This window comes from Nelumbo lutea, chromosome 3, assembly GCF_056320005.1.
Source record: "Nelumbo lutea isolate HS-2025 chromosome 3, American lotus-T2T, whole genome shotgun sequence".
Lineage (NCBI taxonomy): Eukaryota > Viridiplantae > Streptophyta > Magnoliopsida > Proteales > Nelumbonaceae > Nelumbo > Nelumbo lutea.
Window position 1 is genome coordinate 41,826,378 of NC_142686.1, and position 58,239 is coordinate 41,884,616.

General features: G+C 35.4%; 1 protein-coding gene, 1 long non-coding RNA gene, 2 other non-coding genes and 1 pseudogene across 5 annotated transcripts in view; 1 reads left to right on the forward strand and 4 right to left on the reverse strand.

Moving 5' to 3' along the window:
• LOC148864489 (putative polygalacturonase) overlaps nt 1–11,103 on the forward strand; it is an 11,584-nt gene extending 481 nt beyond the window's left edge. For both annotated transcript variants that reach the window (XM_088979501.1, XM_088979500.1), the window contains exons 2-7: nt 1–235; nt 658–1,050; nt 7,198–7,318; nt 8,854–9,028; nt 9,913–9,983; nt 10,305–11,103. The exon at nt 1–235 is cut by the window's left edge and continues 14 nt beyond it. In XM_088979501.1, the coding sequence (XP_088835627.1) occupies nt 712–1,050; nt 7,198–7,318; nt 8,854–9,028; nt 9,913–9,983; nt 10,305–10,945 (1,347 nt within the window). In that variant the 5' untranslated portion in view covers nt 1–235; nt 658–711 and the 3' untranslated portion in view covers nt 10,946–11,103. The remainder of the gene's footprint in view (nt 236–657; nt 1,051–7,197; nt 7,319–8,853; nt 9,029–9,912; nt 9,984–10,304) is intronic.
• A 14,730-nt stretch (nt 11,104–25,833) lies between these two features.
• LOC148864490 (U6 spliceosomal RNA) lies at nt 25,834–25,921 on the reverse strand (annotated as a pseudogene).
• Nucleotides 25,922–32,776: 6,855 nt separating this feature from the next.
• LOC148864491 (U6 spliceosomal RNA) lies at nt 32,777–32,879 on the reverse strand. The gene has a single exon (XR_016112038.1). It is a non-coding gene; the product is annotated as a U6 spliceosomal RNA (small nuclear RNA).
• An 11,847-nt stretch (nt 32,880–44,726) lies between these two features.
• Nucleotides 44,727–50,386, reverse strand: LOC148864492 (uncharacterized). Its single transcript, XR_016109111.1, has 3 exons — nt 50,161–50,386; nt 49,114–49,177; nt 44,727–45,215 (listed from the first exon to the last, which is right to left on the reverse strand). It is a non-coding gene; the product is annotated as an uncharacterized LOC148864492 (long non-coding RNA).
• Nucleotides 50,292–50,394, reverse strand: LOC148864493 (U6 spliceosomal RNA). The gene has a single exon (XR_016112036.1). It is a non-coding gene; the product is annotated as a U6 spliceosomal RNA (small nuclear RNA).
• Between the last annotated feature and the right edge of the window lie 7,845 nt (nt 50,395–58,239).

The following is a 58,239-nucleotide window of genomic DNA, read 5'->3' on the forward strand; positions in this document are numbered from 1 at the left end:
ACTACTTTTCTTTTGTCTGGCGCCTTCTCCTCGGAGTATTCCGTCTCCAGTTTTAGGGCTTTTTAAGCAAATCTTAATCTCCTCTGGATTTGCTCCCTGTCACTGCTTCCACATCACCGCACAAGAATCTGCTTTGGAGTTTCCTCGCAGTCCACGCAAATCTGCTTCATTTTGGAGCTTTCGCTTCACTGAACTAATCGACTACATTTTGGAGCTTTGTATTTGGAATTCTCCGGTAAGCAACAATTTCGATCTCATTTTCCAACTCTCGTCGCTTTCTGAACTTTTTTACATGAATAATCTTTACTCCCCCAAACCGCCTACTTTGATTTTGCAATTCTGATTTTTTTAAAAGCTGGGGTTTAGGTAAAAAACTCTAAGCTATTATCGTTTGTGAGTTGTGATTATTTTGCGTATGATTCTTTATTTGATAGAAAATAAAAGAGAAACAGAAAGTTGAGGGAGGGATCATTATAAATTTTGTGAAATTTTTAAGAAAATATTTCCTCAACTTTCTATTCTCTTCTTATTTTCTATCAGACCAAAAACAGCCTTAGTGATATCATTTTATATCAAATCCTTAGCTTAGCTTCCATCTATTTTCCATTCTTTCTCGCCATTAAAGCTTTTCTTCGTGGTTTCGGTCCCCATTTACAGAGGTTCTGGTCAACCCTTCCATTCGGGACTGGGGGACAAAAGAGGTGAAAAAAAATGCTTCGATCTGTTATCTCCTTGCTCCTCTGCTTCTCGGCCATGGCGCCGTTCCTGAAATATACGTCGGCTATCGGTGACGTGATAACATGCTCTGGGACTGTACCGATGAGATATCGGAGCGACAAAATCTCCATCACGGACTTCGGGGGTGTCGGAGATGGGCGTACATTGAACACGAAAGCGTTCAGGGCAGCGATATACCGGATTCAACATCTGAGGAGGAGAGGTGGTACGCTACTCTACATCCCTCCAGGCGTTTATCTTACCGAGAGCTTTAACCTTACCAGCCACATGACTCTCTACTTGGCCAAGGATGCCGTCATAAGAGCTACTCAGGTAAGTAAGCCGTAATCTGTTGTATGTAACTATGTATAAACATTGTACTTTCCACGGGAATTTGATCATTTTTGTCCAATGATTTGTATTCCTCTCACCCCTCTTTGCGATGATTGTGATGATGATGTTTATTCATGGCGAAACTAATGATAGAATTTTCTAGCCCCAAGACCGTGAAGTGATGCCAAATTCACGGACAGGATGTGGTTTATAGGGGTAGAGGACTAAGTAGTAGGGGGGGCTGGAATTCAGAATTCTGCATCGTGTGTTTTTGTATTTCTCCTTTTTTTTTTTTTTTAAGACAATGATTTGGACATCGTGGGGATATACTCTTCATGTGGGGTGTTATTATTAGTTAAACAGCACCTACCATCAAGCAGTTGCTGCTAATCCTAGCACAAGAAACACAGCATGTGCCCATACCATTCCCCTTCTTTTATTATTATTTCCTCCAATAACGGTACTATAGTGCTTCACTGCTTCCCTTCTCGTCATCCGTTACCCATGCTACCCAAAAATCTATAATATTGAAGAGTGCATAAATGCGTGCACTTGCTGCAAATAATATCCCTAATATTTATTTATTTAATGACCATATAAGGTGCCTAAATAATGGGCAGTTGCGTTATAACTCCTTTGGTATTGGCTGTCATGTCAAGTTGTATTGATAGCAAAGTTGGCCCCCCAAATGTCGGATACGACAGTTGTGGAGCAGGAGGAAGATTATAATGATTTCTATTTGTCTATTCATTTTATTTCATGCCTATTATTGTCATGGAAATTGGAAAGCCTCTTTACGTGAACGGGATCTGCTCCTCCTCAGATGCACATCCACCGTGCATTGGGAACATCTTCTATGAATAATAATTTATATAAGTACGGGAGATATTCCCAATGCATGGTACGATATGCGAGTGAGGCGCCCTGTGTGAGGAGTAGATCCGGTCTCCTCCCTCCCAACCCCTACCCTCTTCAAGACTCAGATTAGATTTTCAGAATCCAAAACCCTCCCCACACATGAAAATGCAAGACCCTCCTCAACCCTACCCCTCACATTTAGGGACGGGTTGGGTCTAGACCCCACATCTAAGTTCTTATTATTTTCTGTTATATATAAGTAATAAACAAGTAAAATAGCATGAACAAACATCAAAATGTCTAATAATTTGATTAAAACGTGTAAAAGCCACAAACTATCAATTATCCTTAAAATAAAATTCAAAATATTATTAAATTAGTATGCCTTCCAACAATATGAGGGTCATGTGTACCCTAATACTGTACCCTACCTGTACCCATACGGGATGTAAAATCCCAAAACCCGTCTTTGCCCCAAAATTCGTTTTTCAAGCAAAAAAAACCTGCCCCGTCAAGGTGGGTAAGGGCAGGTACCCACCAAGTAGGGTAGAAATTTCCATCCCTAGGTATTGATGCAGTGAACTCCAGTTCCTCTTTTTTTTTGGTACCAATTAATAAGAGGTTCCATCAAATCTGGGGTAGCAGGTTCAAATAATCTATAAGCAAGTATGATTAAGAGAATTCATAATGATAATAATATTATTATTAGAAAGATCATTTACACCATCCAGTTTCACAAACCAATCTGTGACTTGATCTACTTTCCTGTAGGCAATGTATTAGTTTTACAAAATGTATCCTATGGTATCCAAGGGCGCTGAGCTTTATTAAACTAGGCTTGTTTAGCCATATGAGCTCAAATTCAGGCCCATGCTTGGCTTATTTACAGTGGCATTTAAGATAAAATACTTTTGCAATTGCAAAAAAAAAAGGGCATAGTGATATAAAATATTGCCTTCAGGGGAATCCCCTCTACTTATTTTTTAAGAATGAATGTTATTCAAATATGTGCTTTAGGGTTGAAATAGGACAAGCCAAGAAAAACCATGATGTTAGTTTTAGAGATAGACAAATTTGTCCCAACTCCAATTATCCTTTCCAAACCTTATCTTATTAACTTCCTCTTAATCACTGAGCTACTTGATAGGTGTTGACCTTAACTTGGGTCGATTAAGGGATGGATAAATGAGCAAAATAAAAAAGCTATTGATCTTGAATTAATTACAGTACAGGGGATTAAATAAATCACTAATAAACAAATGAAATTTAATGAAGGATAAAATCACCTATTTTGAGAAATTAATGAGAGGTTCTTCTTGAGCCATCTTTACTAAATGCAAGTATTCAAACAAAATAACCCTTAAATAAATTTAAGTTCTATCCTTAAAAAACAATATTCTATATCATTGAGCCTTTTTTAGAATTTTTTAAAAAGATTTTAAGTGCAACAAATTTCATACATAGTCCTGCATTCCTAACCGGAGGTTTATGTATTACATCAAAATCAATTTGGCTGGTCTCCAAAGGACTCTGGCGCTGCTTATTAGGCCAATGAATTAGATGGGCAAGAGTCAACTGATCATATTTTTCTTCTAATTTTTACTTTTTGGTTGGTCTCTATCCATTGACCAGTATTTGCCATTAAAACATAACAAACTTGTGGCACAGTACTCCATTTCGAAGGTTGGGTCTGGGCCATTGGACCAGATTGGGATCTGGGACACCACAATTTGTGAACTGTCCAATATTTAGAAGCTTTGGAGCCACAATACACTTGATCCCATTTTCACCATGAAGCATGATACCAGTAATTTTTTTCTGCTTACATTTAGATAGTGGTATCTTCTTTTTTGATCTATCCAGTAGGATCCTGATCCTCTAAATATGGAAAACTGGTATCTGAGTGTCCCAGGATGCAAATGTAGGTCATGTAGCCCCAGACTAAAGATTGTCCCTTGGGAAGATAGAACTTGGGGTTCTAGTATTACTTTTAGAGTGGTTTGGCAGTTAAACCAGGGAACCCGTGATGCTTACAGCTTTCCAGTTCAATGTATGATCCCATTTCCACTTTCCAAAACATTGGCATGAAAATCATAAGCAGATGTACTGAAAATGTGATTAGATGAGTGCCTATGGTAAAGGATAAAGGTCATTTGTCATCTTTATCATTTTTTGTTTCAGAATCTGGACCAGATTGGTATTTTAACCCGAGATTTTTATAGATACTGCCAAGAGGTGTGGGAGAAAGATTGTAATGAGTTGGATGAGGATCAGCAGTCTATTTTGGCTGTAGGGGAAGAAGGTTCTAATAAGGAGGTTTGTTTGAGTGAGGTGATTACTGAGATGAAGGGAGTTGAAGTGGTTACTTGAGGAGAACGGTTTACGGATGAAAGGGTTAGCAACCAATCAAAGGTGGAGATTGATAGACAAATTAAAGAACAGGTTGCAGCTGATAGGTTAGTTGATGGAGGAAGTTTTGTTGAAATTGTGGCAGGGAAGCTAGAGAAAGATTTGGGGAGAAGGAAGATCAAAGCAGAGGAGAGTTTGGTAAAGGAGAATAGAGAGATATGATTCTCCTTGAACTAGCAAGGGGATCAAGCTCTTATCAGCTGGTCCATGTGACCAAAGTATTTTCCTGGCTGAAAGATGGGCTGTTTAGGGCTGGTCCTTGCTATCAATGTAAGGAAATGTACAAGAGGAAGAAGACATTAGTTAAAGCAAGACACAATAAGGAAAATTTGTACGGTTCACCACAAGTTGAAGATCAAGATCTTTTGCAGATAAAGGATGCTGATCACGTAAGTGTGCAATCAGAGTTTGTTGATTCAACTTCTGTTGGTGAAAGAACAGATTGGGATGGCAAAGATTCAGATGTAGTGGAGAGTGAGGATGAACATGTTTTAGATCAAACAAGACCACTTGAGAAAAAGTTGGATCTAAGATAAAATGGTTGAGGCAGCTCCTCTCAAAATAGCCTTTTTTACATGGGTAGCATCATTGGGAAATTTTGTTTAACATCTGAAAACCTGGTGAAGAGAGGAATGATGGTGGAGCCTAGCAAATATATAATGTGTGGTGAAAACTCGAGGACATGGAACATTTATTCATGCATTGCAAGTCCACAAGGGAGCTATGGCTGAAGGCTTTTGAGATGCTTTGGGGTGCATTTGCTTTCCAAAAGGTTAGCTGGAGTTACTATATGAAGCTGGAGTCTAGCTGGTCTATCAAAAAAAGGAAAAGTTATTTGGGAAGTAATTCCACCAGTTGCAACGTGGACAATATGGACAGAGTGGAACGGGAGATTTTTTGAAGACAAATACAATACAATAGGCACAATATTGAAAGGATTTTGGAGAAGAATATTCTCTTGGGCGGTAACACATAGGCTCTTCAAGAGTATTGCCATACAACTCTTTTTTTTATGGCAATAATCTTTTTGTATCTAGTTGATTAAAATGGAATTTTGGGATGCACAAAGAAATTTCTGATTCCTGCTCAGTGCCTTATTCTGCAGGACAATGTAATTATGCTTCTCCTTTGGTTTGAATCAGGGGAGACGGGGGTGTAGAGGCTTTCGTTGGTATCAGGTTCTGGAGGTTGGCATTGGGCGGTTTTGGGTTGGAAGGTTCTTGGATAGTTGGATGTGGTATTTAGCTCTTGATTTGATTGTTAAGGGTGCCCTTGTGAGAGTTGGTTGTTTGGTTTATGTTTGGGACTCAGGAGGCAGTTGGTTTTGTTGTTTTTTTTTTTTGGCTGTTTTTTGCGGTGATTGTTCATCACTTGTCTTTGTATACAGCCTATCTTATTCTTAGTGAATTTCTTTTTTATTTGTCTTCCAAAAAACTGCAGTTTTTTTCTTGGATAACATGTTCTACCATAAAAACAATTGAATTGACCAACAAAATCAATACACATACTAGAAATTTAAATTTTATAGCAAAATGGAAGCTGTCTGACTTGAATTCGAACTTGCGTGAAGGAGCTTTGCTTTACCACCAACCACGAAATCTTGTTTTCATTAATTTATAGATAAATTCTTGTAACCAAATTTACTATTTGTTATTGATTTTAATCTTCAATACTTCAGGTTTAAATATTTCCCTTGCATGTCAGTTCCCTATTTCTTTTTCTTTTTTTTTTTCGTTTTAGTTATTGAATTATCCTTTTCTTTTTAGTTGCATCTTTTAATATAATACTTTACTAAAGTTATTATTTATTTATATTTTATAATTATAAGTAACGAAATCGGATTTGGCCCTCACAAAATTGTGCTCACACCATTCTCAGTCTTTTTCGTCGTGTATTGAAAATATCTCCCATAAATAAAAAGATATAAGTATGGAAATATTCCAATGTACAGAAAGGACTGTAAGAACAGTTTGAACAAAATTTTGTGAATCCGCCCTCATAAGTAGTACAAATGGGTTTGACAGATTCAACCTTGATAAGACTTAGGTTTTGACCTATTTGCAATAGCAGTCCTATCACTCGTCCAGATTTCAGAATACTAATTCATTTATTTGATGCTCTTGAGGGCCACCAGACGGTAAAATCTGGTCCTAAATCCAGTCCTAAATGTAATTGAATTCCTTAATTTAGAAAAAAAAAAGCAATCTGATATTGTCTACTTTCCAGAAACCAGAGGAACCAGACACATATCTACAATGTTATTCTCCTAGTCACATGTCAACAAATGCGTAACTCTGTTGGATGTAGTGCACTGCAACATAAAGTCATGCATTCTAGTTTAGTTTATCCACCACCAATATAAAATTATAAATATGATAGTTTTAAGAATTCCACCCACTGAACCTTAATTCTAGTTGAATGAAACCTTGTCTGAGACCCATTTTTGTACGGAAAATACTGCAGTGCAGCCACAAAAACCGGCTGTACTGTAAAGGCAAACCCAGCCAATCACACCCCGTGGTAAGTTACCTACTTGTGACCGGCAATAATAGGTCACAAGTCAGCTGTAATCCACAGTTATTAAAGATGATTGGCTCGATTTTGGCTTTATGGTGTAGCAATTTTTTTTGCCGTAGTATTGGTTGCCACTTCTACGATATTGTTTGATTGGTTATAAGTTTTTCCTGCCTTTCTAGTATCATAGTTGAACCCTTGAGCATATACTGCAATTTGATTTTAGATCTTTTTCAAGTCCTGATTGGGTTTATTGAGTGCCAAAAAATTACTTTGATTGTTTTGATAAATGGTAGAAAGTAGCACTGTTAGTTCTAATTAATGCTCTAGTCCTGTTGACTTTTCCTGCTTTACTTGATTGTACAGGATACATGGAACTGGCCTGTGATTGCTCCCTTGCCCTCATATGGGAGAGGGAGAGAACTACCTGGAGGGAGGTATATGAGTTTTATCCATGGGGATGGAGTTCATGATGTGATAATCACAGGTGGTTTCTGACTTCTACAACAGCTTTTTTCTGCTTGCTTTTACTACATGTGTCATTACCTGAAAAGTATTCTCTTGTGAACTACATATGAGTTTACTACATATTAGTCTGTCATATAGCAGAGCCTATTCCAAACTAGTGGTGTGAAAATAGGATTACATATTAGCATTGGATTGAAAATGATTGACCCCTGTCAGATTTCTCCAGATTCCGAAACCACATTATGTGGAAAACTGCCCAAAACTGTTGAGAAGGGCCAAACCAATAAGACCACATTAACCACCTGATTTGGTGATGATTCCATGTTCAAATGATTTTCCCTTTACTTTTACCTACTTTGGGCTATTTTATGAGTTTGAAGAATAGCCTGACCGTGAATTAACTAAAATGAAGCCAGCTTCACTTCCAATTTGCTGCCTTCTTCAGCTTTTAAACTATTTCTAAACCAGATAAGCACAAGTTCACAGGTGCATATTCATATGCATTTGTGTATGTATATAATTGTAATACCTGCAGCAATATATGTGAGGGAGAAAAAGGTGCCAGCATGACATAGAAGTATTAAGGCAATACCAGTGATTTAAAAGGTGCGCCTAAGCACACAGGCGAGGGGCATGGTACACGCCTGGTGCTCCTAGGTGCACCCCTAACATAGACTTGTTCGGGCTTGCCTCGAGGGGCATGGTACAAAGGTGACTCATAGAATCAAGAATGCAATATGTTTTACATCACATTAGCTACTTGAAGCAATGCAATTAAGGAGAAAAAGAGATTGTGGGCTTTACATGCTTGAAAATGCTTTATATGTTTGCTTTTATTTTTAAAATTTTTTTTGAATACGCTTTACATGTTATGTTTATGTATTTTAATTTTAGATAATAGGTTTTTTAAAACATTTGTTTTAAATTTTACGTTTACATTTTTTATTAACATTATTTTTAATTTTTTTTTGAATTTTCTTTTTTTTTTTTGTAATTTTGTGCCTTTCTTGAGAAGGCGTGTGCCTCGCCTTGTGCCTTGCGCTTTTAAAACACTGGGCAATACTTTTTATTGCATTCTATGCTGTATCTTTTTCCTTTTTCATTTTTTGACAAGTATTTACTTTTCCTTTATTTTTCATTTTTTCTGATTGATATTTTGTTGTATCTTTACCATGTTTTTGAAGAAAATATAATTTGAAGTGTGATGTGTTTTGTCAGAACCAGACCATTCACAGAGCTGCAAAGGGAGCTTGGATATCCTGAAAGCAAAAGCTCTGAGAACACAGAATCCAGCTGCACATCAAGAATATCTCATGTACATGTTTCTTAAATTCATGGAGAGATGTTCCTAATGCGTGGCTGGCTGCCCATGCTTGCAGAGTCTTTGCAGGGTTTTTCTTTCAGGATATACTTGGGCCAACTAGGCTTTAGAAAATTATGAATACTTGAATGTCGAGTCTGATATTGAGTATGATTTCAAAACAGAACTACATTTTCTTTTACAACATATATTGAGTGGAACATTTTATAGTTAAATAACTAGTGCTTTTGCAGGTGAAAACGGGACAATTGATGGCCAGGGAGATGTATGGTGGAACATGTGGAGGCAGAGATCCCTCCAGTACACAAGACCAAATCTTGTTGAATTTATGAATGCCAAAAACATCATAATTTCCAATGTGATCTTCCGCAACTCTCCCTTCTGGAATATTCACCCTGTTTATTGCAGGTAACAATAGATGAAAACATAAACGTGTACTTAAATCTTGTTCAGGAAGTTCAATGTGATTTTGGTTATTCTCTCTTATGATGCATGTTATTGAATGAGTGTGATTGATGTAATATTTTGTAAACATTGCTGGGGTCAGGGAAAAGTGGATACTGGATTGTCTTAAACAAAATATCTCCAGTTCATCTGCTGAAAATATATGGCTTGGGGGACCAGGAACACCACTTTTGTTGGGTTGGGGAGGGGGGAGGAAGATATATGTTCTATCAGGTTATGTTGAGAGTTGGTCCTTCTCTATATCCTCTCAAAGCCTTACTCTGTAGGATCCTGTTAAGTGCCAGTGGAGTATAGAAGCTATAAGGCTTAATATAGAATTGTTTCCTTCCAAACCAATATATGGTCATTCAAGGGACCTAGGACATGGAATCCAGATGACCAAGTAGGGAAGAACTTTATATTAATGCATACTTGAATTGTTCAGGAAATCAATATGATTTTGGTCATGCTCTGTGACGAAGCATGTTATTGAATCTGAGTGTGATTGATATGGGGTCGGCGAAGATGAGAAACTGGACTGGAAGAAGATAAATGGATTGGAGGACCACAGATTTCATGCTCCCAAAACGTTACTCTCTAGGGTCCTGCTAAGTTCCAGTGGTGTGTAGAAAGAAGTTACAAGGCTCAATATGGGAATGTTTCTGGTTCAAGGGACCTAGGACATGGCATCCACATGACCAAGTTGGGAAGAACTTTCTACAATTGTATATGCATATTTTTTTTTTTATGGGGCTAACTGGTATTCCTCTTCTTAAAGCAATATATATTAGGATATATGTAATTTATTTGATTAGTCTCAACTACTCATATGTCTTTGTTATTTGCAGTGGTGTTGTTATCCGATACGTTACCATTTTGGCTCCTTTTGACTCACCCAACACAGATGGAATTGATCCAGGTTACCTCTAATTTAACTCTAATGCGGTGGTAGTATTTGTAACATATAATTGTATAGTCTTCCTGTCCATATATGTAGGCTGTCTACCAGATTGGGGGCACAGCTTGATCTGATTGCCCTAATTTCTTCTTAATTATTTATAGTATTAACTCCCAAAGAAACTTCCTGCTTTTGGCAACAAGAGAATATCCATAATTGTCAGCAGGGACATCAAATGACTAGGATCATTGATTTAATGTCTTAGTGCAATATTAGGTAGAAATGTTTCTATAACCCAGACAGTCCCTTGAATTTTGTAGTTTTAACTATTTGTTGACGCAGATTCGAGCTCCAATGTTTGCATAGAGGATTCATACATTGCTACAGGAGATGATTTGGTGGCAGTGAAAAGTGGGTGGGACGAATATGGCATCTCCTATGGCCGTCCGAGCTCTGGCATCACCATTCGACGGGTTACAGGTTCATCCCCTTTTTCTGGAATTGCAATTGGAAGTGAAACCTCTGGCGGGGTGGAGAATGTCTTGGCAGAGAACATCAATCTGTATAACATGGGTATTGGTATCCATCTGAAGACAAATATTGGCAGGGGAGGGCTCATAAGAAATATTACAGTGTCAGATGTGTACATGGAGAATGCACAAAAGGGGATAAGGATAGCAGGGGATGTTGGAGACCACCCAGATGACAAATTCAATCCAAATGCTCTCCCTGTTGTCAATGGTGTCATGATCAAGAATGTGTGGGGTGTGAAGGTTCAGCAGTCCGGGTCAATACAGGGCCTGAAGAACTCACCGTTTACACAGATTTGTCTCTCCAACATCAACCTTCGTGGTGCAGTGGCGCCAGGAAGTACTCCATGGAAGTGCTCTGATGTTAGTGGGGCGGCTGTTCAGGTAAGCCCTTGGCCATGCTCAGAACTGATCAGCACCGGTAGGACTGCTTCCTGTTCAAGTTACTTTTGAGATGTTTATGATATTAATGTCAGCACGGGTATCAGTTTAAGACATTTATCCATTAAACTGCAAATGTATAATCCATCTAGTAATGATAGACGATTCTTTTTTTTTTTTTTTTCCATTGGACAAAAGCTCAATGAAATGAAAATAAACTGTTCCTGCAATCTCAAAAGGAAAAGTAATTTATTCTTAGCTTACGGTTGTCCTGAAACTAAGTAAAGCCTCTTCTCGTCTTTAGGAAAAAATCCTTAAATGACCTTGAGGTTTCTGAAGTTGACTTAAACATACCCTGTGCCTGAGGTCAGTGGACTGAAACATACTCTCCATCACTAAAACGTTACACGTTTGCCCTTTGAAACACTTGTAAGTTCAACCAATGCTTTCTTGTGTGTTGAACCAACCTTCCATTCTTTCTTTGTTCCTTACAACCCTAACAGAGCAGCAACTTCCCCTCCCAAGTCGAAGCAGTTTGGACGTATGATGCCAACCGTGGCAACTGACAACAGCACCCGGTATAAGGACATGTATGACGCTCACGAGTCACGACAGAGCTGCAACCCCCCTCTCATTTTAATTTTGATTATTAAATCCTCTTTCCTTGTTTGCTGAAAATGGGTTTCTCTGAATCTGTCAAAATAACCATTCTTCTGTAGTTCCTATTCATCTCAATTTCTCCAATCTGTGCTCCAAAGCTAGAAAGCTAACAACTCTACCGGCCACCACCTATCTTTTAACCTATCACAATGGAGCTTTAATCGAAAAAGTCCCTTTTCTATTCTCTGATACAGTAAATTCACCCCAGTTTAAAATCCATTGTTGCAGACTTGGAAACAACAACGAAAGGCTTCCTCGTCTACAACATCTTCGGTTTCTCAGTGGTGGATAATAGGGATGTGAATGGGTCGGGTTCGGCATGGGTTTGCCTCAACCCGAACCCGACCCTCCAGCACCCCGACCTGACCCATCTTAAAAATACATGATTCCCGAACCCAATCCAATCCTATAGAGTTTAACTTGATTCCGACCCAGCCTGACCTATATAATTTCAAATATATTTTTTAACACAATTTGAAGACCTAAAATACATTAATTTAGATAAGAAAATTGTTTTATAAATTTTTAAGTGTTATTTTTTCATTTAAAAAAATCAAAATCAATATATAAATAAATTATAAACTTTAAGCCTATAAAATTAAAAGGCAAAAAATTGCAAGAATATATAGGATATCATGATCTAGCAGGTGGGTCAGCCAAAACTAGAACCCGACTCAAGTCAAAGAATCAAAATCATAGATCCTAGATTTTCGAGTTAGGCCAAAAAGCCGATTTGAAACCCTGAAGTCTTGTAATCGTTCCAACTTCCAACGGCAAAGGACATTGAGGTGGAAGGGTTCTACGTGAGCAATAGACCTGTTCATGGGCCGGGTGGTCCGACGGGCCAGCCTGGCCCCTAGACGGGCTTGAATAGGTGTATGGGCCCATTGGCTTAACCTTGGGCCAAAAATCCTGGCCCGTAATAAATTCGAGCCGAGTTTGGGATTTTCCAAAATAACTCAGCCCAAGCCTGGCCCGACCCGACCTATAAATAAACCTAAAAACCCTAGTCAAATACCCATCTTTTTTTCACCTCTTTCCCTTATTTTTCCAGCCGAACCCTTCTTCTTTGCATCATTTTTCCCTTCTTTATATTATTTTTTAATGTAAATAAATTTTGAATTTATATTCTTTTTTAATGTAAATAAATTTTAATTTATATTGATTATTGAATAGAGAAAAATTCTAATTTTTTTATTAGGTCGAGTTTCGGGCTTGGACTCGGGCCCAAGTTGTGGGCCCGTTGATCGGGCCAGGCTTGGGCTCGGGCCTAACATATTTTCATTAATGAAGAGTAAAAACCCGGCCCGGCTCATGAACAGTCTAGTAAGCAGCTGCGGCCTTCATGGCTCAGACCGGAAGAAGTCGGCCTACATCTGGGTTGGCAACTCTGAGCGTGTTTTCATTCCACCAGCTCATCTATGAATCACAAACCCCAAAGAGAGAAGGTTGCCATTGCACAGTTCACATCTGCGCTCAGAGAGGGCGCTCTATAAGTGGCCCACTGCACAATTCAGCCGTGTATTGAGAATATCTTCCGTAATTACCATTGGAAGATGTTTCCAATACAGGGTTTGGGATGTGCTGTAGGGCCCTATTTAGTTTGTTATCTCCAGTTCTATAGGATAATAATGTAGGTAAAAGAGTCTGCTTCTGTCAATCTAACTCTGTAATAGGCCCTATTTAGTCTGTTATCTCTATGGAGATATTCCCAACTCTGTAATAGGCCCAACCAAGATAAGCCCACGTAACTCACAATTCAAGGCCTGGGTCTAGGTTTTTTGTTCAAGCCTTGCCTCAGGCTTGAGTGTGCATTAGGCCCACAAGTTTTCAAGTTGGGTTTGTTTTCAATACTTCAATTTCAATTTGGGGCTTTCCTAGATGAAACATAATTAGAAGACTTAATTAATTAATTAAAAATATTTATTATCTTGTAAATAATATTAAAAGTTCGTCCAATACTTCAATCCTCACTCGGGGCTTAAGCGTGATTAGAAGACTTAATTAATTATATAATTATATTAGTTAATTGAAAAATATATTAAAAACATTTATTATCTTGTAAAAATTCATGGAGAGCGTGGTTGTAGATAAATGAAAATTTGAAAATAAAGATAAATGAAAAAAAAATAATACTATAGTGGGAGTGGAGAGAGATGGGGTTGTCAATGGGTTGGGTCCAAGTAGAACCCAAACCGACTTGACAATAATTTCTAAGGACTCAGAACCTAATTGGACCTAAATTCAAACTGATCGAATCAGCTCCAACTTGATGGACCCGATTATAATAAACTTATTGAAAAGAACTGGAACCGAACTGACCCAATTGTTTTAGGTCCATCAAGTCCAACCTGACCCATTGACAGCCAGAGAGAGAAGGGGTAATAAATGAAAAGTAAAGGGAGCAATAATAATTTTGTGGCAATATTATAATTATATGTTGATGGCACTCTTGTAATTATAGGGAAATTCAATGTCATATGCACAAATAAAAAAGAGGCAATGGTGCAAAAACTGAGACGTATGGATACACAGGATGCAGAATTCTGAATTCCAGCCCCCCTACCCTACAACTAGCCCTCTCCCCTATAAACCACATCCTGCCCGTGGCATCAATTCACGGTTAGGATGCATTCCCCCGTACTTTGGGCCTAAAAAATCCTGATATGGGCTGATTAACCCCGACAAATATTGGTATTCTTGTAATTACATAAAAACTCATATCATATGCACAACTAAAAAAAGATGTCGTGATTGCTTTCAATGACACTGGTAATTAGTAAAAGAACTCAAGATTACAAATAATATTTCTCTTGTAATTAATAAAAAAAATAGGATTATAGTTTGGGCAACTTTTGGGTCTTATTATCAATAAAAATAATCTTTTTAAAATAATTTTTAGAATATGGTAACTTTATTAAAAAAATATCAAAAAATGTTAAAATACTGTCCATCTTCTTCTTCCTTCAGACCACTGAATAAATCTCCCCACCTCCGGTCTTTATCTTTGTCTTTCCTCCTCCTTTTGATGGCCATGAAAGAGCTTCATCGTCAAGCACTACCTAGGAAGGCGGATGCCATGAAAGATCGGCGTCTAGAGCTCAGCACTACCTAGAAGAGTTTTGATGACCATAGCCAAGATCGCCATGAAAGAGCTTTATCTGCCTTTCACCTTTAGACCACTTTGATGGAATGCATGGTCTCTGTTGTTACTCGTCGAGCACTACTTGGAGTTGGAAATCTGGACTTCTTCGGGCCCTACCAATTATTTTGATGTTGCCAATTACTTTTTTTTCTCAAAATTTTGACAATAACAATGAATCACCTAGAGTTGGGAAGGCGGATGAAGCTCTTTCGATGACCATGATTCCATCAGTTGGGAAGGAGGACGAAGCTCCTCCTTTCGATGGCAATGAAAAACTAGCAATCTTAGGCGTAGAGGTGGATCTAAAGTAGAGGGTTCTAGTTTGAGAACGGACTCATTCGTCCAGATCTAGTTCGTTGAGTTCTAGAAGCGGATGAATTGTTCATAAACCAAATAGATAGACGAGGGAGCGGGGGATAAATCGTTGACGACGAAGCGAAGAGGAGACAGTAGCAAACCACAAGATTTATTGGTATTCATGTGTTCTAACTGTTTCAGAAGAAGAACTCATAGCAACTCTATTACAAACTTAGATGCAAAAAAGAAGAATGAGGAGGAAGAGAAAGATAGACACCAGAGGTGGGTAGATTTATTCAATGGTTTGAAAGAGGAAGAAGAAAAACAGTATTTATGCCCTTTTTTTATATATATTTTTTAAAAAAGATGCCCTATTCTAGAAATTATTTAAAAAAAATTATTTTTATTGATAATAAGACCCAAAATTCGCCTTATGAGTTATAATTGCTAGAAAAATTCAAAGAGACAAATAATGACAATCTTGCAAATAGAAAATGCCTATGAACATCACACAAACCATTTGTGTCAAAATAACAAATATTTCACACAAGCCCGTATATACTAATAAACATGGTTTTCAAAACTGGACTGGACCAGACAGTGGAGTGGAAAAATTGGGAACCAGTCAAATGACCAGTTCCATTTTACCCCAGAACCGTTATTTCCCCCAAAACGGTTGATTTGGTTAGCAAACTGCTGACTTGGGCGTTGAACCGTTTCAACGGTTTGGCTGATTTTATTTTTTTTGTCAAAATGGGCTGCCCATTCGGTTCGAACAGTCAGACCATTTGACCCAAGAACGAGAACCCTGACCATTCGGTTTTAAAAACCTTGCTACTAGAAGTGGGAATGAGAATTGCATTCCTAAGGATGGAATGGCTAATCCTGCATACGCTAAAATTCCATTCCACTTAGAATGGGAATGGGGAATACCATTTCGATCAACCAAACGGTTGGAACTGAAATGGGACCTTCCAATTCTGTTTCTAGGCACCCATTCCAAAAAAAAAAACGAACCCTTAGAATGGTTTAACATTTAAGTTCCGTTTGATTTGAGATTAGAATCAGAATTGCAATCCCTTGAAATTAGAATTTATTTGGTTTAGATACGAATCATGATCAAATTCCATAAGAAATAACACCCAAGAAGGATTAGCGTGAAGCCGTGAATTAAAGAGAAAGGGGTTTAAAGGGTTTTCCAAAAATAGAAACGAAATCCTTTTTTTTATTTGATTTAGATATGAATCAAGATCAAAATTCCGTAAGAAATAACACCCATTAGCGTGAGTTAAAGAGAAAGGGGTTTAAAGGATTTTCAAAGAATAGAAATCGAAATCCTATTCCACCAAATGGCTAGAATATGATCTGATCCGAATGGATTCCCGTTCCAACAAAATAAATTAAATAAATAATTAAAATAAAATAAAAGCCAAAAACGGATCAAACTAATTAACCACACATCCTTGATCGATTGAATGATTTAGGCAAAGACCTAAATTTGTGGTAAAAAGAACCAATTGCCCGGACAACGGCGGTTCGAAAACCATGGCCTATTATCACCCAACGCAAATATGCATGGAGTCCCACAGGAACAATCTTGTATTAATAGCATTTATACAATTTGTACCAAATAGAGAATATAATTATAGAGATCATTTATTTTACAATAGGGAAAGAAGGAACCAAACCAATTCAGACAATTTTCATGTATGTACACCTACGCATCTCTACGTATTAATAATTTATTTTTACATGCATGAATACTCTAGTAGAAGTCTAGAATATGTATATATGCTTCTCTACTCTGCAATATATGCCGCAGATCTGCCATCATAAAAGGATTATATATGCAAATACATATAAAGGCCTCTGATATGAAGCGAAAAAAATATAAAGGCCTCTGGTGATCTAATTCATGGCCAGAAACTTTTATTTCAAATTAAAAGTGGTTCAGAAACTTGAGAAACCTGTTCATAAAACCGTCTTCATCCTCCTCTCTCTCATCTCCCATCGGATGATGGTGGAACCTCCATCCATCGTCTCCATGTTTCCAGTCGTCGGAGGGCTTCTTCCAGAACCGTCTCTCGCGGGGAAATTCTCCCCACTTACCGGGAATATCACGTGCGTGGCCGGAGAACATCGGATCGAAGCTGGGCATATCCTCAGCCATGAGCATGTCGTTCCCGTATGGGATCTCTTTGCCAGTGAATCTCGGGCCTCTCAATAGCTTGGCGTGGTGATCGAAGCTGGGCATATCCTCAGCCATGATCATGTCGTTTCCGTGCGGGATCTCTTTTCCGGTGAATCGTGGGCCTCCCAAGGGCTTGGCGTGGTGGTGGCGGCAACGGTGAGGGAAACGGAACCCGAACGGGCGTTTCACGTGCATGTGGTGGAAGCGGCGGTTGATCGGAGGACGGAAGCTGATGTCGTACGTCAACGTCAACGGTTGGGTGATCCCGATTGCCTCGATGGATTCGGGTAGATCCTCGAGAGTGCCGACATCGGATTCGGAAGCTCGGCTTTCCACCAGCAGTGCTTCCTCTGCTTCAGATACAGGTTTCTCGCTGGGGAGGACGATGGTGGACTTGGCGTCAGTATCCGGAAAACTATCGGAGGGCTTCCATTCAGTGACGACCTTTTCCGGCAAAGTGAACTGATCCCGAGCGTGGCCAAGAACAACAAATACAGAGAGGATAACGATGGAAGCAACGGTGGCAAGTTTAGCGGCCATCGTAGAACTGCGAAAAGGCCGGTCGGTACCAGGGCAAGGAGAGATGCCTGATGCCTGGTGGGATGAAGGCATTTTATTTATAGTCCAGAGAATGGAAGAAGAGTCAAAGAGACGAGGAGAGCTTGTTTTCGGGCACGTCGGTCAGGTGAATTTCGACGCCCTAAGTCCCTAAAAGATTTTTTGTTTTTTGGGAGAGGGAAGGGGCAGCGGGTAAAGGAAGGTTGACTGACCCACCGGTCCAAGCGATAGTTTGGCACCTGGGCCGGCCTATATAATCTGGACGATCAGGATGGGTGCTATCTTTTATAGAATACTCCGCCCTGCAGCTGCAGTTTGGTCAAACCGTAATTTGAAAACCGGTGGCCCCATCAACTAGTACATCATGTGGGGCCCAGTTTTTGTTCACACCACACAACAGCCTAGCTGAAAATTGATACTTTTGTTAGCTTAACGTACACGAAATTATAATTTATTTAGAACAATTTTTTATTATTACCCTGTAATTTGGGGTTAGTGCCACTTTCGTTCCTCATTAACCAACTGTTAAATATCCGTTGAATAGCATTTGAAAAAGACACAAATGATTTTGTAGTATCGTCTAATTTTCTTTATCAATTATTCAAATATTGATAAAAAATTAATAATTTCTCTTAAAGCTTAAAGTTCGGGTCAGTGAAGTATTTTAGATTTTAATTTTATTAAATAAAAGAAATAAGAATTTAGAACGATTAATTTTTTGTCAATTATTAATTGTTTGATGAAATTTGTCTAGGTAAATGGATTGCTCGGAAATCATTCTTTATTTTTACAGGACCCATTAACGTAGAAAATATAAAAATATGAATTTATTTCATTTCGTAGGACATCAACTTGACCGCCTCCACTTCCCAAAAAATAAACAAGCCATATCTAGAGTTTGCATCTATACAGGTGCAAACGAACCATGTTATGTATACATATAAGGCCCTGTTTGGTTCATAGGAATAAGGGTCCAGAATTAGAATAAGAATGGACTATTCTGGTTCCAATCTTTTGGTTGGGAAACGAAATCCCATTTCCATTCTTATTGGAATGGTATTCTTTCAAATTGAGGATCCCTTTTCATTTCTTGGGAATGAAATCTCATTCCTGCTTATTCTAATTTACATTCTCATTCTTGTTTGCATCAAATAAACTAAGGGAATAAATCATTCCAATTCTGACTGCAAACCAAATAGATCTTAACATCAATTCCGGGTTTAAGTTTAAACTTAGGGTCGGTCTGTTTTACAGGTGGAATTAAAATCAGAATGATTTATTTCTATAGTCTGTTTGATTTAAATAAGAATGAGAATGAAGTAGAATAAGCAAGAATGAGATTTCACTTCCAAGAGAGAAGCAGGGAATGACTATTTTATCAGGAATGAAAATAAAAATCTGATTTCACTCAACCAAATAATTGAAAATTGAAATAGTCTATTCTAATTCTGAATCTAAACCCCTATTTCCGCGAACCAAAGGAGACCTTAACCTAAGCTTTTATCCAACGGTCCAATCCAACCCAATCCAAATTGAGTTCACATCTCGGCCTCACAAAGGGTCGCCCAACAGCACATTCCCGCTTTGTATTGGGAACATCTTCCGATGGGTACTATCATCGGGAGATGTTTGCGGTATACGGCGGGGATGTGCTGTGGGGCGGCCTCTTGTCGGGCGGAGATGTGAAAATCAACTTAAATTGCATTCCTTGATTTACGGTGCGCGTTCATACAGACCTCAGTGTGACGTTTGACATTTTCTGCTGCAAGTGACGTTTTGAAATTTGACTTTTCCATTAGACCATTAGAGCCAACAATCTTGTGCGGTAATGCCTAATGCCTTGTGCATCCGGATCTCCTGACGACAAGATGATGATTCCCATCGAAATAGGCATACCGCATACGGAAACCACACTGTTTTTTGTAGTCATTTCTTCCGTTTGAAGTAATGAAGGCTTCAAATAAATAAACAAAGAAAAACCCTTCCGTTCCAGAGGGGAATTCTAGTAATTGGATACATCTAATTGAATGACGATGACGGAAGAACATGACCCCGAATCTCCTGACTACGAGAATTCTGTTCGCCTATCCACAATGCACTGTCCCCCCAATGAATTAAAAACATCTTCTTCTGTATAATAATATTATGTAAAGGATAAGATATTTTTCATGTATAATTACGATAAATGTGAGATGAATTCTCGTGGACAAGAGATTTCCGATTAACAGAACAATCCATTTTATTCTAGGTAAATCGTAACACAAGAACCTCCTGCCAATCAACAAAATTCACACTAACCTCACATCACATTTCAATTAGACCTGTTTATGGACCAGGCTTTACCTTTTTATTAATAAAATATGTTTAGGCCCTAGTTCAGACCTGGTCCAACCTTCATATAAAACCTAAAACCCAGCTTGGAAATTGGACAGGAAAATTTTTCTTTACTCAACAGCAGAACTAATTTATTTATATTAAATGAATTTATTTCAAATATACTGAAAGATCTCACTATGATTTGATAAAACCCTAGCCCAACCTAAAAAAAAGTAAAGCCTATAGTATTTTAGTCCGAAACTTGAACCCGCGTACTTAAAATCATGCCCAAGCCTGACAAAAAATGGGCTGGCACCCACCTATCTAATTTACCTGATTGTGAGTAGAGCCACAAATGGATTGGACCAAACCAGATATGCCTAGATTCAAATTTAATTAATTTATATTTAAATTGATGCCAAATCTTAGCCTTCTGCCAAAAAAAAAATACGTAAATAAAATCTTATTCATTGGATTTAGATAAGATCTGGACGAGTTTGGAACTTTCAATTTTGAAACATATTCGAAAACAAATACTATTAATAGCAAACAGACCACAGAAATGATCAAGATATTATATATTATTAATACATATCATGAACATGGTAAAAAATAACTTATATAATATTTTAATCATGACTCTAGTAAAAACAGCATTATAAATTATATAATCACATGCTTTTGAATATAACCAAATCAATTATACCAATTGAATTTAAATTAGGATGGGATTCAGATTCAAAATTGGACGAATGAATATGGTTTACAGCCCTAATTGCGAATTTTAAGAAAAAGGTTTGAAAAGTTTGTCCTGCTAGAAACAAGTCTTTCAGAATGTGCCTCATTGCTTTCTTAAGGGTTGCTTGTATTAATCTATGATGCCCAAAAGACATGATATCATAAAGGCTTTGACAAATCACAATCTTCCCTTAAATTTAGTTGAACCTAAGAAAATAAATAAATAAATAAGAGAGAGTCAGGTCAGCAACGATGAAACCATGGGAGTACAAATATAAATTTTAAGAGTATAAAACCTTATATATTTTTAGAGTATAAATACAAATATGTACAGTGCAAAACTTCTCATTTTGTATGTATTTACACTGTCCATATTTGTATTTTGTACCCTTTTCAAACTACGCTAGAAAAACTTGGAAAAAAGCTAGTACTTTCCTCTTCTAAAACCCGTCAAACGTCAGTAGTGCAAGGCTATAATTCCAGACCAATATGGACGAACAAAAAAAGGATGGATCCTAGTCCTACTAAGGAACAAAATCCCTTCCTCAACGATGGATTTGAATTCTGTATTATATGATCCCAAATCTCATACTCGGTTTTATTGACTTTGATTTGGAACAATGGATTATATGATGACCAATATGGACGAACAAAAAAAGGATGGATCCTAGAGCAACGTGAAACGGATTTGTCAAAGTCAAACTACTCTTTGTTGGGATTTAGGATTCTTCTGTATGGAACAATGGACTCTTTTTCAGTTTTTCCTACATGGGTCCTACCTATTATTTTATTACCTTGCACTACCAAGCAATGTCCCCTACCCAATATATCCTCTTTGTTTGTTTCGACAGAAAACAATAGAGATACAGAAGTCAGAAAATTCTTAAGAAAATTTACAAATTTTGTTAAAAAATTGCCCTCAACTTTTTTTTTCCCATACTTTTTATCAAATAAATCATAACTTAAATGACCAATTGACGTCTATAGCTGATTGAGCTGAATTCAGATCTCCTGCACTCTCATTCTACACGTTTACTGCACATCAGCATTGCACGGTAAGCTAAGACCTAAGAGGCTCTTCATTTGGTGGGTTCTTTCATTTTTCAAAATTGAAGATTCATTAACAGACTGCTTTGACGAGAAAACTAAGGAAAAACCATAACTTATTTTTATCTTCTTCAGCAACAGCAAGGTCTTTCTACCAAAGAAACCGGGTAAAATCTCTCTTTACAACAGTTTGGTCAAGTTAAAAAATGAGATTGCTCACCTGGTTTTCTGATCAGACCACGGGAATTCTTAGATTACAAACCACATATCTCTGCAACAAGTTGGACAAGTTAGAACCTGAGAATGCTCACTCAATTTTCGAAATACACTATTGGAATTCTACAAGTTTTGCTTTGATAGGAATCTGCAATCATGATTTATTTAGGAATTTGTAACCATTTTGTCCAAAACCTGATTTTCTAAACAGACTAAGGTTGTGTTTGGTATCATTGTCACTTCTACTTGAATATTTTAAGTCAGTCAATACAAATTTTATGAGAATATATGTATTTTTTTATCACAAACGTTTTGAGTTATTAATACAACATTTGGTGCTATTGCTGTGTTTTTTAGGAAACGCCAAATTTGGTGTTTCAACTATAAATGCTAACACCCAATCTGATGATTATATTTTTTTAGTGGGAGTGGTTATCCATGTGATCTGACAAGACAATTTTTCAAAAAATTGCATTGATCAACCTAAAACATTGCAAGTAGAAGCGGCAATACCAAACACAATCTAAGTAACTATTTATTTAGGAATCAACAATGGAGAGAATCTGCTTGTAGAGTGAAGATTTTTTCCTTGCAGTAGCTTCACTTGCTTAAGAAGAAGGGGTCCTCTGATTTTTACCCAACAAGTACATCTTAGTTTCAAACCACATAGAGCAATGATTCAACGGATTGCCGAAGAAGGGGAAGGAGGAGATAAGATCGAGTTACAGTCTCTCCCCTGTTTTCTCCACCAAATATGGATTGGGTGTTTGTTTTAATTTATTTTCAAATTTCTTTAATTTAATATATATTGAAAATAAATGAACCCAACAAACGAACACTCAGCGTGTCAAGTGGCTTGTACATGTCTCAGAATCAAACTGTGAAATGCTGATGTGTGCGTCAGTCATTGGAAGTGCAGTAATATGTACATAACTAAGAGTGCAGGAGATCCAAACTTGATTGAGCCATTGGAAAATGGAGGTTTGTGTAGAGTCCCTGGACACAAAAAGGAATGCAGGTACTGAAATATTCATAATGAAAAGCAGTGGATCAAAAAAAAAAAAAAAGCTTAATAAAATAACTTGTAATTTCAAAACATGTTTTTATCTGATTATTTCTATAAAGCATATAACTTCTGGACTACCAAATTTGTTTTCATTTTAAAAGCATTATTTTGATGGTTCCAACAACATGTATTGTGTTTTTTTTCCTTTGAAAACAAAAACAGAGTTTAATAACATGTTTTTGGGTTTTTTGCTGATGTAGCGATTCCAAAAACAAATGAAATAAAAAAAATCATGTTGTACAACACCCCATAAATCATTACCTAAATTAACTAAAGAAGGATAATTTGTTCCCTAATAATATACAAGTTCACAATTTACCTTTTTTTGCAAATCTAAGAAAATTCCCTAGTTTTGCTACATGATTCAGAAGATTGCTTCAGAATTTTAGAGAATAGGAAACAATGTGAGAACCAACATGCTGTCCAGTAAGCACCAGCGATGGATGTCATGAAGATTTACAGTGTTGAACCAAACAAAGCATCTTGACTTCTTCAGTTGGGAACTATTTAATTTACCCTTCAATTAACATCTCCAATGCCCCCCACCCCCCACCCCCTGCCCCCAACTCTGCATCTCATCACATCCCTCAGCTCCATACTGTCCACATCTGAAGCCCAACTTGTGACCACTGACCACTCCATCCTCTTTACCCACAAACATCCACTCTAACAACAGACCCATTGACATTCTATTGTCCAGAAACCCAATACTCACTTCCTTCAGAATTGAGGGGGAAAAACCTCAATTCTATCTTCTTGTTTTTTCTTTGTCTTTCTTCTATTTTTCTTTTGTCCATCTCTCCCTTCTAACTCCTAAAGTAGATGAAGTATTCAGTTGTAAATATTAGGTATGTAAGCAGAAGCCAAAACGTTATGCCCCATAGGTGTTCTTATGCAGTTTGTTTTACAAGTTATGTAAATATGGACTTACATCCCCATTATTAATTGAAACTTAGCTTATTTTGGCAAAAATTAAAATAAAAATAAAAAACTCCTAAAACGGATTTCTTCCAAATTCACCTCTTGATATCCACCTAAAAAGAATAGTTCCAACATTTTTTCATTTGTGCTTCTTTATTGACCATCATTTTTCAATCACCTTCCTATTCAATTTATCAGGTTTATCAAAAGGAGCATTATTGTCCTCAACTTCTTGCTCCTCTGTTTCTTCAGCTCCTTTCCCAACAAATTATATCATTAGTATCCTCTTTCTTACTTGGACCCTAAAAAATTGGTGGAGTTCAATATCTCATACTCTCAAATACAGCAGTGATCCAGAAATATAATATTGCTGCAGATAATTTGGCATCAGGCACACACAATGTACTAGCCTGCCGTTGAAGTCTTGAAGATGCTTCCATTATTTGGAACTATTGATCCGTTCAGATTCATGTTCAACAAAATATCATAGAACATGATAAAGCACACGCTAATCCCATAATATCCATACACTGGATAAAGAAGACTGTTATTTGTGACATGTTTATCTTCCCTATCCATAAATAGAAAAATCAGTAATTTGCGCAACGAGTGTAAGACATAAACACTTATCATCACAAACCTTAGACACCCCTGATTGTTATCAATAGCACAATGCTGGGAACCAACAGTATGAGGTCATTGTGATGCTGTGATCCTATGATTTAGATTATCCTATTGAAACCAATAGTAAATGGGTGAATATTGATGAGGCGGGACAAATGAACAGGGATTTTCATTTATGAACTCAATGAAAAGCTGATTCGGATTTGCTCTAACATTACACTTTGCGTTGACTATTTTGTGATCCGAGTTCAATGGCAAATTCTCAAATGAAGTATGTTGGAAGGTGGTTGGGCGCAACATAACTGCAACTGACTGGATAAGGATGCCATTCCCCCCAATCTGACTTACTGAAGGGGGAACAAAAAGTAAGGAAAAAAGCAAATAAAGGAAAAAGAAACCAATTGTGAAGTTCTAAATACTCAAACCTTTTAGCAACAAGCCCAAAGACCCTTCCCCCACCCCAAATGCACAGATAAATTTTTAACATTCCAATGGGTCATTTTATCATTAATCGATTGCAGGCTTCTAGTTCCAAAAGGTTCCTCAATGGGCCATTTCACTTTCCATTGAAGAGATGAACAAAGATACAGAATCACAAAATGGTGTAAACAACACAGTCAATTTTTTGGTTAAGTGGGTAAAGTAGCTATTTCTGCTCTTTACGGAACTAAAATTATTAAGTTATTCCGACTATTTTTTTTTTCTTTTGTTGAGGTATGATATACAGAATTTATTGTTTTCTAAATATTTTAACACCGATTTTTAGATTTTTCTTTTTTAGTTTTACTTGAAACCCTCCAGTAATTACGGACATATCACCAGAACGATAATAAAAGACTGCCGCAAGAGCTAGGGGGAGAACTGCAATTGACATAACAAAAGCCTCAGCAGACAGACAGAGAAGAAGCAAGATCTTGTGAGAGGAAGATTCAAAATTAGAGATGTGTGTGCATGATGCTCTAACAGACATTGAATATAATTAAACGGGAAGCTTCTCTTCTCATCAGTCAAAATTGAATCCAAACACAATTTGAAATCAAATGAAATAGGAGACCAATTCGCTCAACAAGAATCAACAGGAGCTGCAACGAGTTGATATAATGTCGATCATTAGATTACCTGAAGAAAAATGTTCCTTGACGGCAATTGTCTCACTTGGTCGATTAAGGGTAGAAGTCAAAAAATTTTTGGACCATTTCCCGATTTGTGCGTGTCATGTTAATATTCTCTGTATGGTACCAATTTTATCAGATGTCTCCGAAGAAGAACTAATACGTCAGCGGTACTATAATATTAATGGCCTCTTCCTTTTGTACCTAAACGATGTGGGACTTTCAGAAAAAACGAAGACCACGTGACAAATCTAACAATGGCTTCAGTAGACGGAACTCAACGGGGAGGTGGAGAACTGATGATACATGAATCCAAACAGACGAGCTCGGGATCTAATCCCCTCGTTAGCGATCTAATCCGCTGGACTGTTGGAGCGCTTCTTTCTCTTAAGAGTGTGAGTGCACACAGACATAAAAAGTTACCCAAAATATTCCTACTTTTATAGATAGCAAGGCGTCAACGACCCCTTGAAACATATAGATTTTGAAAAGCTACCCAAAATAAAAAAAGATCACCCCAATCAGACATCGGAGTGCAAAGTTATGCCTTTTAAAAACTTGCATGCATTTATTGTGCAACCCATGACCCGTTGACAATTGAATCGGCCCAATTGGACAGTTCTTGACCAATTCAACAATTTTGACTACTTGACAGGTTTTAACAAAACTAGACCCGAAATCCTATTTGGGCGGCCGTTCAAATGGTTCAATCAATCGAGTCAATGGCGGGTTGAAAACACTGCTAAAAAATGTTTGGTCAAGGTTTAAATAAGATGGTCGGACCGTTTGACCCAAGAACCAGTGGTCGAAGTGGTTCCTCTTTCAGGTCCGTTTGTAAAACCATGGGCTTAATTATTTGCTTCTCTTGCTATACCACCAATCTCTACCTCCTTGGTTCTCTTAACAGTTGTGTCGAAGTTTATTTTGATCACTAATATGAGCCTTCCAAAATCTCCATTGAAGTCATGGCCTTTTCTATTGTCCAAGTAAAGTGCAGAAAAATCAGAAAAATCATGCCTCCACACATCTTTGAACTCGCTTAGTCTCAGGCTTCGTTCATTTACCGATAGATAAGCCTGGGAAAGTTGGTCATTGGGTATATTTTTCCCATTGACCAACTTTAGAATGTTCTTTTTGCATTAAGTAGTGGGCTCTATAGTAAAATCACCTTTACTTGGGTAAAACTAACCCATCTCACAAGTGGGTAAGTAGCTTTCCCACATGGGGGAAATTTTTAGGATACATAATGGGATAGCTTTGTCCATTTTAATACCATATTTTTATGGATAAAAATGTCATTATATAACGTATCTAGGAATCAAAAGAACATGGGTAAATGAATTTACCCATGTAAATGTTGCACATGAAAGTGCACTTGTGGTTTCTATTGTAGCTTTTCGATGTGAATCCTAAAACAGTGATAACAATCAATGATATCTTCTACTGAAATTTTATTTTCATTTTTTTTAAGTATTTATTCCTTAGACTACATTTGTTTGCAATACAAACGTTGAACCGAGGTATTTATGTACCCTGAGTTGGATTTATGAGTGTTTGTTTGACATACAAAAATGCAATGATTAAGAGGTCAAAAATGTGTTTTCTAACATTTTTGTATCCTTATGAGAGAGCGTTGTTGTACCAATTTTTTGGATACAGATTTGTGCTCTTATGATAATTGGCATGTTTGACAAAAAGTTTAGGCATTGGAGCATTGGTAAAGGGAGCATTTAATGACGGGGCCCATACTTTGCACTGATTTTAAAACCAACAGGAAGAATACAAAATCGAGTTATACTATAAATACACTTTGCATTCTTGAACTGAAAAGAGAGTCTTTATGTAAAATACATATTTGTATTTGCATTGCAACCAAACACAACCTTATTTGCAAGGGCGGAGTAAGAAAATTTTTAGGGGGGAAAAACCTGAAATGGATTTGGGGGGAGGGGAATAAATATGCATGGGCCCACAGAGGGAAATTTACATGAAATACCATATTACAATGGAGATTTATGAACCATGGGGGGGCGGCATGACTCCCCTGGGTATTGTTCATGCTATTATCTTCCATTCATGTTGAGTAGCAAATTCTTGAGTGAAATTGTATCTGTAAATCATGGTTTTCAAAACCGGATGGTCGGATTGAAAAAACTGGGAACTAGTCAAGTGATTGGTTCCATTTTTCTAGAAAACCGAATTTCGGTCAACAAACCACTGACCCGGATGGTTAACCATTCAAACCATTTGAATGGTTTTGACCATTTTTTATTTTTGTAAAAACGGGCCGACCATTCAATTCGAATAGTTGGACCGTTTGACCCGAGAATTGGACCCCTGACCACTTCGTTTTCTGGATCGGTTTTGTTTTGGAGCAGCTACAGTAATCCAAACCAGTGAAGAAGGAAGAAGAAGATGAGGAAGAAGACAAGAGAAAGAGAGAACTGAAGGGTTTAGTCGAAACTGATTAGTCACCCAGGCAGTCGACCCCCTAATGTTTATTAAGTTCTAATTACACTTACAAAGACTAAACTACCCTCACTTAAGTGTGGGACAGAGTACTCTAATAAACAGCCACATAAGAAAAGTACTTAACTGACATGAGATTACTAAACTACCCCTATTCGTCTCATTCTAACACTCCCCCTCAAGCTGAAGAATATATGTCATATAATCAGAGCTTGTTACATAGATGGTTCACTTTCCCTCAGTTTAGAGCTTTTGTAAACAAATATGCCAATTGATCATTCGAGCCCACATGTTCTGTGTTTATCTCTCCAGCAAGGACCTTCTCCCTCACAAAGTGGCAATCAATCTCTATGTGCTTTTTTCTCTCATGAAATACAGGATTTGATGAGATATGGAGTGCAGTTTGGTTGTCACAATACAATCTCATAGGTTTATCCATGTAAAACCCAATTTCTTGTAGAAAATTCCTCAACCACACTAACTCACAGGTAGTATGTGCCATGGCCCTATACTCAGCTTCAGCACTACTTCTGGCCACAACCGTCTGTTTTTTACTCTTCCACGTCACAAGACTTCCTCCAAGAAATGTGCAATAGCCCGTAGTAGATCTTCTATCATTCACTGAGCCTGTCCGGTCCGCATCTTTATACCCCACTACTTCAAGTTTTCCTCCTGGTTTATACAATAGTCCACGGCCTGGAGCGCCTTTCAGATACCTCACAATTCTAAGAATTGCATCCCAGTGAGGTATACGAGGCTTCTGCATGAATTGGCTCACCACACTGACTGCAAAGGATATGTTGGGTCTCGTGATAGTCAGATAGTTCAGCTTCCAGGATCTTCAAAAACTTCTCCTATATCACTGCTCAACTTAACATTTGGTTTCATAGGGGTCTCAGTTGGTTTTGCACCTAACAGTCATGTTTCTTCCAATAGATCAAGAACATATTTTCTTTGGCACAGATTTACACCTTGTTTTAACCTAGCAACCTCTATTCCTAAGAAATACTTCAATGTTCCAAGATCTTTTGTTTGAAAATGATTTTGCATAAATACCTTTAATTTGCCAATCCCCAATTTATCACTGCTAGTAATGATAATATTATCCACATAGACCACTAATAGAATCTTCCCAGCTTTTGAGTCATAGTTGAACACTAAGTGATCTACCTAGCACTGTTTCATTCCAAAACTCTTCACCACTTTACTGAACTTCCCAAACCAAGCACGCGGTGATTGTTTCAACCCATAAATTGCTTTCTTCAATCTGCACACTTTACCATCCTCCCACTAAGCAACAAACCCAGGTGGTTGCTCCATATATACCTCCTCCACAAGATCACCATGGAGGAAAGCATTATTTATATCAAGCTGAAACAGAGGCCAATCATACATAACTACCAGGGAAATTAGTACATGAACAGAACCAATCTTAGCCACCAGAGAGAATGTCTCCATGTAGTCCACTCCATACAACTATGAGTAACCTTTAGCAACAAGTCTGGCATTCAGATGTTTCACACTACCATCTGGCAAGTATTTCATAGTATACACCCATTTACAGCCCACAGCATGCTTACCAGGTGGGAGAGTAGTAAGTTCCCACGTTTGAGTATGTTGAAGAGCAGAAAATTCCTCCTCCATTGCCCACTGCCAATCAGGTGAACTGAGAGCTTCTTGAACATTGTTATGTATGGAAATAGAGGATAAAAGGGAAACAAACTGGCGATGTGATGTAAAAAGACGAGATAATGAATAATGCCAAACTGACGGTTCTTCTGTTCAACTACCCCATTTTGTTGAGGGGTGTATGCATGATGTCTGATGAATAATAGTCATGTTGTTCTAAATACTGTTGAAATGAAGTAAGAAAGTATTCACGACCATTATCTGAACGGAGAATTTTGATCGGAACACCAAATTGTGTGCGTATTTCAGCATGAGATTTTTGAAAAATGGAAAACAATTCACTTCTTTCTTTCATTAAGTAAATCAATGTCATTCTTGAACAATCATCAATAAAGGAGACAAAATACTTGTACCCATTATAAAACTCTATTTTTATTGGACCCCAAACATCTGAATGAACCAAAGAAAAATGACTCAGCATACGACTCTCAACTCTTGGACTGAAGGACACACGATGACTCACATTGCAAAACTGACAAATGACTTAATGACGGGACCAAAATCTTGAGAGCCTTGAGAGATGGATGTCCTAGTTAGCAATGCCATTGTAGAGGAGTAAGTGAAGTCTGAAGAGCGATTGAAGATCCACCACCGTCAAGATAATACAGTCTACCAACTTCATGCCCCCCACCAATTTTCTTCCCCGTCTTGAGATCCTGAAAAACACAAGTGGAAGGAAAGAAGATAACAAAACAATTAAGAGTTTTGGTTATTTTACTAACAGACATAAGATTGAATGGAAACTTAGGGACATATAAAACAGATGATAAGGGCACAAAAGCCATGTCAACATTACCAACACCACATATGGGAGATGAGGACCCATTGGCAAGTGTAACAATTTGTGATGTAGAGGTTTCAGAAAGAGAAGAGAACACACCTGGAGTCCCGATCATATGATCTGAGGCTCTAGAGTCAATAATCCAGGGAGAGGTTTTAGATGACATGCAAGCAATACCTAATTGGGTAAGTGTGGCAGTGGTATGATGTGAAGTAGTTTGAAGGAACCGTTCATACTCATCACGTGGTATGCTCACCATTTCCCTCCCAGAGGTAGATATAGATGTGGGAGGAGTTCGGTCTGCCGATTTACTATCACTGATATCAACCTCACCTGTTACAGCATGATTAGCCCATTTAGAGGGAAAGCCATGTAGATCATAATAGAAATTCACTGTGTGTCCCTCTCTACCACAATGAGTATATTTCCTTGTAGAGTTATTCTTCCCTCTGCCACGGCCTCCCCCTGAGTCACGATCACCCCGACTAATCATGAAACTGCCACGGCCTCCTCGGGGAGCATGACCTCCCCTTCTTATACTATGTCCAACCCCTTTATCTATCACAAGTGCTGATCTATCAGACTGTGTGGAGCTCTTTGTCTGTCCCAAAGAAATTCTACGAAGCCTTGAGAATACTTCCTCAAGTGTAGGAAGAGTAGAGCCTCCAAATATTTAGGCTCTAACTGGTTCATATTCCGACTTCAGCCCCACTAAAAATCTTGTAACATCTAGTTGCTCCCTTTGTTGTTGCTGAACTTTAATATCTAGAGTAAGGGGGTGATAGATATTGAGTTCATTCCTTATATTCTTCATGCAGGCATAGTACTCTTCTAGTGCTTTGGTTCCTTGTTATAAATCAAAATACTCCTGATAAAGCTGATACACTCTTGTTGTGTTATCTTGTCCAGAATATAACCTCTTAGCATGCTCCCATATATCCTTAACCGTATCAAGGAACATGAAGTTGGCACTAATTTTGGGTTCCATAATATTCCACAGCCAAGTCATGATTTGAGCATCTTCTTGTTCCCAATCATCAAACCCTGGAGAGTCATCTGATGGCTTCTCATCTCTTACATGCTTTACTTTCTTCTTTGCCTTGAGAAACACTTCCACTGATTTAGCTCATGGAACATAGTTCTCCCCATTCAGCTTAATTGAGGTCATTTGTACCCCTAAGTAGTCGGAGGAAATTACCACACTAGGTTTCTGATCATTGTAGCCATCTCCTATTGCTACCATTGTACTCTTTCACAGTTGCCTCTAACCTTACTTCTCAACTACAAGCTGATTGATGGTGTTCATAGTTTGATACTTCAGCACCTATTGCAGCCCATACACACAACAGTGGGAGCACAACTTGTTCATCTTCACACTACTACTGACTTCACACACCTACGATCCACATAAGCATCACAAGCACCACAACACAACAGTAGGCCCTCTTACAACCACTCAATAAAAAATGTGCATCACAAGCACCACAACACAGTCAAACTGCTACACCCAGTTCAAACTTGTTTAACACACTTAAGAGGGCATTACACGACCACAAGGAGCTTGACAAGGTCACTACATCCCACCTTACACCACTCGGCCACCTACAGCAGCCCTAACACCACTCAACAATTACGGTCTTACGGACATCATCAGAATGATAATAAAAGACTGCCGCACGAGCAGAGGGAGAATTACGATTGACATAACAAAAGCCTCAGCAGACAGAGAAGCAATTATCCTAAATAGAGTGAATCAAGCCTCTAAGATCTGGTGAGAGGAATTTTCAAAATTAGAGCCTTGTGTGTATGGATGCTCTAACAGACATTGAATATAATTCAACGGGGAGCTTCTCTTCTCATCAGTCAAATTGAATCCAAACACAAATTGAAATCAAATGAAATAGCAGAACAATTCGCTCAACAAGAATCAACAGGATCTGCAACGAGTTGATATAATGTCCATCATTAGATTACCTGAAGAAAAATGTTACTCGACGGCAATTGTCTCGCTTGGTCGATTAGGGGCTAGAAGTCCGAAAACCGGTTCGCATTTGCCAGGAAAAAAAGTCAGAAAAAAACTTGGACCATTTCTCGATTTGTGCGTGTCATCCTTGCGCAGGGGCCATGCTAATCTTCTCTGTATCGTTCCAATTTTTTCAGATGTCTCCGAAGAGACAATCTTAAGTGAGGGATGTTATTATATTAAGGGCCTCTGTATTTCATACCTAAACGAGGTGGGATGTTCATCAAAAACTAAGACACGTGGCAAAACTAACAATGGCTTCAGTTGACAAAGAACTCAACGGAGGTGGAGGAGAACTGAGGATACGTGAGTCCAAACAGACGAGCTCGGGATCTAATCCCCTCATTAGCGATCCAATCCGCTACTCGTTTTTTGTGTAGAGGGACATCAAAAAACGTTTTCACTGGTGCAGAGTCTGCAGACAGACATCAAAAAACGTTTTCACTACTCGTTTTTTGTGTAGAGAGTAAGGGGGATTATCTGAATTTTGAGTCTTTTACTTGAATCTTCTTTACACCAGTCTCCTTGGCGATGAAGATGTGCTTTCCTCCGCTAAAACTTTCTTCTGCTACAACCTACTAGTTACTGATCTGTCAAGAAGCTTTGATTTCTCATAGATTGGTGGCTTAATCATAAATTTTGAAAACCGGACCCCATCAGACAGATGGACCATTTGAGCCAGGAATTGGCCGTGGCTTAACATCTAGTTTTGGTCCTTAAAAACTGTTTGGCCGGGGTTAAAATCAGATGGTCGGACTGTTTGACTGAAGAATCGGTGGTCAAAGGGATTCCATTTTCAGGTCGGTTTGTAAAACCATGAGCTTAATTATCTGCTTCTCTTGCCATGCCACCAATCTCTGCCTCCTTGGTTCTCTTAACAGCTGTGTCGGAGTTTATTTTGATCACCACTTTGAGCCTTCCAAAATCTCCATTGAAGTCAGGGCCTTTTTCTCTTGAGTCTTGACCGTGTAAGATAAAAAAAATCATGCCTCTATAGTCTATACCTTCCAATTTGTTTCGTCTTAGAGCTATACTTGCGCCATATGGAACCAAAAATGGATTAATTTGTTTGTAATTAAGGCTCAGTTTGGATGGATTATAAATGCAAATATGTAAAGTGTAAAATTTTGTATTTTCTAGGTGTTCTAGCAATTTTATCCAACTCAAAACATTGTTTGACAAGTTGTTTCAAAAAGATCTTTTAACAGCCCAGAAGACCACAAGATGTATTGATTTTAAGGTTTTTTTTAAAGCAAAAACACAAAAAAACATATTTTTGGTTGTGCTTTTTGTTTTCAAAACTGAAACCAAAAACATGCTCTTGAATCTAGTTTCAAAAATACGTTTTCATCTGACCATTTAACATCGTGCTCCATAAATTATATGATTTTTATACTAGTAAATTTGTTTTTTTTTTTTAATTCAATATTTTGTTGGTTTCAAAAACATGTGTTGTTTTTTTATACAAAACCAAATTGTTTTTTTCTTTTATTCAAGTGTCACTCCCAACCCATTTCAAACCACATAAAGCTATTGATAAACTCTATTATAATAAAACTACCTGGTTTACACCTGAAATTCTTACCTCAACTTGTGTTGGAAGTTAAAATGGATGATTTCAAATTTAGAGATAACTTGAATTAGTTTGACTGAATTTTGGTCAACATGAGCCACCCGCTTAAGGGGTTGTTTGATAATGCTGAAGTGAAATCTACTGGGCTTTTAAAAATGCATATAAGGATTATTTATCTTGTGGAAAGACTAGAAAGTTTTATTTGAAGCTTCTCAAAATTTAGCATTTTGGATCCTTTGAAATCTTTCTGTGCCCACATCTTTTGGTCTTACAGTCTTTAGTAACTAAAAAGAAAAAAAGACCAATTTTCAGTCTTCCAAACTTCCAAACCCCCAAAGAATACAAAAAGAATTAACATAAACTACCTAAATTTACTGTAGCGTTCATACACACCTTAGTGTGAGGTTTGACATTTTTTCCTGCTGGAATTTATGTTTTGACGTATGACTTTTCTATTTTTAAGCCAAAATGTTACCATTTTTTTTTAAGTCTTAAAGCATATTTCATTCATTCAAGAAATTGATACAAAGAACAGCCAACAAGGTCAATCAAAAAAATCAGATACAATTTCTCAATAAGAACAAAATATAGAAATGAATGAAGGAAAACCAGAAGAACTTCTGCAATCAAAATAAGGTGAATTAAAATTACCAACAGAAGTAGATAAGTACGTCTCACATCCACCACAAACGGTGAGTGAAACTAACAGGAGAGGTTTCCAAAGGAAATTGTAGCTGACAGAGGAGGTTACCAAGCCATAACGCCATGAACTGTAACTACCAAGCAATCCAATCCAATCCAATTCGCAAAAGACAGCAAGGCCATGAACTGTAATTGCCATCCATAACACTGGAGAACTTGAACTAAAAACTTCCATCTGGAACGTCGGAGAACTGTAACTACCATCTAGAATGTCAGAGAATTGTAACTGCCAGCTAGAATGCCAGAGATGACAATAGGTGAAGCAATCTCCACCGGTGGTGATCGCAGAAAGGATTAAAGAGAAATAACCCCATGTCAGAATGCTTGCAAATAAGAAAAGAAAGCATAAAAACTCTAAGAAGACAGAAGAAATGAAAGCAAGGAGAAGGGGAGAAATGGAGAACAGAGATAACAAAAGGAGAACAAAGAGAACAGATGGGAGAAAGCACGAAAAATGAAATCATGGAAGAGGGGAGAAATGGAGAACAGAAAAATAAAAGAACAAAGAGAAAGGGGGACTCCCCAAAGGGAGCCACCCCTAACAAATAGAGAGGAAGCCTAAGAATCGAAATCCTCAAAAATCTTCAAGAGGAAGCCTCTCTCGAAACAGAGAGAGTGACTGACTGATGAAGCCTGGCTAACTGACTGATGAGTTACTTGGCGGTGACTGCCGCCTGCTGCCTACTGCCTACCATTAATACTCTTGTGCCTGATGCCTTGTGCATCCAGATCTGCTAATTCCCATCTAAATAAGCACATGGCAATAACACTGGCTTTCATTGGTCATTTCTTCCATTTGCAGTAGTGAAGGCTTCAAATAAGTAAGGGTAAATTGCAAAAACCTCCCCTGAAATTTTTGGTTGTTGTTGAAACTTTTCAAATTTAGTAATTGCAATCATTTCCCATAAACTTTTTGATATAGTTGCAAGCAGACATTTTTTGTTAGAATCATCTAAAAAGAGGCATAAAAATGTCTAAAATACCCATACAATTACTTTGACCAAAATGTTTATTTTTCAAATTTCTATACATATGAATTGTTACCCCAAACCTTTCCAATTTCTTTTCTGAAACTGATTTATTTTTCAAATTTATCCTCCATATCGACCTTTCAAAGGTAAATCTACAACTTTAAATTCTCTTTCTTTATGGGAGGTTTTAGCAACGGTCCAAAACTTCAGAGTGGATTTCAGCAATTTACCCCATGGATCTATATCTATATAATAAAGAGGAATGTGTGAGGGCCAAAGATCTCACACCTAGGCCTCTCTACTCTTAATGCTTGCACGTGTGCAATTCCAAGTTTTTCAATCATATATTTTTGGTAAACCAATTGTTTTATGGGTAAAATACAAAAACCTCCCCTGAGGTTTGTAACAATCATAAAAACCTCCCCTCAAGTTTCATTTTAACAAAAACCTCCCTTAATCTTTTAGAAAATTCAACAAAAACCTCCAATCGCTGACTTAAACAGAGAACGCTTGAGTAATACGTTATTTTTTTTTCAAAATATCTATTTTACCCTTTTATATGATTTCACATTTCAGATAGAACTTTACTAAAAAGAAAATTTAACTTTAATAACCCATTTGTCTCCTCTTCTCCTCTTTGGTCTTTCCATCTCCTACCCTAGAAACTCTATTGTATCAAAAAAAGGAAGTATTCAGCCACTGTAAAAAGGTGTGGCCATTAACAATAAGGGAAATTGCAGTGACCTTAACACTCTTGCAAGAAGTAGAAAAGTGGAATTGGGTTTCCTTGCAACCACCAAGAAGCCACTTCCTAACAAACCAAATTGGTGGGTTTTTTGAGAAGTAGGACTAAAGCTGAAATAGAAGCTTCTCCTTCTTGTGTGGTTACTCTGAAAGCACTATTCAGAGAAGAGGAGATGCCTGACCATAGAGATGCACAGAATGGTGAATCTTCCAAAGAATATCCAGTTCTATGCAAAATTAGGTCACCTATACATACAAAAAGATCTCGCATGACGAATTTGAATTATCAGATTCCCTTTTCCCAAGTTCATGGTGAAATGGATCTCAGATCCTCAAAGGACTACCACAAGAGGCACAAAGTTTGCGAGGCTCACACTAAAACTACCAAAGTTATCATGAATGGAGTTGAACAGAGGATCTGTCGTAGCAGGTTAGTCTTCTTCCCTTCCAGACTTCAGTTGAAGTAACCTTATTTTTCCTTTGGTTCATTTTGAAGTGACCTTCAGTGAAAATGTGAAATGTAGTGTTTGCTATTTACTTCCAGTATATGGCATTCCTTAGAACAAACTCTTTTAACTAGTTTCCATTCTCTCTCTTTGTATGTTTTTCTTTTTCACATTTTTTTCCTTGGGGTGGGGGTAATCTAATCACTTCACTTCCAAATTTTGATAATGAAAATTTCAAAAATTTTGTATAAATCGGTTATTAAATTTGATCAGGACTTCAATTCTTTGTGGGTCAAAAAAGTTGAACATCTTTAGTACCATGGCACAATCTATTTTTTCTTAGTTAGATTCTTATTAACGGCATAACATAAACACAGTTGTGAGAAGATCATTTTGTTATCCAGGTTTCATTTCTGAGTTCCACGATAGTAAAAGTAGTTGGTGTAAGTGCCTTGCAGGCCATAATAAACGTCCAAGTTTCATTTGCTTTCTAGCTATGGTGGTTGAATGGTTCCTCTTTTCTTCTTGGGAGTTTCAGTGATGGTAGATTGAAAGAGAAAGAAGACAATAAATAGGTTATTCAAATTAAAGTTTCTTTTAGAATTATTTTACTAGTATATAAAATTATATGCAAAAGGATAAAATGGGTATTTAAAAAAAATAATGCATCAGTCCAACATTTTCCGTTTGGGTTGGTGATGGAAGGAAGGCTTTTTCCGAGTTTTTCCAAAAGTTTAGGGGAGGTCTTTATTAAAGTGAAACTTGAAGGGGGTTTTATGATTGTCAGAAACCTCAGGGGAGGTTTTTGTATTTTATCATTTTTTCAAAACTTTCATTTCCTTTCACTAACTCGGCATTGCTGTTTCTCTTATGCTTCAAACCCAAATTCTTTATCCATTACCCTTCACCTTTTTTCTAACTCTTCATCCAAATCATTTCTATATCTGTTAGGAAGCATGGGAGGTGCATTCTATATTGATGTGTTTGGCGTTCATTGTTATTGGCTTTCTTGAGTTCTCTGAGTGGGTTGTTTGCTTTAGTTTTCTGGTTAAGGTTATGTTATTGGTGATTAGTCTAATTGCACAAGCTGTAGTACAATCGAGGAAGGTCGGGATTGCATCAGCCATGGAAGGTCTGTCATTAGGTGGAATGGCAGCACTAGCTTCCAATATCTGATCAATTTGGACTGAGCTAGAGATTGACTTGGACTCACTAGAGCTTTCTTCTCAATATCCGATCAACTGGACAAATCAGAAGGGAAGCACTCATTCAATTATGCACTATACCTGAAACTTGATCCAAAATCATTGAACTAATCTATTATTATTTCCCTGCCACTTTCTTTTGATTTAATAAGTGGTTTTATATTAGTTCAATGCCTATTTTTTGGCTTTGTTAATTAGATGACAAATTGGCGGTTGTTTTGATGATTCATGCTTTTATATTTCTTTTTTCTTTATGCCAATACTTTTAGATTCCTTGATCTTTGTTGGAATATCAATATATTATTAACATCCTTATGAAATAGTACATGTTGGTTTTCATGATTGTTTCTATTAGTTTCCTAGGAAAAATAGTAGACCTTTCAACTTCTATTTCTGTGATTGTTTCTGTAAGATTTCCATGTTTTTACCTTTCAATTTCAATTCTCAAGTTGGTTCATGTTAATATGGAGAAAAAAAAGGGAAACAAAAGGTTGTGCACTTCGTTAGACAAAAAGGAATTCCTGTTGGCTTGGGCTAATAGGGAAAGTGAAGGATCTGATATATTTTTTGGCTTTATTTTTTACAGGGGTTAGAGATGTTTTTTTTCATGTAATTTTTGAGTTATTAGATTATGGTAGTAGACACCACTTTTATATAACACCGATGAAATGAATCCAATAATTTTTGAGCTTGATTAATATAAGAGGTTTTCCCTTTTCTTGTGCCAATGGATATTGTTTCATGGTTTAGGTCAAAAGATCATTAACAAGTCATAGCATATGATAGGAATGTAGTTTTTATGATTTTTGTGGGCAGTTTTCTTTAGAGAATCAGTTCAATGTTTTGCCCATCACTAGATTACAGCTCTTTGTTTTTGTGCATTATCATTAAAGTCAAAGTGGCCTTACTGGTTGAACCATTCCACATTAGAATAATACCTCTAAATGATCAGCCTTTCTGGTAACCAAAATTCTCATAGAAACAGTTTGAACCAAGTGACTAATATTTACTTGGTTGACTTGAATGAGTTGGGTCATAGGCAATCTCTGTTTACAAGCAATCTAACTAAGATGGTGTTTGGAAGTGTAGGCATTTTTTGGGACCGATTTTGAAGAAAAAATGCCCATACTTCCAAGATCCACTTTTCACTAAAAAAAAAATGCTTTGATTTTGTTTGAGAGTGTTTCTGCCACGTAGGTAGTGAACAACACTATGCTGTTTGGTAAGGTGATTTTCATCACTGTTTTTCATGTATATGTTGACAGATAAGCACCACATAGGATACACGTAATTACCAATCAGTCAACTGTTGGTATTTCATGCATCGGTTGGGTTTCGATTTATGAGGCATGCCCATGGTTCAAGCGTTTTGTCAAAAAACGTGTGAACCAAACAATCATATATACGGGCGTTTGTTGAAACGCATATATGAATCTAACATGGCACCGTTTTTTAGAAAAGCGACCACGGTTTCAAACATCCCCTAAAAGTTAAAAAGAAAGAAAAGGCTTTAAAGGGATTTACTAACAAATGATATGATAGGATTTATGGGAGAGGGAAACAAAAATGATTTTTGGGATAAGTGTCAAGGGAGCTTTTGACATCCTTTTACATGGAAGATGAGGAAGCATTAGGCCCAGAATGCTATTAGGTAAGCTAACAAGGAGTGATATAGATATAGACCCTAAGATTAGTGCAAATAGTGCATCATTATTGAAAAATTTGTATTGTAAAAGTGATTAAATTAATATCTCTATATTTACAAAAATTTTAATAAAAAAATTGATTCCTTTTGTAATTTGAAGCAAATTGATTCTTTGTTTGTACACATTTACGAATTGCAAGGCTTAAATGTATTTTAGCATTCGATTCTCTCTTGTACCCCTTGAGGATATATTCTTATTCCCAATTTGAAAATGTCTTTATGGTGAGTTACATTGGAAAACCTAAAAAGTGCTATTAAGCAAGGAAATGTAGAATGATAGAAGCCAAAGTTTGGTTCTGCAAGGAAATTGTTCTTCAACAATTTTAAGCGGCCCCAACTGCAGAGGTCCAGGAGTTTGATCTATGAATGCTTGATAGATATTTCTCTAATGATGGTTCTAAGCAAAATTAATGCAATATAATAAAAAAAGGTTGCTAACCTTAGAATGATGAATTTGAGACCAAGAACCTACACTTCAAGGAGAACTTTACATGCAAGTGAATCCATACATGAGAAATCAAGTTAGCACATATTCACTTTAATATTTAAGCATTCAAATGCAACAGGCATATGCAAGATCAACAAGTCTAATATAACTTGTAGTCGAAGCATGTGGTAGCTTTACTTTTATTTGATTGCTTTGATTAAAATATCTGGATTCTATTTTATTTTATCTTTGGGGAATCTTCATTTATCCCACCTTACAAATTTTTACTTCATCGTGCAGTTGAGAACAATGACACAACGGAGGAATCGATGCTGGGTTTCAGTGAGATTTCCCCTTTTACCTTTTTAGATAAGTATGCAGATTCTCAATGCTCAAGCGATCAAGCCATAATTTCCAATTTATATGGTATAACAAGTGGTTTGTGTCACTTTATAAGCAAATTATTGAGGTATTTTGTTCTTTGATTCATTGCACAAGTGAGTAGAAAAGACATATTTTAGCCTTCAGTTTCAAGCGAAGAGTCCTTGATACCATCTACATGTTTAACATTTTTTTATGAGCCTGATACCATCTATGTTTTTGAGGATGCTTAAATTCAAAATGGTTAAATTAATACTTATAGTGTAATGTTCACTAGCAAGTTACAGGGAATATATATAACGATCAATGCTTACAATGTAGTGTTTTACTAGCAAATTATAGGAAATATGTAATGTTTTGGCCATTAGGAAGATTGTTACAAATGCATCCTCAAGCTTTGTCTCCTCCATTGTTTCTTTCATATCACTTTTCCGTGAATTGTACGGATTTACAGCTAGTCTTACCCATTAATAAAAATAAGAATGGTTCAATGTTATTAAAATATTATGCCCCTGTTATTAAAATATATTTTCATCTTTTATATATATATATATATATATATAGATATAAGAAATGGAATCTACTCATGCGAGTAGATCCCACGTGCAATCACCTATTTCCTATTAATAGATATATAAGATAATGGTAATTACTGATTATTACAGTAATTAATTACTGTAATTTAATAATTACTGGTTATTACAGTAATTTAATAAATATATAATTAGTGATTATAATTAATAATTTCTGTTATTATAAATATTGTTAATAAATAGATATTTACCTTAATTTTACTTTAGATTAAAATTACAACTATTGTTATTAATAAATACTGTTAATAAATTTAGTAATTATTGTTATATTAAAAATGTTATTAAAATTATTATTGATTATTTAATAAAATATTATAATTACTAACTATTACTAATAAATATTGTTAATTTAATTTATTTTTGGTAATTATTAATTTAATGAATATTGCTAATAAATCATATTCATAAATTTAATAGTTACTATTATATTAAAAACAACTAAATAATATTATTAAAACTATCATTAATGATTATTTAATTAAATAGTATAATTACTTACTATTATTGATAAATGTTGTTAATAACGTTCTGACAACCGATGGTTCGATCATCTGGTTCGAACGGACTGTCTGCTCTGATAACAAAAATTATAGGCAAAAAATTGAGTTTGCAAGGTCCATTAAGTAGTATCATACATGTTATGTAATTCGAGCGTGTGACTCATACGACCCAAAAACGGAACCATTTTGGCCACCAATTTTTGGGTCGACGGTTCGATCATTCAGTTCAAACGGAAGGACTGTTCTGACAACAAAAAATTACAAGCAAAAAATTATAGAACCGTTCTGGCCACCAGTTTTTGGTCGACGGTTCGATGACCCGGTTCGAACGGACGACCATGACAACAAAAATTACAAGCAAAAAATTGAGTGTGTGAGGTCCATTAAGTAGTATCATACATGTTATGTCATTCGAGCGTGTGATTCATACGACCCGAAAATGGAACCGTTCTAGCCACTAGTTTTTGGGTCGACGATTCGAACAGACAACCCATTCTGACAACAAAAATAATAAAAAAAAAACAGCCAAAAACCATTGAACGGGTCAACGGGTTGATGGTTCAACCACTTGGAGTCAATGAATCGTTGACCGATTCAATGGTTTTTGGCCAAGGACTGGGATTGGGGTAAAACAGAATTGGTTGCCTGGATGGTTCCCAATTAAAAAAAAATGTGTATGAGGTCCATTAAGCAATACCATACGTGTTATGTCATTCGAGCGTGTGACTCATATGACCTGAAAACGGAACCATTCTGGCCACCAGTTTTCAGGTCAATGGTTCGATTATTCAGATCGAACGAATGGCCCATTCAGATAATAAAAATTAAAAAATAAAAAAATGACAAAAAAAACATTGAACGGGTCAACGGTTCGACTGCCTGGGTCAATAAGTCATTGACCAATTCAACGATTTTTGGGTAGGTACCGAGATTAGGATAAACGGAACTAATTGCCTGGATAATTCCCGTTTAAAAAAAATAAAAAACAGCTAAAAACCATTAAACAGGTCAACGAGCCGGTGGTTCAATTGCTCAAATCAATGGATTGTTGATTGATTCAACGATTTTTTGCCAAGGATCGGGTCAATAGGTCGATGGTTCCATTCCAACCCCTACGAAGTAGGGCCCAGGGGGAAATGTTCCCAATTCACGAGATAGTGTTGTGAGTAGACATGGGCAAAGTTCTCATGGGCAATCTGGAGTCATTCTAGTATTGGATAAATTTGATGGAAGGACGATGATGGAAGAACATCCACTTTATTCTAAACTTCTAGGTAAATTGTAACGAGAACCTCTTAGCCAATCAACGTCCCTCCCAAATCTGGATCAGTTCCTCCTACCAATCTCCCGTCACATTGCAGCCATGCATCGAGAACATCTATTGTATTTGTATATTATCATTCATGGGAGATGTTCCCAATCCACGGCTGCAATGTGCTCTAAGGTTGGTGTGACGAAGAACACAATGTGACTCCGAAGAGATTTTAACCTCCCAAACTCAGGTCAACCCCAAATACTCCTCATGAATGTGGGAATATTTCCATCTCACTATTAGCTTGAAAAAAGAGAAGAAAAAGAAATAAAAAATATTGGGCAAATTTCTTAAACTACCACTACAGTTTAGTTAATTAACAACTATACCCCCACTGTAAGCTCTAACAGTACCGTACTACTATTTTGAAAACTTATCATTACCGTTAAATATTGACGGAAGGGCTGAAATGTTAGTTTTACCCTTCCGTTAAATTTCGTCTATTTTTTCTCAGCATCTCCTTACCAGATTTTGGAATCCGACTCCCGCCCAACCCATCCCCCCCCTCTCTCTCTCTCTCTCTCTCTCACACACACACCCGACTTTGGGCAGCCCTGTTAGAGAAAACACTGTGACATTCTCATCCTATCTCTAGTGCCAACTCGAGAGTAAGAACGACAATCGCTACGGGTGACTGCCATTTCCGCCATTATTCCGGCAGAGACCCAGACAGGATGGCGTAATTGATGTTGTGGCTTGGGAGAGGGTCCTTCTACTGTCTGGATTGGTTCCACTGTCTAGATTGGTTTCATAGGAAGAATGGGGTTGCTGCAGTAGAAGGAGCCAACCACTGTAGAAGGAGCAGGTTTCAAGTTCTAGTAGCAGATCTGGGACCTATGAGCAAGAGAGATGTTGTGCTTCCTCTTGAACTTTGTAAAAGATCTGGGATCTAGGACCGCTATAGAAGATCTGGCACCTGTGAGCAAGAGAGATGACATGCTTCCTCTTAAACTCTATAGAAGATCTGGGATCTGGGACCACTGTAGAAGGACTAGGTTTTGTGTTCCAGTAGCAGATCTAGGACCTGCAAGCGAGAGAGATGTCGTGCTTCCTCATGAACTCTGTAGAAGATTTGGGATCTGAGACCACTGTAGAAGGACCCTCTCACATGATGTCCTTAGCCTCCTAGAGCTCTAGGGTTTCCGTTATCCTTGGCACCATCCGCTCTCTCAGTAAACAATCACTGAGAGAGCAGCACCGACGGTTCTTGTCAAGAGAGAGAGATCATGGAGAATAGGTTTGTAAAATAACAAAACCTGAAATAACTATGGCAAATTTGGAGAACAGGAAGAAAGAGAAAGGTGGAGGGAAGAGAGAGAGAGGTCGGAGGAGGTAGGGACCGTCAGGCAAGAGGAAGGGGATGAAAGTAATATTGGATTTTAAAAAATTTTAGACATCACATGTGTAACGTGTGTATGGATTTTGACACAACATTAAGGTATATTAACAATAAGGACAGAAGTAGTCAATTGTCAGAAAAATTAAGAGTACTTTAATACAATAGTTAAACAGTAAAAATATAATTTATCAGTTACTAAACAGTAAGGATAATTTAAGACATTTGTCCAAAATATATTATACATTATTAATATATTTTTTATTATATAAAATATTTTAGACCCTACTGGATATCATTGAGAAAGCTCTAGCCCAACCCAAAAAAAGTCAGGCCTAGTGTGTTAAGCCTGAACTCAAACTAACATGCCTTAAATCATATCCAAGGCCGACAAAAAATGGCCGGGCCTGACCAACCTGTGGGGCTCTACATGACCCATGAACAGGTCTAGTTACGACTTAGAGGCTAATCCTTGGCCCTGGCTAACGTTAGAGTGGAGACTTCACTTGCAGGCAGGCTCGTAGTTGGCACTCACTTGGCCGGTTTACCCAATTGTGAGCAGGTCCAAAACAGATCAAATCAAATCAGATATGCCTGTATTCAAAATTAATTTGTTAATATTTAGAATTTTAGATTGAAACCAAATCTTATCCTTCTACCAATCTACCCAAAAAGTACATAAATATAATCTTATTCATTGGATTTGAATTAGATCCGAACGAGTTTGAAGTTTAGAAACTTATTCGGAGACAAATATTAATAATAAGTAGACTATAATAATGACCATAATATCTATTACTTTTGGGAAAATCTATCATGCTGATAAGATATGGTATGGTAAGTGTTTTGACCAATTAAAACTCACCCATGAATTTTGATAAATAATACCTGATTGGCTATCATGTTTATGATTTCAATTGATTGGTCAGAAGTTTTTCAGATATCATATCTTTTCCATATCATAGTCGAACAAACCCATTACTTTACAATATATTAAAATAAGGCCATGTCAGATGGCCTGTCTCTATCTCTCTCCATTACCTCAACCCTGAAATTTTAGAGGTGCATTATTCCATTTCTATTTCTATGAAATTGCCACCTCAGCATGCCCCTCTCCCTTTTCACCTCTCATACATCACATTTATTTATTTCTATTAATCCTCAGTTCCCTATTACCTAAAAATCTTCTCTCTCTCTCTCTTTCTCTCTTTCTCTCTTTCTCTCTCTCCAACACATTAGGAAACTTCTCCAGTTTTCACGGTACCCTTAGTGTGCCTTCCTTATCTTTATGATCAACCTTGTACCATATTTATCATCTTTCCATTTTCTTCTTCCTCCTTTCAACATATTCCTCTTACTCTCTCTTCTCATCACAACAGCCACATATTAGATGACTCATTTATAAAACAATGTTACATAAACATGACCCATTCAACATACCAATTGCATTTAATCATATATGGTTACATATGCTACATGCAAAATCACATAATTGACCTGAACTATCCTAAATTAACATTAACTTAAGTTAATTTAACTCAGATTAACTTAAATTAACATAAGCTTCCCTAAATAGAGATAATTTATTTGACATGATTAAACTTAATTATCTTAATTAAGTTTCATTAACCTGATTTTCTGATCAGACCACGGGAGTTCTTAGATTACAAGTTACATATCTCTGCAATAAGTTGGACAAGTTAGAACATGAGATAGCTCACTTGATTTTCAAAAATAGACTATAGGAGCTCTACAGTTTTGCTTTGATAGGAATCTGCAACCATGATTTATTTAGGAATCAGTAACCATTTTGTCAAAAAGCTGATTTTCTAAGCATACTAAGATTGTAAAGGTTTCGCTACCTTTCCCTACATTTTCCTTCAAACCAAACATACGCCTTAGGAATCAACAATCCAGAGAATCTGCTTGTAGAGTGAAGATTTTCTCCTTGCCGTAACTTCTCTTGCTTAAAAATGGATGCTCTGTTTTTTACCCATCAAATACATCTTCTCAGTTTCAAAACCATATAGAGCAACGGTTTAATTGCTTGCCGAAGAAGGGGATAGCCAAGGAGGAGATAAGATTAAGTTGCAGTTTCTCCCCTGTTTTCTCCACCAAATATGGGCTGGATGTTTGTTTTATTTTTTTTCGATTTTCTTTATATTTAATATTTTGAAAATAAAGGAACCCGCCAAACGAAGAGTCTCTCAGCATGTTAAGTGGCTCGCACTTGCCTTCAGAACCAAACTGTGAAAAATGCTGATGTGTGCCAGTCATTGGAAGTGCAGTAATACGTACAGAAATAAGAGTGTAGGAGATCCAGACTCGATTGAGCCATTGGAAAATAGATGTTTGTGCAGAGTCACTAGACACAGAAGGGAATACAGGTAGCGAAATGTTCATAAATGAAATGCAGTAGATCAATTTTTTTTTTAAATAACTTATAATTAGGCCTTCGTGGTAAAATCTTGATAAGGAACAAGAAAGATATCATAAAAACTTTTACATAAACAAACTAAATCATTACCTAAATTAACAAAAAAAGGTAATTTATTACCAAACAATATACGATTAAGTTGCAGTTTCTCCCCTGTTTTCTCCACCAAATATGGGCTGGATGTTTGTTTTGATATTCACAATTAACATCTCATCCAATCCCCCCCCCCCAAAAAAAAAAAACTCTGCTACTCATCACATCCCTCAGCTCCATACTGTCCACCTCTAATTGTGACCACAGACAATTCAATCCTCTTTACCCCCAAAACTACAACCATCCACTCTAACAACAGACCCATTAACATTCTATGCTCCAGAAACCCTATATCCACTTCCTTCAGAACTGAGGAAAAAAAATATCCAATTGTATCTTCTCTCTTGGCTTTTCTTTGTCTTTATTTTATTTTTCTTTTGTCTATCTCTCCCTTCTAACTCCCGAAACATAGTAGAAAAGTTTTCATAGCAGAAGCCAAATTATTATGCCCCATAGGTGTGTTTATGCAGCTTGTTTTACTAGTTTTGTAAATATGGACTTACATCCTCATTAGTAATTGAAACTTGGCTTATTTGGGGAAAAAAAAACTCCCAAAACAGATTTCTTCCAAATTCACCTAAACAGAAAAGTCCCAACATTTTTGTCGTTTGTGCTTCTTTATTGACACCGTCATTTTTCAATCAACCTTCCTATTCAATTTATCATGTTTATTCAAAGGAGCATTATTTTCCTCACCTTCTTGCTCCTCTGTTCCTTCAGCCCCTTCCCCAACAAATTATACCATCATTATCCTCTTTCTCACTTGGATCATCAGAAATTGGAGTTCAATATCTCATACTCTCAGATACAGAAGTGATCCAGAAATATAATGTTACTGCAGACAATTTGGCTGCCGTTGAAGTCTTGAAAATGCTTCCATTATTTGGACCTATTGATCCTTTCAGATTCATGTTCAACAAAATGGAACACGATATATACCTGATGAAGAAGACTATGTTATTTGTGACATGTTTATCTTTCCTATCCATGAATAGAAAAATCAGTAATATGCAGACCTAGTGTAAGACATCAACAGTGACGTCACAAACCTTAGACACCCTTGATTGTTACCAACAGCACATTGCTGGGGAGTTGGGAACCAACAGTATGAGAGATTGACGAGTCAGAACTAATGAACAGTGACTTTCATTTATAAACTCGGTGAAAAGCTGATTCGGGTTTGCTCTAAAATTACAATTTGTTTTGACTATTCTGTGATGCAAGTTCAATGGCAAATTCTCAAATGAAGTATGTTGGAAGGTGGTTTGGCGCAACACAACTGGATAGGATGCCATTTCCCCCAATCTGACCTACTGAAGGGGAAAAAATAAAAGAAAAAGAAATCAATTGTGAAGTTCTAAATACTCAAACCTTTTAGCAACAAGCCCAAAGGCTTTCTCTTTTCAAAAAGATTCCTCAATGGGCCATTTCTCTTTCCGTCGAAGAATTCAACAAAGATACAAAATCACAAAATGATAAACAACACAGTCAATTTTTTGGTTGCCAGGGTAAAGTAGCTATTTCTGCTCGTCAAGGAATTAAAATTATTAGGTTATTCCGACTCTAATTTTTTGGTTGAGGCATGATATACAGAATTCATTGTTTTTCTAAAGATTTTAACATAGATTTTTAGATTTTTCTTTTTCTAGTTTTAGTTGGAAGCCCTCCAGCAATTACGGATATCACCAGAATGATAATAAAAGAGAGGGAGAACTACAATTGACACAACAAAAGCCTCAGTAGACAGAGAAGTAATATCCGGTGAGAGGAATATTCCAAATTAGAGCTGTGTGCATGATGCTCTAATAGACATTGAATATAACTAAACGGGAAGTTTCACTTCTCATCAATCAAAATTGAATCCAAACACAATTTGAAATCAAATGAAATAGCAGAACAATTCACTCAACGAGAATCAACGGGCGCTGCAACGAGTTGATATAATGTCTATCATTGGATTACCTGAAGAAAAATGTTCCTTGACGGCAATCGTCTCACTGGTTCACCGCAGGCCGCAGCAAGATCCCTGCGTTTTTTTGAGGGATGGTATTATATTAAAGGCCTATGTATTTCATATCTAAACGATGCGGGATGTTAATCAAAAACTAAAGAGGGAATATATTAAGGGCCTCTGGGCTTGTATGCTGTATCATACAAGTAAACAGAAATCAGAATGATCTAGCTCACAGACTAGCTTATAAAGTCTGCAAGAAGGGAATCGATCTGCAATATCAACTACCGCCTCAAGGCTTGGATGTAAATATGTTCAGAAATATCCTTCAATGAAGTTTTTCTTTGCCCACAAAAAAAAAAAAAAAAACTTAGCAACAAGCCCAAAGGCCCTTCCCCCACCCCAAATGCCATTGGGTCATTCTATCATTAATCAATTACAGGCTTCTAGTTCCATGAAGTTAGTTCCTCAATGAGCCATTTCTCTTTCCATTGAAGAATTGAACAAAGATACAGAATCACAAAATGGTAAACAACAGTCAATATTTTGGTTGCGAGGGTAAAGTAGCTATTTCTCCTCTTTAAGGAACTAAAATTATTAGGTTATTCCGACTCTAATTTTTTAGTTGAGGCCTGATATACAGAATTTATTGTTTTCTAAAGATTTCAACACAGATTTTTAGACTTTTCTTTTCTAGTTTTACTTGGAAGCCCTCCAGTAATTACGCGGTCTTACGGACATCATCAGAATGATAATAAAAGACTGCCGCACGAGCAGAGAGAGAATTACGATTGACATAACAAAAGCCTCAGCAGACAGAGAAGCAATTATCCTAAATAGAGTGAATCAAGCCTCTAAGGTCTGGTGAAAGGAAAGTTCAATATTAGAGCTGTGTGTGCATGGATGCTCTAACAGACATTGAATATAATTAAACGGGAAGCTTCTCTTCTCATCAGTCAAAATTGAATCCAAACACAAATTGAAATCAAATGAAATAGCAGAACAATTCGCTCAACAAGAGCTGCAACAAGTTGATATAATGTCTATCATTAGATTACCTGAAGAAAAATGTTCCTTGACGGCAATTGTCTCACTTGGTCGATTAAGGGATAGAAGTCCGAACACTGGTTCACCGGAGGAAGATCCCTGGGTTTTTTGGGCTTTTAGCAAAAAGCAGGAAAAAGTCAGAAAAAATTTGGACCATTTCTCGATTTGTGCGTGTCATCCTTGCGCAGGGGCCATGCTAATCTTCTCTGTATCGTTCCAATTTTATCGGATGTCTCCGAAGAGACACTATTACCTCACGGGTGCTATAATATTAACGGCCTCTTCCTTTTGTAACTAAACGATGTGGGACTTTCATAAAAAACGAACAGCGCGTGGCAAATCTGTCAATGGCTTCAGTAGACAGAACTCAACGGGGAGGTGGAGAACTGATGATACATGAATCCAAACAGACGAGCTTGGAATCTAATCCCCTCATTAGCGATCCAATCCGCTGGACTGTTGGAGCGTTTCTTTCTCTTAAGAGTGTGAGTGCAGACAGGCATAAGAAAAAAACGTTTTCGCTACTCGTTTGTTGTGTAGAGACTAGAGGGTAATGAGGGTTTGATTTTCTTCTCGTTCAAGAAGCTGTTAATGATGATTTTTGAATTTTGAGTCTTTACTTTAATCTTCTTTACACCAGTCTCCTTGGTGATGGAGATGTGATATCCTTGGCTAAACTTGCTTAGATGATCAGAAGCGTTGATTTCCCATAAACTGGTGGCTTAATCATGGTTTTGAAAATCAGATTGGACTGGACGGTCGGATTATTTGACCAGAAACTGGTTATGGATCCGGTCTGATTTTGAACCCAAGAACTATTTGGCCAGAGTTTTGACCAAATGGTCCGACCGTTTGACCTGGGAACCAGTGCTGAAAATCTCGATTCTCGTCGCTGTAAATCACAAAAAAATCATGCCGAACTCACTTACTCGTTTAGAGCTAGGCTTACCGCTTACATCATATAGGATAAAAAATCATGTCGAATTCATTTTTTATATAAGAGTAGCTGGGACCTATGCAATGTATGAGAAAACTCAATACCCAATTTGATAACAGAAATGACCAAAAGATATACTAAGTGTCATTTACATGGATAACCTAATATCTAAAAATAATAATAATTTATTGAAAATCAAACAAATTTTTAATAATTATTTACTATAGAAACTAAACAAATTTTCAATAATTTTCCAGAATTGCACAAATCCAATAAATGTTTTTAAAACTTCCAAATCTTTGGAAAGTACATTTTTTATATTTTATTTTCCAAAATATGATATTCCAAAAAAATCGGAAATGCAATAATTTACTGAAAAAAAAATCGGAAAACTTTTGAAAATGCAATAATTTTCAGTAATTATTGAAAATACAAAAAATAAATTTCATCAATTATTTACGACATTTTTAGGAGATTTTCCAAAAGTATACTAATAAATAATAAATTTTGAAAAGTACACTGAATTTATAATTTAATTTCCTACAAATTAACTTTCTGAAGATTATTTTTGTTGATTTTTTAATATTAATTTAATAACATATTCAAAGAAATTAAAATTTAATTTATTCTAATTTAATTATGATATTCAATAACTTTATAATGAAATCCACACAAATTTTCAATAATTTTCCAGAATTGCACAAAATTTCATTATTACTATTATCATTACTATTATTATTAATGAATAAAAAACTCATGTATTAAATGGTTCGGACCTATATGGTTCAAGTGGTGTAAAAACAGGTTGCTGACATATTATTGTTATTATTATTATTATTATTATTATTATTATTATTATTATTATTATTATTATTATTATTATTATTATTATTATTATTATTATTATTATTATTATTATTATTATTATGTCTTGTATTACACGTTACATAGGGGTGAGCAAGACAAATCTAAAAACTGAACTGAATCGAAAAACCAACCAAAATCAAACCGGTTAGTTCAATTTTGGTTCGGTATTTTTAAAAACTGAAGGTATCGGGTCAGTTTTGGTTAACCAATATAGAAAACCGATGGTTAATTGAACTGACCAGTATATATATTTCTATATATTTTTGTTTATTATATATATTTTATACATATTTTTTATTTTCTATATATTATAAATTAATAAATATATAGTTATAAAATATAATATACAATATATTATTTATTATTTAAAATATAATATTGTATATATTTTTTATAATATATATTGTAAAAAAACTAATAAATCAATCAACCAACTGCCGGCTAATTGAACCGATCAACCGGTTAACTTATTGGCTTTGGTTCAGTTTTGGTTACCGGTTTTCCATAAATTGGTAGTACCAATTCGATTAACCAAACCTTGAGCACCCCTAACGTTATGGATTTCTAGACAGACTTGTTTAGCTTGTGTAGTATGGGCACTATGCACAATAAAGGTCTCAACTCATAAATTTATTAATTTTAATTAATCAAAAATAAATTAATACGAAGTTATCTATTAAAACAAAACAAAACAAAACAAAATACAACATTAGAACACGGGTTGTATTTGCAATATATTAAACCCAAATTTAAATTATAATATTATTAAAACTATAAATTAATATTTTTTGTATTTAAATTTCTTATTTTTATTAGTGTTTATTAAGTTTGATTTTTAAGTGGAATTGAAATGTTTTTTAATTTTATTAGTGGAATTTTATTTAAATTTCTTATTATTAAAGTTTAATTTTTATTAGTGTTTTTAACTGAAAGTTTAGTTGATTTTTAAATTAACAATTTTTAAAATAATATTTTTATTCTTGTTGTTTTATGTTTGATTGTTTAACCTCAACCTATTTATATTATTTGACTTATTAATATTTTACTTTATTATGTTGTATTACTATTCTCTCTCTCTCTCTCTCTCTCTCTCTCTCTCTCTCTCTCTCTCTCTCTCTCTCTCTTAAATGTCTTTGTTAAATATAATAATAACATGCATTAAAATAAGAGGCCTTGGAAAACCCAAAAGTCTCTCTAATAGTGGGAACCCATGTGATGCACGGGCTTTGCTGAATGAAAATAAAATAATGGAAATACATAATAGTAAATTGTATTTTTTTTCTATTTCCCATAACACTGTGAACTAATATCATTATAGGCAATGATTATAATGTTTAAATTATATAATTTATTATTTATACGAAAAAACAAATGTATTTTAAATTCACTATGAAATAATTACATTTACTCCTTGAAGATGATTGATAATTAGTACATATTTCAAAAAAGTTAGTTTAATAGCTATATTTTTTTAATTTTTGATAATTTATCATATTTATTGGAAATCATGTTAATCCATTTTTTATATTTCTTGGATAATTTTTGGTAATAATGACAAAATTATTGGTACTTTATCTTTTTGCTATTTTCTTGGCTAATTTCTGTTCATTAAATGTAATACTCTGTTATTTATAGCTAAAATAATATTTAAATAAATAATTTAAATATAATTACTTTCAATTACAATTTAAAATTAAATTATATTACTTACAAATGCGAACATAATTTAAATAATATTTAAAATACAATTTAAATTATAACTAACATTAATTAACAATTTAAAAATTATTAATTAATGAATTAATAAAAAATATTAATATTTTTAATAAATACAATATTTTAATAGACACTGTTAATTAATAAATACTACAATTATTGAAAATACTATAAAATACCATTGATTATGAATACTGTTATTATTAAAAATACTATTAATAAAAAATGCATTATTTTTAATAAATAATGTTAATTAATTAAAATACTGTAATTATTAAAGGTACTATATTAATTAATAATGTTAATTAATTAAAAATACTGTATTAATTAAAACCATAGATAATATTGTTAATTAATAAAATACTATAATTATTTAATTACTATTAATTAATAAATTAATTATTTAATACTATTTTTGAATAAATACTAATAATTATTCAAAAATACTATTAATTAATAAATACTTTATTTTTAATAAATATGATTAATACTATTAATTAATAAAAATGTTGTTAATTATTAAAATAATGTAATTATTATTAATAATGTAAATTTTAAAATACAGTAATTATTATTATTACCCCGCCTCTCTCTCTCTCTCTCTCTCTCTCTTTCTTAAATATCTTTTTTAAATGTAATAATAACATGCACTAAAATAAGAGGCATTGGAAAACCAAAAGGTCCCTCTCTCTCTAATAGTGTGCATCTTTATCAATCTAATCAAGATAAGCAATGATTACTCTTTTTATATTTTTAAAACTAAAAAAGGAAAAATGCAAAAAATTGAGAAAAATAGATAAATAACTTCTTTCAAAAAGTAATTTTATTGGTTATATATATATATATATTAATTTTTGGTAATTTATCATATTTATTGGAAATCATGTTAATCCATTTTTGGTAATCTCTTGGATAATTTTTGGTAATGGTGACAAAAATATTGGTACTTTATTTCTCGTTATTTTCTTGGCTAATTTCTTTTCATTAAATGTAATGTTCTACAATTTATAGCTTAAATTATTTTTAAATAAATAATTTAAATATAATTACTTTAAATTATAGATTAAAATTTAATAATATTACTTGCAGTTTAAAATATAATTTAAATAAAAAAATACATTATTTTTTATAAATAATTTTAATTAGTTAATAATACTATAATTATTAGAAATTATGTATTAATTAATAGTACAATTAATACTATTAATTAATAAAATATTGTAATTATTTAATCACTATTAATTAATAAATACTATAATTGTTAATATTGCTTTTTAATAAATTATAACTTACTTTATATTAATTAGTAAATACATCATTTAATGTTGTTTTTTAATAAATACAGATAATTATTTAAACATACTGTTAATTAATAAATACATTATTTTTAATAAATATGTTTACTACTGTTAATTGATAAAAATGCTGCTAATTATTAAATATATTATAAATATTATTAATATTATAAGTTTTTAAATATAGTAATTATTATTACCACTCCCTCCCTTCCTCTCTCTCTCTCTTAAATGCCTTTTTTAAATGTAATAATAACATTTATTAAAATAAGAGGCCTTGAAAAACACAAAGGTCTCTTTCTCTCAAAGGAGAGACATGATGACATGGACTGTCCAATTTTATTATAGATGGGTGGATATTTTTGTCAATGCATAAAATTTACTTCTTTTGAAATCATCTTTTAATTAAAAAAGGGCAAATTAGTGATAATTAGGGTTCATTTGGTTTGGTCCAGATGAGATTTTCATTCTAGAGTTTCTCAAAATGCAAAGAATTCTTAGAAAACCCCAAAACCAAATATTATTAATAAAATATTAGTATAAAATAATAAAATACTATTACTATAATAAATTATTAATAAAATATTATATTAAATATTAAATATTAATAATAGTAATATATTAATAATTAAATCATAATAAATGAATACCAAAATAATAAAAGAAAAGTAATAAAATATTACTAAAAAATAATATATTAAATAATAAAATATTAATTAATAATTTAATTACTTTGATATTAACAAATGAAACTTTTTCAAAGCAAGAAGGGATTAACCTGATGTTGTCCATAAAAAATCCAACATGACCAAAAAACAAAAATAATTAGATTCATTTGGCACTTGATCCTCCAAATCAAACCGACCTTATACCCTACCTTGCCCCATAAATTATACCATTCATTTTAATATCTGACAAGTACACTGCAACCCACTGCAGAATTCTGAAATTACAACCCCCCATAGTCTACTATTAACCCCCTTATAAACCGCATCCTGCCCAATCCACAATCAGGGTTCATCCCATCTACAGTGGGGCTAAGACTTCCAAGGTGGGTTGAATAGTCATTCTCCCTTTTAATATCTACTATTAAATGTTTCCATACATTGCATGTGATAATAATAATAATAATAATAATAATAATAATAATAATAATAATAATAATAATTATTATTATTATTATTATTATTATTATTATTAAAACTCGTTAAGTAATTAAAACATGGGATGCTAGTTGATTTAAATTTTATAACTTCTTATTTATCAAATTTATTTTTGTTTAATATGATAAATATATAATATTAAAGTTGTGTACAAATTTTTTGATAAATTTTTGCATTTTCCATAATTTTTTATTTCTATCTACTTTTTGAGTTCTTTATCATATAATTATGGCATTTTGTGTTAACACCTTAACAAGAGGAAATTGAATTAAGTGAAATAGCGATAGTTTAATTGCACTTTTTGCCCTTACAATTACAAAGGGACCAAATTCAAAAGTAAGGGTTTTTAAGTGAAGAAAAAGTCCACAATGCTCATTTATTTATTATACAGTAAATATATGATTTAATGAAAGGGAAGGGGGTGGGGGGGGGGGGGGGGAGGGAGAGGGGGGCTGAATTAGAGCAAAACTAAAGACTCCCAACTAGGAGAGGAGATAGAAAAGAATTCTATCAAATCCTAGACTCATAAAAGTGAATTTAGCATATATATTTTTTCTCATATTAATAGAATTCAGAATACAGGGGATTAAGGGTGGGAAAAGAGTAGGATGGACAAGAACATTGGCCTTAGGCTTAATCAATGTTTTCAAAATCAGATCGGACAGTCAAACTGGAAAAACCTGGAACCGATCACCTGATCGGTTTCATTTTACCCTAAAACCGCTTTTTGGTCTAAAATCGTTGATTTGGTTAGTGAACCTTTGACCTAGGCAGTCGAACCATTGAATCATGACCTGGGAATGGTTTTTGGCCATTTTTTATGTTTTTAATTTTTTGTTAGAACAGACCATCCATTCGAATCGAACAATTGGACCATTTGACCCGGGAACCAGACCTAGAACGGTTCCTATCCATTCCGGTTTTAAAAACTTTAGGTTTAATCCTGCTCTTCCATTATATGAGGCACACAAATTGGTTATACTGAATTCAAAATTGTATTTTTGTTTGGGTAAATAAAGAAAAAAAGGAGGTCGGGGGGACTGATTAGGAATAGCTCTCATGGGGCTTTGCCTTCCCCTGGTATCAACACAGCCAGAATTGGCACCAACAAGGGGAATTCAACTATTTTATTTTAGTTGGTTTAAAAGGTAAGGAAAGGAAGGGAAAGATAGGGAAACCTTTCCCTACCTTTTCCTTCAAACCAAATGCAGCCTTAATATCTAAAGAGGAATTGAAAATTGAGGGAAAGTTACTAAGCAGCTTGTGTTATAATCACAAAATTACTTATATGTACAATGCATCTAGTAGTATGTATTTGTATTTGCGTTCTTTCCAAATTAAGCCCCGGAAGGAGTGGTTCAAAACCCTGCATTTTGTTTTATTTTCTATGTATTTGTAATTTTGCGTTGTACATATTTGTAAATACACTTTTTTCAAACTGAGCCTAAAGAACCTTTTGTTTTATTTTCTATTTGTAATTTTGAAAAGAGTGCAAATATAAATATGTACAGTGCAAATACATACAAAATATAAGGTTTTGCACTCTATAAATTTGTATTTGTACCCTTTCTAAACCGAGTCAAAAGAACTTTTTGTTTTATTTTCTATTTGTAATTTTGTTTCTTTTATTTTCTATGTATCTGTTCCTCAACTTTCATTCAAATTAGCATTAACAATTATTATCCATACTATATAATGTTCATACTTGCTTTTATCTTTACTTGAATAAGTGCATAGCATGTAACCCTACATTATTAGGGCCTATTCATTTTCTCTCAACTCTTATCTCTTAAGAGGAATCTTTAAACTTTAAGATAAAATTATTTGTTTTCTTGTATCTTTTATCTCTTAAAGTGTAATCATACAACTTTTTGTTTTCCAATGATACCCCCAAAAAAGACAAACAAAAATTTCATATATAGGTCAAAATGGATATTTGATAATTTTCAGAATTCATAATAACATTCTCTTCATTGAGAGTTAAGAGGAAATAAAAGTTCACCAATACCAATATATCTCTTAATGTAATTATTGCATCAATTTACTCTTAATGTAGTCTGTCATAACTTGGATATAATTCTCTATCCTAAACAGGGGCAAGAAAATATTTTT